Source organism: Sabethes cyaneus, chromosome 1 (genome assembly GCF_943734655.1).
Source record: "Sabethes cyaneus chromosome 1, idSabCyanKW18_F2, whole genome shotgun sequence".
NCBI lineage: Eukaryota > Metazoa > Arthropoda > Insecta > Diptera > Culicidae > Sabethes > Sabethes cyaneus.
The window spans coordinates 167,252,800-167,324,888 of NC_071353.1; the positions used below are offsets into that span (position 1 = coordinate 167,252,800).

At 41.8% G+C, this 72,089-nt stretch overlaps 3 protein-coding genes across 6 annotated transcripts; 2 read left to right on the top strand and 1 right to left on the bottom strand.

Annotated features, from left to right (window-relative positions):
- The first annotated feature begins 509 nt into the window (after positions 1-509).
- LOC128732416 (uncharacterized protein K02A2.6-like) lies at positions 510-4,793 on the top strand. The gene has a single exon (XM_053825663.1). It carries the CDS (start codon positions 510-512, stop codon positions 4,791-4,793), a length of 4,284 nt encoding a protein of 1,427 aa, XP_053681638.1.
- Positions 4,794-5,149: 356 nt separating this feature from the next.
- LOC128741731 (titin homolog) lies at positions 5,150-8,601 on the top strand. 4 transcript variants are annotated; one of them, XM_053837727.1, is made up of 2 exons: positions 5,150-5,406; positions 6,500-8,601. In XM_053837727.1, the coding sequence occupies exon 2, from the start codon at positions 6,518-6,520 to the stop codon at positions 8,489-8,491; it is 1,974 nt and encodes a 657-aa protein (XP_053693702.1). In that variant the 5' UTR covers positions 5,150-5,406; positions 6,500-6,517; the 3' UTR covers positions 8,492-8,601. The 4 variants fall into 4 exon arrangements, with proteins under 4 accessions (XP_053693702.1, XP_053693720.1, XP_053693728.1 ...); XM_053837745.1 differs by lacking the exon at positions 5,150-5,406 and adding an exon at positions 5,803-5,852; XM_053837753.1 differs by lacking the exon at positions 5,150-5,406 and adding an exon at positions 5,897-5,909.
- Positions 8,602-23,596: 14,995 nt separating this feature from the next.
- On the bottom strand, positions 23,597-47,274 carry LOC128735821 (uncharacterized). The gene is made up of 5 exons (XM_053830309.1): positions 47,090-47,274; positions 24,887-25,003; positions 24,269-24,808; positions 24,135-24,208; positions 23,597-23,685 (listed from the first exon to the last, which is right to left on the bottom strand). Exons 1-5 carry the CDS (start codon positions 47,272-47,274, stop codon positions 23,597-23,599), a joined length of 1,005 nt encoding a protein of 334 aa, XP_053686284.1.
- Positions 47,275-72,089: the final 24,815 nt, after the last annotated feature.

Here is a 72,089-nt window from a genome sequence, read left to right on the forward strand (position 1 = left end):
TTCAGAGGAAGGTTCCTTGAGGATGTTATTATTATATGTAGCATCGAGAAACTCGAAATCTTTAATTTAAATCGCTGGTTCTCAAAAGAGTTGGCAATAACAGACAACAGCAGCATAACTATTTACCACTACCACCACCACTACCATTAACTGTGGTAAAATTATCATGAAAAGGAATTACATATCCAGATTTTATAAAAGTTATTTATTCCAAATGCCTGTTGATCACAGAATAATCTGTGCGTGCGGCAACACTGACATACGCAGCTGCATTGTTGCTAGATGCTACCACCCCTGTAGCTACAACCCTGAAACTGTTCGTGCTTCGCACCGCATACTTATCGTTTATCGTTTTCTTCCACAAGTTGATTTTCCATAACTGTACTTACAACAAGCAGAGAAATAAATTCCAAGTTATACGAAAATAAGTAGTGTATTTACTGAAGAACACAACATATTTGGCGACGAGAAGTTGCACTAAAGGATTTTCATCAGTTCCCGGTAGCAGAATGGCAGAAGGCGGTGGAAATAATGATGCTTTTCCTGGATTCGCAGAAACTCCCACACAAGAGCTGTTGAAGCAAATGGCGGATCAAAATACACGTCTTTTACTTCTTCTGGAGCGGCTTTCTGGACAGCCGGCAACACCAGCAGTCTCTAAGCGGAGCGTTGACCAAATTGTCGAATCACTTTCATCGACAATCAAGGAATTTTTCTATGATCCAGCTGCTGGAATGACATTCGACCGATGGTTTAACAAATACGAGGATCTTTTCAGTGCGGACGGTAGAGAACTGGATGACGCTGCAAAAATACGCTTGCTACTGCGTAGTTTGAGTGTTCCTGTTCACGAAAAGTTCACAAACTATCTCCTACCACAACACCCACGGGATTTTACCTTCGACCAGGTAATCCAGAAGCTGAAAGTTATATTCGGTCAGCAGAAATCACTCTTCAGTAAACGCTACGAATGTTTTCGTGTGGTCAAGTGCGATGCTGATGATTACGTCACCTATGCCGGAGTCGTAAATCGTTATTGCGAAGATTTTGATTTGGCAAATCTCACAATCGACCAGTTTAAAGCACTGATTTTCGTCTGCGGGTTGCAATCTTCAAAGGAGACGGAGGTCAGGACGCGTCTTCTCTCCAAGCTGGAATCAGATGCTGGAAAGGAGACCAATCTCGAAGTGCTCATAACGGAATGTCAGCGACTGTCTAACCTAAAACACGATACGGCGCTTGTAGAAAAGAACACATCGTCCAGTGTGCAAGTGATTCAGCAACACAAGCAGCACCATAAGCAACCAAAAGCTGCTACGAAACAAACAGATCTTCCTCGTTCACCCTGTTGGCAGTGTGGAGCCATGCATTTTGCAAAAAATTGCTCCTACACAAACCATGTTTGTAAACAGTGCAACCGACAAGGACACAAAGAGGGATACTGCAGCTGTTTCAACAGAACTGTCAAAACGTCTGGTGAAAATAAACAGTCGCAACCGCCGCAACAGCAACAGAAGCGGAACAAAAAGCATAATCAGTCGAACAGCGTATATTCAGTCAACCAGGTACGCAGTGAACGGAAATATGTGACAACGCAGATCAACGGTCACACCGTAAAATTACAACTCGACTGTGGCTCGGACATAACCATTATTTCGGAGCAGATTTGGAAAAAGTGTGGATCTCCAGTTTTCTCTCATACCGAACACAGAGTACGTACAGCGTCCGGTGAACAGTTGCCTCTTCTGGGAGAATTTTCCTGTACCATGCAGATCGGCGAAGAGCAACGTAGCGGAACTTGTTACGTCACATCAGTAAATAATTTGAATTTACTCGGTCTGGATTTCATGAATGCTTTCGATGTTTGGGCGAAACCGTTAACAAGCATTTGCAATCAGGTAAATCATTCTACTGCTAATAATCCTGTAAACTGGTACCTCACTCGTTTTCCCGAAGTTTTTAATGATTCGTTGGGTCATTGCACAAAGACAAAAGTGAAGCTTTATCTGAAACCTGATGCACAACCGGTATTCAGAGCCAAACGACCAGTACCTTTTCACGCAGTTTCCATGGTTGACGATGAACTCGATCGACTTCAACGGCTTGGCATTATCTCGCCAGTAGATTTTTCGGACTGGGCCGCACCAATTGTCTCAGTAAGGAAGCCGGGCGGAAGAGTACGAGTCTGCGCAGATTACTCGACAGGACTCAATTCAATGCTCGAACCGCACCACTATCCGCTACCGTCACCAGACGATATTTTCTCGAAGTTGTCTGGAAACAAGGTATTCAGCATAATCGATTTGTCGGACGCCTATTTACAGGTCGAGGTAGACGACGAATCCAAGCAGATTCTGACGATTAATACACACCGCGGGCTATTTCAATTCAATCGGTTGGCCCCGGGAGTAAAATCGGCACCTGGTGCTTTCCAGCAACTTATGAGCAAGATGATCGCGGGTCTGGAAGGAGTGGATTGCTTTCTCGACGACTTCATTGTCTACAGCGTCAACAAAGAGCAACATGACCGTAACCTGGAAAAACTTTTCAATCGTATCCAAGAGTATGGATTCCATTTACGTCCAGAAAAGTGTAGTTTCTACAAGTCCGAAATCAGGTACCTGGGCTTCATCATCAACGCTGACGGTATTAAACCTGATCCGGAGAAGGTGGCTTCAATTGTCAAAATGCCACAACCAAAGGACGTTAGTGAGCTTAGATCATTCCTCGGGGCAGCAAATTTCTACGGGAAGTTCGTCCGGGAAATTCATCGAATCAGACAGCCACTTGATGCTCTCCTGAAAAAGGATTCCCAGTTTGTGTGGAGTGCACAGTGCCAGGAAGCTTTCGACACAATCAAGAAAGTATTACAATCAGACTTGTTACTGACGCACTACAATCCGTCATTGGAGCTGATTGTAGCCGGCGACGCTTCCAAGACCGGAGTAGGAGCAGTCATTATGCATCGTTTTCCTAACAACCAGCTCAAAGCGATTGCGCACGCTTCGAAAACTCTTACCAGCACTGAACAGAAGTATAGTCAAGTGGAAAAAGAGGCATTAGCCCTAGTTTTTGCAGTAACCAAATTTCGTCGTATGCTGCTAGGACGCAAGTTCACGTTGCAGACGGATCATCAACCGTTACTGAAAATATTCGGGTCGAAAAAGGGTATTCCACTACATACCGCTAATAGACTTCAACGTTGGGCTTTATCGTTGCTTGGTTTCGATTTCAACGTCGAATACGTTTCCACAGATAACTTCGGGTATGCAGATGTGCTCTCCCGACTGATTAGCAATCATCAAAAGCCCGAGGAAGAGTATATCATAGCAGCCATTGGTCTGGAAGATGAGGTCAACGCAGGTCTAGCTGAGTGTTTCACTTCACTACCGGTGAATTTCAGGATGGTTAGCGCAGCTACCAAGAAAGATGCGATTCTTCAGCAAGTAGTGCAGCTTATCAATGACGGCTGGCATCGAAAGGTTGAAGATCCAAAGCTGAAAATTTTTCACGCTCGCCGTGAGTCTCTTTCGGTGGTAAACGGATGTGTCATGATGGAGGAACGTGTAGTTGTGCCCGAAAAATATAGTCAGCGAATTTTAAAACAGCTTCACCGCGGTCATCAGGGCATCGAGCGGATGAAAGCTATCGCGCGAAGTGTTGTATATTGGCCGAACATCGACAACGATATTCAGGACCTTGTTCGTCGATGTGATATCTGTGCCAGTGCAGCCAAGTCACCACCACATTTCCAACCTCAACCGTGGCCACGAGCAGATGGACCATGGCAACGGATTCACTTGGATTACGCGGGTCCGCTCGACGGAATGTACTATTTGGTTATTGTCGACTCGTATTCCAAGTGGCCTGAAATTTTTCAAACACGATCGACAACTGCGTCGATTACAATCAGATTTCTTCAGGAATCTTTCGCCCGTTTTGGTATTCCCACGACCATTATTACTGATAATGGAACGCAGTTCTGTAGCAGTGAGTTCAAGAAAGTGTGTGACGAACTTGGAATCATCCACATTCGTACTGCCCCGTATCATCCGCAGTCAAACGGGCAGGCGGAGCGGTTTGTGGACACCATGAAACGGTCGTTACGCAAAATCGTTGAAGGGGAAGGAGTACCATCAGTCGAAGCACTGCAAACATTTTTACAGGTGTACCGCTCTACACCTAGTGCCGCGCTTGCTGGGAAGTCTCCAGCAGAGGAAATGCTGGGCAGGCCTATGCGAACAACTCTCGATCTCTTGCGCTCCCCAGTATTTGCTAACACGTCTAATCAACTTCATCCAAGGTTTAAGGCAGGTTCTGCAGTCTACGCAAAGCTCTATTCAAACGCAAATAAGTGGAAGTGGATTCCAGGGACTGTTATCGAAGTCATTGGTGGAGTGAATTATAATGTGCTACTCGATTACCAGTCAGGTCGGAGAAAACTGGTACGCTCCCACGTGAATCAGCTGAGACAGAGATTCAACGAAGCAGTTAAACCGTTACCAGTGCCAACCCCGCTGGATATTCTGGTGGACGATTTTCAGTTAACACAGTCATCAATACAGCACACCATCGCTCCACAGAATCGGACATCGGATGGCTCGATTCCTGCGCAGCAGCGTCAGGATGATAGTCAGACAACATCGGACAGTGATGAATTCTTTGAGTCGGAGGCTGGCTCAGCAGTTGCACCTCAGGCAGTAGTTCAGCCTGAATCGACGAATGCTCCTAGACCAGTTAGGGCCAGTCGCTTACCAAAACGTCTGGAGGACTACATCGTAGGTTTCACTTAAAGGGGGAGATGCTACCACCCCTGTAGCTACAACCCTGAAACTGTTCGTGCTTCGCACCGCATACTTATCGTTTATCGTTTTCTTCCACAAGTTGATTTTCCATAACTGTACTTACAACAAGCAGAGAAATAAATTCCAAGTTATACGAAAATAAGTAGTGTATTTACTGAAGAACACAACACTAGATTATTTGTTTCAGATGGCGACTCTCTAAGGCTCTCTAGAGAATACCAAAAACCACAACACCTTCTGTCATGCATGGTGCTAGAATGTTAAAGCGTGGTTCTACCGCTCCGAAATGTGTGCGACACGACGAGCAAGCGATGTTGTCGTTATTCTGGTATTTCTTCTCGGTGCGTGTGTACTTGAAATCTGCCGCATGACTGGTCGCAAGAAATAATGTCAAATATCTTCAGATTTTGGTCACCAACCAGTACATTTTACGTCCCTGATCCATAGTGTACTTATTATTTCGAGGAATTTTTCCAGTTCACTAAAAAGAGTCAATCTAACTATCAAAGCGGTAAAAGCCGTTAGGTGAGTGATAAAAAGGAACTATTTTAGACCAAAGGATCATCGCTAGTTCGTAGAACGAGTATTATTGGTGGTGACGGTGAGTAATACATTTCGGACTCAATTATCCGATGATTCGACTATCTGCGAGATTTTTTTTTTCAAATTTCATTATCATCATCATCATCATCAGTGAAAAATCATAAGAAATTTTCTGACTTTGGTGAGGTTAATCAATAATAAAACACATGTATGTATTTTAGAATTTTTAGTATTGTGCTTTGCAGCTGTACCTGGATTAATCCAGATTATTTTCTCTAATGCCAATGTATATGACAAAACAAAACAGTAACATTTCAGTTGTCAGTCTTTCTCTTTCTTACTCACAGCATTCGCATTGTCGCACTTTTAAACTGCGGTGTCCAGTAAGGTGCAAAATGCGGGATACTGTTCGTCAAATGAGCATGCGCTCACTGCTTTGAAAGCAAATTAGCTTACTCAACAAGTATGCGGTTTCATACGTGCTGGCTTCATTCGATTCTGTTCGTGAGTTCTGTAGACACGAAACTCGTGTAAACTTTGACTAAAACAATCCATGTATTAGTGAGCAAAAATATATTGATAAAGCAGCTAGTCGCTGCAGAGTGCAGACCGATTTTCGACATTTTTTTACGTGAACTTGGGAATTTACGCGCAGTTTTGGAATTCATAAGTTTTTGCACGAATTTCGGAATTTACACAGTTTTAACGCATGCGAAACGTATCTTGCGTAAAAAGCGACTCGACTCGAGTGTAATCGTAATCAGCGTTGATGTGGCTGGGTTTATCTATCAGTTGTAAATACCTATGGTGCAAATTAAATTAATTGCTTTAAAATAAATCTAGTTCTTATTTGAATTCCATTTCAGGTCGGGATTTAAAGAAAATTTCCAGATCAATTTTAAGCGCAGTTTAACTTTGATTTGAAGTCCAATTTTAAGTCTACTTTCATGTTCAGTTTGAATTCTTGGCATTGTATTTGACGGAATCAGCAAAAAAGCGCGTAGGACGCTCCTTGCTGGCTTACCTAATTAATTCCTATATGATGCGTAGAGAATTATTCCACAAATAACGAACTTCATCCGAGTTTCCATCCGAAAAAAAAACGTACAAACAAATTAAATTAAAATTTTACTGTTTTCTATATTTTACAGCAATAGATTTTTACAACCATGAGCAGAATACAAAAATTGGCAGTACCACCACACCTGAAACACATCAGCCACTATACTGAGGAAGCATTGAGTGCAAGGTGTAACGAGGCCCATGTAGTTACGGAATATAGCCGTCACGCCGAATACGGAGTCATTCAGATCAATTTTTTTGTTGGCCTTACGGCTACGGCCAAGTTCACTTTTTTGGCGGTAGTTCCGGCATTGATCTATGCTGGCGATCAAATGCTCAATGACGGAGGATTGTGCACAGCAAAGGGACCACTTTATTTCGACGAGTACAGTGGTGACCGGATATCGTTCAGCGCAGCCGAGAAGAATCGGGACAGAAACCGCCAAGCGGAGCAGTTGAACCGACACGGGACTGATCTGTTGAGTAAAGGACAATATCATGAGGCATATGAAAAATTCGATCAAGCCAACAATAAGTGTACTACTGGCTACAGTCAGCAGACTACATTTCAAAGCAATAAGAAAAAGGCCCACATGGAGATGGAAGCTGCTGATTTAAACACCGAAGGAGATCGGTTGTTTAGTGAAGGTAAATATATTGAAGCTGTGCGCAAATACCAGCAGGCTTATGATCAGTCGAAGGATGGTACCGCTCAGAAGACCTTTGAATCTAACAGAGAGGCAGCGGCAAAAAAAGCTGGGCTGCAGTTGAAAAACCAGCAAGCAGAGGAGCTAAACCGAGAAGGCAATGATTTGTTTTATAACCGGAGACTGTATAAAGAGGCATACGAGAAATACAGTCAGGCGTGCAATTTGTGTACTCATGATTATAGTCAAAAGGATGAATTTGAAAAAAATAGGGCTAAGACTCAACTAGAGTTGAAGGCCGTCGATTTGAACACCGAAGGAGATAGGTTGTTTGCTCAGGGAAAATTTAGTGAAGCAACCGATAAATACCAGCAAGCTTACAACATGTCGCAGGTCACTACGGAAAAAATGTTCTATAAATTGAACAGAGAAACAGCAGCAAAACGGATACAAGAGCAGTTGAAAAACGCACAAGTGGATCAGCTGAACCATGAAGGTGATTTGTTTTATAATCAGGAACAGTATAGAGCGGCTTACGAGAAATATGATCTAGCCTATAATATCACTAGCGATTACGCCGAAAAAGCCAAATTTAAACAAAATAGTGATGCTGCGAAAAAAGAGGCCGATGCCGCTGATTTAAATGCTGAAGGAGACCGACTGTTTCATCAGGGGAAATTTGGCGATGCTCAGAGTAAATATCAACAAGCCCATGAAATATCTCAGGTCAGTTTGCAACGTGCGAAGTACGAGTCAAATAAGGAAAAGGCTCGTCTCATAGAAGGAATGCAAAGAAACATGCAAGCTGAGCAATTGCATCAGAGCAAGCAATCAGTTGTTGGAAACGAACAAGAAATATATAAGCCAGGTCCAGGAAAATCCTTGACAGTGTTTGCTAAGAAGATGTGGAACGAAGCATGGCAAGCGGAGGATGATGATCGCTCTGAAGTGGCGATAAGCAAGTTTCAAGAGGCGAACAAGCTCTTTCATCAAGCGCTCCAACTCGCTCCGGCGGACAGGGAGATATTGGGATTGAGTAACGCGTGCAGTCTAAAGATTGAAGGTAACGAGCAGTTCAATGAGGGAATCAAATTTCAACAGGATGGCGTTCGACTGCTTCAGGAAGCGAAACAGCTCGAACGGCAACAACGTTACAAGCGAGCCAAGCTTAAGCTAAAAGAAGCGGAACTCAAATTGTTGTATGCTATGGAAAGTTTTGAAAGCGGAATTGTGCACGATCGGCGGTTTGTGTCTTGTCTAGAGCTAGCGAATCAGCAAGTTAAGGATATTGTGGGATCTATAAAAATGATCCATCAACAGATAATCAATCAGAACTTTCAAGCTCTAGATCTCAGAAATGGTCAACAAGAGGAATCTGATTTTCCGCCGGCCGTAAATGCTTCTAAAGAGCAACATTATAATGCGCAGATTTAACCTTTGAAAAGTGATTGTGTAAAATAACATCGATTTAGCATTTTAGCCTTAAAATATTTAGCATTTAAAATCGGCTTGTATTGCACAAAGAAGTATAACAGAAAATAAGATCTAAAGTTGTAGCACAGACAAACAGACGAGACACTCGCGATAATTCCATCGTCCAATCAAAAGCCACTCATTTTTCAAAAAAGCATGTTTCGCAACATGGCCACACCGCGGCGCACGGGTGTTGCTTCTAGTTTTCAGTATAAACCCACACAAATGTACAAAACCCTACAGCATAAAACCCTGCAAATGCAAGCTACTCCGCAACATGCATAACAGAGGGTGCTAGTGTGCAAGCAAAATGTGCAGGACGATGCTTTTTAAAGTATTTTCTTCTATGTGTCATGTCAGTTCGTCAGTGGTTGTAGTTATTCATTCAACCCGAACAATGCCCACAATTGTTGACCCAGTTCCAAAAAAAAACTCTATCCTTTCCAGGTATCAAAGATTGCAGTTGTCATCTCAATTCAGTGTTAGTCCATTTACTAAATTAGGTTTCTACCACAGAACAGAAGTAGAAGTTCGAACAATGGGACGACGATAAAAAAATGGTAGCAACGGTACTTACAGAATTTTTTGTTTTGAAAGATTTTCGCATAGGCGATACGAGCACAACAGATGCTGAACATAAAGAGTTTCTGTGATCCAAAAACTTTAAAATAGATATGTTGAAGATCGTGCCCCGCGTGTTGATATCCGCTCGGTTCATGACTTATTGCAGCGCTATGTTGAACAGCAGGCATGAGAGACCATCACCTTGATAAAGCCCTCTGTGTGATTCGAACGAACTTGACAGTCCAGCCGAAATCCGAACACAACACTGTGTACCCTCCATCGTAGATGAATCAGTTTGTTGAGCTATTTGGAGAAGCTGTCCTCGTCCATGATTTTCCATAACTCTTTCCGGTCGATTGTTTCATATGCGGCGTTGAAGTCAACGAACAAATAGTACCTGGGAATTCTGTATTCACGGCCCTTTTGGAAGATTTGGTGATAGTCGGCGGAAAATAATTTGGGACAGCACTTTGTAGGCGGCATTGAGAACGGCGATCACTCGATAGTTCTGTTTTCACAGACCAACTTGTCGCCCGTTTAATAGATCGGACAGATAACCCCATCTTTCCACTCCGGTAGCTGTTCCGTATCCCAGTATTCTAATAGTTAGCTGGAGCATACAAGCGGCCAGCTTTTCTGGTCCCATTTTAATAAGCTCCGCTGCTAATTTGTTGTTCTTTAACTGCATGATGGCCTCCTTTCCTTCGCCTATCGTTGAGGCTGGCACGTCTTCCCCGTTTGTTGTACCGTCGAAAGCGCTTTCCCCGGCGCCATGGTTCTCCACTTGGGTGCCATTCAGATGTTCGTCGAAGAGCTGCTTCCACTTATCGGTCACCTCACGGTCGTCCTTCAGAACACTGCCATTTTTATCCCGACACATTTCGGCTCGCGGCACAAGGCTTTTGCGGGATCCGTTCAGTTTCTGGTAGCGTTTCCTGAGAACGATGCAGCCGCTTCAACTCTACATATTCTTGCTTTTATTTGTGTCTTTTCACGTTCTGACGTGTGGCATTGCGAATCTTGATCGCCCGAGCAGCGTTCTCCTCATTGATACTCCTCCAAACTGCTCAGCGGGAAGGATGGGGAAGGGAAACGGTATTAAAACGAGTAGAAACGGGTGTGCGTCGCGGCTCTTGCCAAATACAATGAGTGTTTCCGTCGCAAACAGAAAACGCCGGACACAAACCACTAATCCGGGTAATATCACAGCTAATAATGTTGCCAAAACTCCGAGATCGAGATTATACGAAGGTCACAAGGCGAACGAAAGCTGAACGACCAGGACTAAAACTCCTTTCAAGTTCGACCACGAAATTTAACAGCAAAGCGGAGATAAAATGGTAGAGTAATATCGTTGTGGTTAAAAATCGGGATTTTACATCTAACTTAACGGTTTATTTCCCTTCTCCCAACAATATTCACTTAAAACTATTCTACTTGCGCATAACTAAGGCTGGTGTTTTTATACATCCTCGACGACGACTTTTGACGATCCAAGTGGCCTCGGCCACTGTAACTAGATAGTACGGGATCTCGTGTTTTTCCCGTCATGGCAGAATCGACAGCTACGCTACCGATTACACCGGTGTTTTAATTGCAGGCGGCGGTTAAACTACCCACATCGGGGCTTTCGCTGCTCGTACTACGGGAGCCGGAAAGTACTGGGTCTCGGTCTCTACCATAGGACCGATTCTATCGCGCTGCGCCGAATGCTGACTGGCACGCAGGCTTCACCGGGATACAGATGCGCTGCTCTTCGGCGCCTGTGGAATAAAGTCCAAGAATAAAAGGTCCCTCGAGGACCTATTCGAGGGATATTAGCCATTTTACACTTTCCTTACACCAGCCTTAACTTTCCTACACCAGCCTTAATCTACCGTTACACATTTTAAAATTTGCTTATAACTATTTTTACCTTTTGTTTTCTTGTATATTTTCACTGGTAGTTTTACAATCTTTTTATTCACGTCTGTTTCTTTGTTACGTGTTCGTGGATTGTTCATTTTAACCATTTTTGTTGTATAATTGTTTGGTACTAGAATATAAGTTTTACAATAGACTATTTATTATTCACAATACACTTTTTTTTACGACTTGACAATTACCTAGTATTGTCCTTTCTATACCCCACAAACGACATAATCTTAATTTTATCTATCAATAACAAAATAAACTGTTTTTAAGTTAAAACAAGTACGATCCTCGCGCACTGATCGTTAAGTTTTCCAAACAACAAATGATCTACTGTTTATCGAGCCTAGCCCTTTTATAATTTCGGTCAGTTAAAAATTGGAATCTTTTAAAGACTTCCAATTTTTAACGATCTTTTGTCCTGGCAACAATTATTTATTGGATAATACCCTAGGTTTTGAATACCTTGGTTGTATTCCTAGTGGTATCTGTGAGCAACCCTGTAGGGGGGATCCCTCCGTCTAACGTGGACGTGGAGGGTTATCACACTTGCAGAGGAATCTTCTGATTGTATTAGAAAAGGCTTTCCCGAGCGAATTGCCCCTCCGTCCCAGACGTGAGACGCCAGACGTGGAGGGATATAACTCACTCAGTCGATCGCATCACCGTTTCTCTTGCAGATTAGTGAGAAAGCTTTCCGCCGTGAGCGACTCGTCCGTCCCAGTCGCAATGCGACAGACTTGGAGGAATATCGCTCACCTCGTTGACAGCTTTCTCAAACCTGTTTAGTTATGCCCGAGAGAGTTTTCCCAAGTGAGTGACTCGTCCGTCCCGGTCGCAAAGCGAGAGACTTGGAGGAATATCACCCACTCAGTAGACAGCTTCCTCAGGTTGTTTTAGATATGACCGAACAAGCTTTCCCGTGTGAGTGACCGCTCCACCCGAAGGTTTGGAGCGCTATCAATCAAACAGTCGACAGCTTGCTCAGAGATGGACTTAGGGAATTTGGATTGGGAATTATGAGCAGATTGAAAAAAAGCATTTTAAATTGGCAGAGCTAATTTTATATAAAATATGTAACCAACGGTTACATCATCCATCACCCTCCTACATTCATCGTCAAACCAATCGTTGCGCTGATTCCGTGCCACATGCCCGATGGAGCTCTCAGCTACACTGCTGTTAGTTGTTTTGATGGTGTTCCGGTGTTCCAACAGTCCTCGAGAGGGGCTTCGTCCAGCCCATCCTCTTCCAGCAGCGCAGCTTCTTAATCATCACTAGGTAGTGGCGTAGTGGTCCGAGTCAACGTTAGCACTTCGATAGGATCTGGCGTCAATGATCTCTGAGAAGTGCCGACAGTCGATCAAAACGTGGTCGATCTGTGATTCTGTCTAATTTGGTGACCTCCAGGGGTACTTGCGTAGAAGTCTGTGCTGGAAGAAGGTACCACGTACGGCCATGTTCTTAGGAAAGTCGATAAGTCTTAGCTCTTATCGCTCTTGATATCATGTTTTGGACAGTGGTCGTATTCACTCTGCAACTGCGCGTAGAATCGATCCTGGTCGTCATCGGTACTTTTGAGGTGAGGGCTGTGACACGTTGATGATGCTTATGTAGAAAAACCGGCCCTGGATTCTCAGCCTGCACATTCGAGGATTGATTAGCCACCATCCAATCATCCGTTTCCGCATCTTGCCCGTCACTGTGTAAGCTGTACGCAGTGTTACCAGGTCGATTGCCCATTTTCCCGCTGCCCAGAGGTTGATTTCCCGCTGAAATCCCGCTGTCTAGAGTCTAGTTCCCGCTAGAAATCCCGCTGAACCAAAAGTCATATTATTCCTTCGTTTCTGGTGCAGAATATTCAAGATGATCTGCTGAAATTGAGAGGTTGCAATTAAATGAACATTATGCAAATTTGCTGCATTCATGTTGACGAAGCTTCAGGAAACAGAAAAAGAAGTATCTTGTTATCCCTCATATAATGACAATTTACTACGACATTTCGCAAAAATAATCTTATCTTTAATCTTATCCTTCCTTAATCTTATAATTAAGGAGTCTAAGAACACATGCGAAAATTTCGAAAAAAGCTTTAGCACAAATTCTCTTTCTGTGTCTAGCTATGATAAAAATAATACAAAATTTCAGCAAAGCTGGCAAATGGTTATGGTTTTTGGTGACAAAAGAAGATATGTTTCAATCTTTATAAGCAGCCCAAATTCAAAAATATCTGAAAAGCGCATCGGCTCTTTGTTCTCGCTGATATTTTGTTTTAGCAAAAATGTACCGATTTGTCTTTTAGACTTAGGGTTTATCGACTCATCAGCCGATTTTTTTTGGTTTTGTTATCATACAAATGCTGCGGTAATTTGCTATATTATGATGTATATAGATACATAAGTTGTTTGTGTTGTTTTGTTTGCAATTCATGAATCAGTTGGATTTTGCCATTGGCAACGAACTAGTTTGTGGAAAAATTAGGAATACGCAAAACGGATTGGTTTGGTGGTCTTCTTGTTCAGTAAGTTCTAATGAGTATTTGTCAGAACTGATCCCATTCTAGGCAAAAACCACGGAGTTTTCTAATCAGCAGGATATACTGAACCATCTGCCAATGCATGAGCAGACAGACTGTCAATAAACGAAGTTTTTTGCTGTCAACCTCTCTGTCAGCACTCTTCTTGCCTACCAAATATCGCTAAATCGAGATCCCGCTAAAATCCCGCTGAGTTATTTAAGAAAACCGCTAGATTCCCGCTAGCCGCCGTTTGGTTATTAAGTCCCGCTATCCGGCTTGAAATCCCGCTAAATCTAGCGGGAAAACCGCTGATCTGGCATCGCTGGTACCAAGCTTGTAGCTTGTGTGTATTGCCGCAGCTCTGGTAGACGGTATGTCCATCTCTTAACGTACGTACCATTGAGTTCTTCCAGCACACCTCCTGTAGCGCTACGACGTCGAACTTGCGACTGTTCAATATAACGCACGTACGATGTACGATCACGTATACGTATTAATATTCTTCTTCTTCTTCTTTCTCGTTCGAGCTGTTTTGACTGCTCTAAGTCTAGGGCCAGTTGCTAAGACTATATGCCCTGTGTATCCATTTAACGTCAGTTTGGACGGTGTACGAATATGCGTTTAAAGAGTTATTTTAGCTGACTTTAAGAACTCCGTCACTTCACGGAATATATTCACGTCTTTAGTTTTTAGTAACTCTAGTATTTTTGTGTACATATTTGACTCGCAGGTGTGCATATCTCGGGCAATGCAGTATTAGGTGTTCGGCAGTCTCTGGAACTTCACAACCGTCGCAATCTCCGTTCGTGAGTATTGCGATTATTATCTAAAATTTTTCTTTCGTAGGTTAAGTTGTGCGCCTAACAGTTGCGCGCAGCTCTGTTCTGGTTGCTCGCAGTCAAAGTATCTCTTTTACACTCACACGAAATCTCGTAAGAAACTGTCAACGCAAGAGTGATGAGAAAAGCAACAATATTTCTCTCTCGCTCATCAGCTGAATGCTAGGGTAGCTTGCTTCGTGTTTGTCCGTTCAAACATGGACCAATTTTTTACAAACGCAATCAGCATTTAAATTTTATCATTTTCGGTTAACGTAAGACATTGTAACTGTGTTGTTTGTAAGTCTGTACGTAATAGAACAAAACAAATGTTATCTAAGCAAAGAATAAGAGCATAAACATAGAAAACTTACACGTGCTTACACTGTCAATAATACATGATTTACCTCTGCGCACAACTATATAAAGTTGAAAAACGAAATATTTTCTCGGGAAGCACAATATCTTCATTCGTGTTAGCCAGGGCTTAGAGAAATCGTGTCCAGACATTATTCGATTCATTAATTTAATCTCTTTTCCTTTTAGATTCACTCCATTGAACCATGGTTTCGTGTTGAATGTTGGATACAGTGCAAAGAAATTTCGTCCTTTTTCCCTCGAGTAGACTGTATACAGTGGACCCCCGTTCGTTTGAACGATTTCTCATGCAAATTAACGGGGTTAGTTTTTAATTTGAACAACTAGTAACCCTAAATATGCTGAAGCTTGTGTGAACTGGCTGCCCTGCTCTTTGTTATTGTTTTGGTGGTTTGATTCAGTTGGCAGTTGCAAGCAGCGAATATATCATTTTCCGATCGGATTTCGACCATAACCCTTAGGAAAACGCAATGTGAAACAGATTAAACACGCTAGATCAGTACAAACGAATCGTGTTTATGTGCAATGTCCGCATTAGCAAATGATGTCATATTGAGAATGACATTTGAACAATTTTTAGATAGCACGTCGTGCAAACCAACGGGGTTCAAATTAAAAAGTGTTCAGATTAAAAACGGTCAAACGAACGGGGGTCCACGGTACCAGTACCACCTTTTTGTCTAGGGATTGCCTAAAGAGAAACATGGCATCTTGGACCAGAATGTTGTTGTCCATTTCGCTGTTGGAGGAGATTCCGAGTTTTGTTAACCGGTCAGCGACTTCGTTACCATGTACTCCAATATGGCTTAGTATCCACTGAATGCACACGTTCCACTGTCGGCAGGATCGTAAAATACAGCACAAGATGTTTTCCTCTTTCCTGGACTGTTGAGCATTTTCAAGCATCACACGGGCAGATCTGGAGTCGGTGCATATTACTTGGTTGTACATATAACTTGTTTTCCTCTATCTGTGCTACTGCAAATTGTATTGCAATTAATTCAGCAAATGTTATATTGTGCTTCCCGAGAAAATATTTCGTTTTTCAACTTTATATAGTTGTGCGCAGAGGTAAATCATGTATTATTGACAGTGTAAGCACGTGTAAGTTTTCTATGTTTATGCTCTTATTCTTTGCTTAGATAACATTTGTTTTGTTCTATTACGTACAGACTTACAAACAACACAGTTACAATGTCTTACGTTAACCGAAAATGATAAAATTTAAATGCTGATTGCGTTTGTAAAAAATTGGTCCATGTTTGAACGGACAAACACGAAGCAAGCTACCCTAGCATTCAGCTGATGAGCGAGAGAGAAATATTGTTGCTTTTCTCATCACTCTTGCGTTGACAGTTTCTTACGAGATTTCGTGTGAGTGTAAAAGAGATACTTTGACTGCGAGCAACCAGAACAGAGCTGCGCGCAACTGTTAGGCGCACAACTTAACCTACGAAAGAAAAATTTTAGATAATAATCGCAATACTCACTCAAGACACTCAGCACATAGTGCCGCGGCACTGCAGAGATATCAAGCGGCACACCTCTAAAGCCTTATAAAAATAACATTTATAGGGCTTTACACACCTCCGGTTCAATTTTACATATGAAATGAGAGCACTGCCAGTCGTCAAAATCATCTCGCACGGTTGCCAGATCATGATTTAAGAAACTACTCTTCAGCGCTTAAATGTATTTTAGCCCATTTTTGTTCCACGCTTGACAAACTTAAGCTGGTAAATCTACATCGGCTTAAAACTCGGCGCCTGTCATATGTTAGATTATCTCAGATGTGTTCGTTGAAAATAACGAAACTCATAAAGTAAAATAAAAATACTTCCTGCATATTTTTTTTTTCTTTTTGCTTGTCTAAATGTTGAACTGCTGTGGAATAAACGTAGCTTCAGTGTCATCAGCAGAAGTTTAATAAACATATCTATACGTACTGAATAAACATTTTACTATACGTTGCATAACAGTCATGCAAACGCATCTTCCACGCCCATATTCAGCACTGTGCTGTTTGAATTCTCCAAAACCAACTGTATAAGCATTGAACAGAGGTGTTTAGACATACTTGAAAAGCAGTTATACAGCATGTGCTGAATAAAAGCTGTCGGTTAAACGTTTAATAAGCAAAAATTGTTCCTTGGGTACGATTTTAGGTTTATTTATCTGTATGATGACTATCAGCGTAAATTTGGATACAGCTGGTGCTGATATTCTTGAAAAACTCACACTATTGGATACTGCTATTGCTGCACCACCATAGCTGTCTTCCCTGGAATGTAATATAAGGTGATAGTTTCCTATATTGTACTTATTGGTGTTCTCTAGTTAAGTATTCACGTTTCCGAGAGTAATGCTGCTGAATAATCTTGACTGATTAAAACTCTGTGAAGTTCAGACTTGTTTTTGACCAAGCTTTGGATATTTGCTTTTAACAGTTCGAAGTTCTTGAAAGCCATTTCAATTCAGTTTTGTTGTGTGACACCTGGTAAAACAACTGATTTCGCGAGGTTGAAGTATTTTTGCATCGATTGTTTAAAATGATCTTTGATTTGTTCGTTTGAACCTAACGTTTCCAGAAAATCTGAGTAAAAGAACATTAATGTTTCTTGTGAGGCGCGTTTGGTAGACTCTTGAGCCTCTCTTATAGCATTATCCCATCGTTCTTTATCGGAGACTGCTAATGGATTTATCAAAGCAGTTCCATTAGTTGTATCACTGGTGTAGTTACGGATGATGATGTCTCTCTCTTTTGCTGTGTTCTCCGCATGATAAGATAGCTGGTTTGGTCTTGATCGCTTCCGTGTTTGAATTTGAGCTTTGTCCTTTTCTTTATACAGTTTGACTGCTGCCTCGATTGGTTGTCGTTCTCGGTTCGTGCGGCTCCACTGCTCCTTCAATAGATTCTTCCAATTGTGGTTGTCTCTCGTCATATCCGCAAATGTTTCGCTCAGCGTGGGGAACTCGTCGACTTTGCTTAGCGGTTCATATACGTTTTGACTCAAGATTGGGAATTGTAGTCGGGCTTCCGTGAATATTAAGTTTTTGCGCGCCATTGGGGATTTTATGCTGTGTTGCCTTTTTCTTTCTGGACACTGTTGGTCTGTTGACGTGTGTTCATCGCTTCGACAGTGTATGCACCACTGACTATTGCAGTTATTATACTCTTCATCATTTTCGTGTCTTTGTGTACATTTTACACATCGTTTGGTTCCTTTGCAGTTCTCCAAACGGTGTCCGAATCTTAAACACTTGGAGCATACCGTGATTTTCGGGGTAAATGGGAAGACTTTACTGTAGCAGCAAAACAGTTTTACACTGGATGGAAGCTCGTGTGCTCTAAACGTTATTATAAGACGATTGATTGGGACTAGCTCGTTATCTATTCTCTTCGTCATACGTACTACGTCAATGATTGGAACGTCACATTGTATGTCTCCTTTTATATCTCCCAAATTGATGTCAGTAGGAACGCCTGCAATCATTCCTGAGATGCAGACTAGATGTCTCGGGATATACGCTTTGTAGGTGTCACTATTGTTATTCACCATCTCAACAAGTTGATTTGCTTTCGTGTAGCTGCTGACAAATACTATAATCTTGAACTGGCTCAAATATTTCATGTCCGTGATAAACAATTTGAACTCGGGCATTCCGCGCAAATAAGTTCCCAACGCAAATTTATTGATTTTGTGGTTATGTTCTCCTTTTATCTTGTGTTCGATGTAAATCCGATATGGCGCCGCATCCATAGCGTTGTAGGTTATGTTTACATGGCGCTGCGTGTGTTCCCGGGGTTTTTCCAAATTCTGGTTTTGCTTCTGTGATTTTTGTTTTGGTATTGTTCGGGTGCATAAGTCCGGAGGATCTTTTGACCCCCCCCATTGTTGGTTTTTATCTTCTCACAGTATCCGTTTGTGGAAGAAATTTGGGAGTAGATACTATTTGAACTACGATTCAGATTCAACTGTCTCCTTATTTCACATACAACTTATAACACTTTATGCAAACGACTGTACTTTAATGTTTCTTAATTCACCACTTTTCAAATTTATAAAATCAAACCGACCGACAAAACTAAGACTTTCGCAATTCACACGCGGAAGAACTTCTTTTCGCTCGAGGCGTGACAACTGACAACGCGAATGGTAAATATACAATCACCAGTAAATATAAACAAACTGGGTAGCGTTCGCAGTTTGTTTATTTGTTTGTTGGTAAAAACTGGTGAACGCACACTGCGTCTGCGCAACCGCTCTCTGGCTCAGTGGCAATTTTGTGTAGTCGTTCATATCGTACCAATAATTATTATTCCTTTGGCATGTGCAATTGCTGATATTGCGGCATAGATTATTTCTAATAAATGAAAATAGAAGAATCTAATTATTAAAGTGCTAAAAGTCGTTTGGTAAGTAATAAAAGAGAATAATTTCAGGTCAAAACATTACCATCAGTGGTTGGTAGAAATCCTCTCACCGGAGGAGAACGGTGAGTAAGAGTTGAAGAATTTTTATTACTCTTCATCGAATGCGCGCTTGCGCACGCTGCTTTTAAAACGAATTTGTTTGCTCGAAAAATATTCAAATTCGCACGACGCACGAGCTTTGACCGCTTCCAGTTAACAGCATTGCGAAGCGAACTCGTGCAAACTTCAAACAAAAAGGATTTTACTGTTTTTGTATGTTCGCTTGTAAACAAGGCATAAACTCAAACTGAATTATAAATTATCTGTTTTATATATTCTACAGAGCAAGATTTTCGTTACTATGCCGCTTCGAGACGTGATAATGGATCCAAAATGCCAACACGTTAGCCACTTTTCCAGAGCGGCCTTGGCGGAAAGAATCAGCGGACACAGTGTAGTTAAAACGTACAGCCGATGCGCTGAGTATGGAGTCATTGAGATTGACTTCTATGCTCGACCTCCCCTGGTAGCGCATGCTTTACATCATTTAGTCCTTCTTCCTCTATTTGATGACCGAACCATTGCAAGGGGACCGATTTATTTCGACGAGCAGAGTGGTGCCCTGATAACGTCCAGCCAGGCAGAGGAAAATCGGAACCGAAACCGTCAAGCGGATGAGCTGAACCAACAAGGTACCGATTTATATATTCAAGAAAAATATCGAGAGGCATATGAAAAATTTAACCAAGCCAACAATAAGTGTACTGCTGGCTACAGCCAGCAGGCTACATTTCAAAGCAACAAGGAAAAGGCCCACATGGAGATAGAAGCTGCTGATTTGAACACCGAAGGAGATAGGTTTTTTGATCAGGGAAAATTCAGTGAAGCAACCGATAAATACCAGCAAGCTTACAACATGTCGCAGGTCACCACGGAAAAAATGTTCTATAAATTGAATAGAGAAACAGCAGCAAAACGGATTCAAGAGCAGTTGAAAAACGCACAAGCGGATCAGCTGAACCAGGAAGGTGATTTATTTTATGATCAGGAACAGTATCGGGCGGCTTACGAGAAATATGATCAAGCATATAACAACTGCACCAGCGATTACAACGAGAAAGCAAAATTCAAACAAAATAGGGACGCTGCGAAAAAAGAGGCCGAAGCCGTTGATTTCAATTCTGAAGGGGACCGACTTTTCCTGCAAGCGAAATTTGGTGATGCACATAGTAAATATCAGCAAGCCCATGACATATCTCAGCTCAGTTTGCAGCGTGCGAAATACAAAGCAAACAGGGACAAACAGGGCTCGTCTCGTAGAGAAAATCGGCAGAAACATGCAAGCTGATCGATTGCATCGGGGAGACGATACTTCACTCAACGTTTATGAAAATTTTAGCCAAACTAGCAATTACGATGAAAAATTTACAAAGGGTAGAAACACAGATGGATTGACCATCGAAAGAGACGCTGTCGGAAAGGAACCCACCGTTGGAAATGATCAAGAAATATACAAGCAGCAGGGAAAGTCCCTGAAAATGCTTGCTGAAAAGATGTGGAACGAAGCATGGCTAGCGGAGAACGATGATCGCCCTGAAGTGGCGATAGGCAAGTTTCAAGGGGCGAACGAGTTGCTTCAACTAGCGCTCCAATTCGGTCCGGCGGACCGGGAAATCGTGGGATTAAGTAACGCGTGCAGTTTAAAGATTGAAGGTAACAAGAAGTTCAATGATGGAATCAGATTTCAACAGGATGGCGTTCGACTGCTGCAGGAAGCAAAACAGCTTGAACGGCAGCACCGGTACAAGCAAGCAACAGATAATCTAAAAGAAGCGGAGCTCAAATTGTCGTACGCTAAGGGTAGTTTTGAATGCGGAACTGCTCACGATCGGCGTTTTGTGGCATGTTTTAAGCTAGCGAAGCAGCAAATTGAGGATGTTGCAGAATCTATAAAAATGATCGAGCGGCAACAGACAGTCAATCGGAACTTTCAAGAGCTAGACCTTAGGAGTAATCAACAAGAGGAATCTGATTTACCACTGGCCAAAAATGAACGTACAGAGCAGCATTATCATGCAAACATTTAGGCTTAGAGAAGAGATTATATAAAATCGGTTCAATGTAGTTAGTGTAAAATGTTCAGCATTTAAAATCTGTTTGTGTTGACACAAAAGTGAAACAAATTAAACCTAAACGTTATGCTTTTATAAACTTTCATTTAACCTGAACAATGCTCACAAAAATTTTAGTGTACTAGGATCATCTATCGTTTGCTGGACACTTCACTAGAATGCCGAATAACAGCCAAAATAATTGCAAGGATATTTGCGAAGCTTTCGTGGGTTATGAGACTAACGCCGGGTAGCCTTAGGTCGAGTTGAGTGAGGACGACAGCTGTGCACAGTCATCTAGCTTTAGCCTGATTGGTGAGATATGGCAGGGTCGAAAACAAACAGAGTACTAAGTTGGATCATTTAAGAACAATCGGTCAAGTACCACATGATCATGTTTTCTCCACCAGCAGCCCCGTTATGTATTCTTCATCATCTATTATGTGCTCTGATGCAGTCTTAAAACTCATCTCTGGATTCTCCTTTCGATGCTTCCGAAAGATTGGCTCTATGCTTCTTTCGTTTCTGTTTTGGCCAGTTAATGTTACGACTGTACGAGTTAGGCGCCGTTTGACTTGCTTGATCAGAGAATCCATCAGCTATAGAAACCAATCCATCGTAGCTATGGTGAGCCTGATCAGTTTCCCAGGAAAGCCGTTTTCGTTCATAATTTTCCTAGCTGTGACCAGTGACGACATCTTGGGAAAAGTGAACGAACGAGAGAGAGGCGCGACACTCGACGTGAGTTACATGATAGGGCCCATAATGCATACCGCGAAAAGATAGCCATAAGATTTACATTATTGCCATCACCTTTTCCTTCAATACCTCAGTTCTGACCATATTACAACTGCATATCCATACAATCGCTCAATGAGGGTATCGTAGCGTACTTTCCCAAACCCGTTTACTTTCAGGACATCATATTGGTCTAGGTTCAAGCGACATAAATAATCTCCGTTCTGTTGGGATGGGAGAACTTGGTTGTATATTTTTTTCGATCATTATCTGAAACCAAGGAAAACTTTAGAAAAGGAAGGAAAACTTTGGAGGCCATACTCACTTGTCATTAGATGTTTTCCATGTAAAACAGGCAGCTTTTGTAAATCACTTCTGCTGTTCTTACTTGGTCAGAATATTATTGCACAATCGGTTCACTCTTTAACTTGAAGGCACTTTCTTTCGAACGAAATCAGCTCTTGATGGAAAGATTAACATTTAAACAATATAATAAATAACGCTACAAAAATCGACTAACGTTCGTAGCTACAGTAGTGTGATGAGTTTGCACAATATGTTACATTCGATTGCTTCTTCTTTCTGCTTAACTACCTATGTAAGTATACATAATGACCGTTTCTTTACAGGTGCAACAAAACTACAACCCAAAATAATACTTCTTAGTTTCGACTGCCTTCTGTTTGTAGTACTTGATTTGATCCTATTATAAATTATAATGTTGGAGACAATAGTAATTAATTTAGTTCAATTTCCCAGCAGTTGAACGCAACGAAATAAAGTGTTTTTGTTCGATTTCTACTAGCTAATTACCAGGGTTCGTACCAATCGACCAGCGCCTCCAAACAGGTATTTTTTTCTTCTTCTTTGTAATCAAATAGCTTTTGCTCGTGTGTGATGCTGTTAGAAAGGCGCGAAACAACAACAAAAAACTAGGTAACTGAATTAGCTGATGATCCATGCGTAGCTAAGTAAATAATCGCTCTTGCGTGTGGGTGTGTGTTGTGTGTTGACCCAGTGAAGGAAAACCGGCCTAAGAACTTTACGTGTACGCAAAGAAGAAGAAAGTTGAGGAAAATTGGTTAATTGCGGTGCAAGCGGCGCCCGCTAATCGTGCGCCAACGATTACCACCCATTCATTAGTAGCAGTCGTCGTTGCTTAATGCTAGAAAGTCTTGCGTTCAAACAAAAATCGAATTCAATTTTAGACTTTTTTATCCCACTGATTACGTATTTTGACAAGATTCCAAACATCTAGGAATAAGAGGACGTCCGATAACAATCACATAACGCACAATAGTCTTACCTTATTGTTTTGCTTCATTCCAATTACTTACAAGTACAATTATAGGACGGAAATCAACGGCTAAGCTGCGCGCAGGGCGCAGCAGTCAGCAAACTCGCCGTCGTACACTTTTCAGGCACTTTTACAATCTGTGTTGCTGTTTTTTTTTTGTCTGATAATAATCTCATGCTCTTTTAATTTAATTGTTTTTTCTTCACCTTTTCGCGTTGCAACGGTAACGCTTTAGAGCAACTGTATGAAGCAAACAAAAAAACAAACAAACGAAAAAAACAACCAACCAGCAGCGAGCTAGCTCTAGCTGGAGCCACTCAGAAACCCTCGCGCGCCTTGCGGAATTTCATGCCGGCTGAGGTTTCCTCGACACAGGGCACTTGCACCAGGTTGAAGTAGATTGACCCTGGGAAGGAGCAGAAAAGGAAAAACAAAGAAAGCAAATGAGAAAAACATGGCGTGTGTAAAGTTCATTGTGTATTACAGCAACAACGTGTGCTTCCACGTTTGCATGTACACATACGGAGCATTGCTATGCAAAAATCTTACGTTTTACAAAATACCTGTCATGTTTTGTTACACTGTTATGTTGCACAATTAACGCTCGGTTACATTAATGAGACGAAACGTACCCTGAACTGGTTGAAGAAATATTTCTTTACTAATTTTGTTGCACACCGAATTTCATTTGTTTGTTTAGAGTACGTTCACAGACACACAGGATATCAATATAAGAGCAGGTTGCTTTGATCACTTCCTTGCTTTGGACCAAACTTGAGGAAAGCACCAACCAACAGTGTTTGGTACCTAATACCTAACCTATATGAACTCATTTACGACTATTTAGCCACTTACCCATCACTTGAGCCGCCGAAGTGTTCGTCTTTTTCAGACACTCGTACAGCATATCGTCACACTTGCAGTGAGATCTAGAAAAAAAACGGCATAAAATAAATCGTAACACTCCACCCGAAAAAGGCGCCACTCACTTGGTATAGATCGAGTTGTTGTTCAGATTGTACCGCTTCTGGTAGGCTCGGACCTTCAGCGGACAGAGATCGTGCGTCCGGCAGCAGCGGTCCATCGTGGCATCCTCGCCCAGATCGTGATAGCTGTCGGCGATATCGCCCGTCCCGCACCATTTCGTCCCGGGAATGATGCCACTCAGCAGCGAAAAGGGGCTGGCGTAGAAGAGCCCCCGCTTGCTGCTGCCGCCACCACCACTACCTCCACCTCCGTTGCCTCCACCGGAGATGAGCTGGAAAATGCCGACTGCTGGCGTTGTAGCATCGGTGCCGCTTTCACCGTCGCCGGCGTCATCACCGTCGTCATCGGTGCCGATTTTGTACCCCACGGTATCGAGAGAAGCTCTCACCGGCGGCACGGTGGCGCGGAAATTGATCTTCGAATTGCGCCGATCGACCTGCTCGCACTGTTCCATCAGTTTGATCATGTCCCGGAAGGAAATCTCCAGCGGACGGTTGATGGACGAGAGATTGCGAAGTAGATTTTGGCCTTCGGCGTCGTTGCTGGCAAGAGGCAGAATCAATCCATCGTGACTCGTGACAGGCAGAGAAAAACTCACTCGAGAGATCGAGAATACTCACTAGATTTCAATCAGCTCGCAGCCGATCAGCGTCTTCTGCGGTCCCAGCTCGACGACGGCCACGGTTTGGTCGTGGAAATAGATCATCCGCAGTGATTCCCCGTCCAAGCGGCGCTGGCTGAAAGGAGAGAAGCGAAGAGGGGAAGATAAACACAGTGTAATGGGATAATGAGCGGGATCCAGCCAGCAGCGGGACCGGGCGGGTGTGTGACGCACGTACGGCGCAAGGTCGGTTTGCCATTTTTTGTTTGGGATAAATCGGAAAGGGAGGAAACTCAAGTAGCAAAACAAAACCCGAAAATGATGTGCCGGGAAAGATTAATGAACGGGAACAGGAATAGGTCAGTAGCGGCTCGAGATTCCAGATTTCCTCTATTTGGGTAACTTCAGGAAACTGGTCACTGGTTTTTCTTTACAGTAGCAAACATCTGGTTTTGACGAGCTGTTTCAAGTTGAATAAATACAAAATAAACGCATCGAAATCAGAGTCGTTCATGCGATAGTTGAAGGGGCACTACAATGCCGATGTAGACTGTCGATGGAAATTTCGAAAACACGTTCTTCGGCGACCGGCTGCATGCAGATCGAATAGGGTTGCGCCACTTGGAGCTGCTATGTAAATGTTGCTCTGGTCATGGTGAGTAATTTTTGCTTGCCTGCAGCTCTACCTCCTCCATTGCAGTTGAACTCCAAGAAAAGAAAAAGCTAGGTTTACGTTCATTTTATGCAGTGCTAGTGTCCACTTTTACCAGTGGTTCAAGGTTAATTCTTAACTAAAAATTATTAAAACTATTTCAGTGTGTATATAAAATGCAACACAACCGATAAATGTCAAAACAAGCGCAAATTTCAAGAACGTGTGGCTCGGATTCATTCTGACATAATAACTTCCTTTCTGCAGTTCATAGTTTGCTTTGATGCATTGTTATTTGGCTGCCGTAATACGATCAATTTTGATTGGTGCGCCATATTGTATTACGACGCCTTGAGTGTTCTCTAGGGTTGACTTGGATTGGATTTGGGATCGATTTTGATCGCACTCTAATTTGGTTTTAAAGTCGGTGCCGATTTCAGTCTGATTTGAGTCGAATTTAGGACTGATTTCAGACGGATTTAGGACCGATTCGAGTCGAATTTGGGACCGTATTCAGTAAGATTTGCGACCGATTTGAATCAGACTTGGAGCCGACCTGGGTAAGATTTAGGTTGGATTTGGGACCGTTTTCGATCCTGTTCTAATCCGATTTTAAAGTCAGTGCCAATTTCAGTCGGATTCTAATCGAATTTGGAACTGTTTTCAGGCGGATTTAGGACGGATTTAAGTTGGATTTAGAGTCGATTTGGGACCAATTTGAGTCAGACTTGGGGACGATTTGGGTTGGATTTGAAACCCATTTTGGTCGGACCCTAATCCTGTTTTAAAGTCGAAGCTGGTTTCAGACGGATTTAAGACCGATTTCAGCCAAATTGAAGGTCGATTTGAGTCAAATTTGGGGCCCGATTTGAGCCGGATAGTGATCCACTTTAAAGCCGGGGACTGTTTCAGTCGAATTTGGACCCGATTTTAATTGGATTTGTAGCCGAGTTGCGTGGAATTTGAGGCCATTTTGAGTCGGATTCGGGACTTTGATCGTTGATCTATTGTGATATCGCCCGGGTGTTTGCTGTATAGCATTCAAATCCGACTTTAAAATCGGTGAAAATTTCAACCGCATTTGAGGCCGATTTGAGACAGATTTGGGGCCGAGTTGAGTAACATTTAGGGCCGGTTTGGGTCAGGTTTGGGTCTAATTTAAATCCAATTTGGGACTGATTTTGGCCAGACTTCAATCCGACTTTAAAATCGGTGGCGGTTTCAGTCTAATTTGGACCCAATTTGAGTCGGATTTGGGGCCGATTCGAGGCAACCGACTTTTATCCGACTCTAATTTGGGTTTAAAGTCGGTACCGATTTCAGTCGGATTCAAGCCAAATTTTGGGCTGATGTTAGGCAGAATGTACGACCGATTTGCGTTTGATTTGGGCCAATTTGATTGGGACCGATCAGACTTTAATGCAACTACAAAGCTAGGTAGCTAATTCAGTCGGATTCGGGGCTGATTTTGAACGGGATTTGAGTCTGATTTGCGGTCGACTTGGGTGCAACAATCGGGGCCTGCGACAAAAGACGGTTAATAAGACTGTCGCAGTGGCCTTTTAATCCAGTGCCCTTCTGACATACAAAAAATATACTGCGCCCCACTTATTATTGTAAGCTTATAATAAATGTATCGCAACCAACTAGTTTTATCGCGGCTATTAAAACAACCACGATAAATTTGGTTTATTTACAGTTTTATTGTGGTTTTATGCGTTTTTATACGACAGACTTCGCTGCCAGCTGTTAGAGTACAGGACAATTGCAGGACCAGTTGCTACGATCCTATTGACTCTAACAGCCTCTCCCAGTCGAGACTCGAACATACGACGACTGGCTTATTGGGCCAGCGTCACATCTCGAAGCCAACTGGGAGAATTGTTACTTGGAATAAGTTCAGGTCCGATTTCAAATCCAATTTCAAGTCTAGTTTCAAGTTCATTTTAAAAGTAATCCATTTTCATTTTTAATGTCCAATAGAAGGCTAAGTGATGGTTGCAAACTTCGAAGAAAAGTCGGAAAATTATGATCTGTCTAATGGTTTTTTTTTTGAAATATTTTTTTCTTGTTTGTCAATAATCTTTTAATAATAAAATTTTCGCGATGACATTTTTTGCTGTTCCTGAGTTATGGCTGGAAAACTCGGTTTACCTTATTCAAAACTTAATATACTTCATGAACCAAAAAAGAACAAAGAGAAAAAGAGTCAAAAAAGGAAAATTGGGAAAAAAGAGAAAATCGAAAAAGAGCACAAAGGAAATCGTAACATAAACCGAACAAACGGGTTAGTAAAAAAGGAAAAATGCGAGAAAGCAGAGAATAAAAACTGGTATGGAAAAAACGAAAGAAAAACCGAGACAGAATGGGAGAAAAAATGGAACATAAAAATGGGAAAAACGTGGCAAAGAAAAAAAACCGGGAGGGAAAAAGGAGGAAAACAAACCGGGGAGATTGGACAGAAAAAAAGAAGAACAGTGGAGAAAAGAAGGAAAACCCCTAAACAAAATGAGTATAAACTGAACAGGAAAAAAAGTGGAGCGGGAGAATGGAGAAACGAGAAGAGAAAAAGAGGAAAAATGAAACAGAAAAGAAAATAAAATGGCGAGAAAAATATATGCAAACAAGACACAAAAGGGATAGAACGAAAAAGAAAAACAAAAGGAAACAGAAAAAGAGGAAAAACAGAACCTAATACGAGGAAGAAAAAGATAGAAAAAGAACGAGATAGAAGGCGAAAATAGACGAAAACCGGGACCAAAAAACAAAAAGTTGAGACTCAACAGAAAACGGCAAAAAACGAGACAGAAAATGAGGAGAAACATACTTAAGGAGAAAAACGGAAGAAGAAAGACAACAAATAGAGCAGAGCTAATTGAGGACTTAGGAAGAGGGCAAAAACGACAGGCGAAGCAAAAACTAGATTTGAGTTGCATTTAGGTTCGATGTGAGTGTGATTTGGGGCCGACTTGGTTTGGATTTGGAACCGATTTTGATCGGACCCTAATCCGGTTTTAAAGTCGGTGCCAATTTCAGTCGAATTTGGAACTGTTTTCAGGCGGATTTAGGACGGATTTAAGTTGCATTTGGAGCCGATTTGAGACCAATTTGAGTCAGACTTGGGGCCGATTTGGGTTGGATTTGAAACCGATTTTCCGGTTTTAAAGTCGAAGCCGACTTTAATCGTATATGAGACCGATTTCAGCCAAATTGAAGGTCGATTTAAGTCAAATCTGGGGCCCGATTTGAGCCAGACTGTGATCCACTTTAAAGTCGGGGGCCGTTTCAGTCGAATTTGGACCCGATTTCAAATGGATTTGTAGGCGAGTTGAGTTGAAGTTTACGACCATTTTCAGTTGGATTTAGGACTGATTTTGGCCGCACCTTAATCCGACTTTAAAGTCAGTGGAAATTTTAACCGACTATGAGGCCGATTTGAGACTGATTTGGGGCCGGGTTGAACGACATTTGGTTGGCCGACGCGAATCAGATTTGGGTTCAATTTTAGTCTGATTTGTGATTGATTTAAGCTAGATTCAGCACCGATTTTGATCAGACTTCAATCCGATTTGAAAATCGGTGTCGATTTCAGTCTAATTTGGGCTCAATTTGGGTCGTATATAGTTTGGATTTGAGACCGATTTTGATCCGACTCTAATCTGGTTTTAAAGTCGGTACCGATCTCAATCGGGGTCGAGCCGTATTTGGGGCTGATTTCAAGCGGAATGTACGACCGATTTACGTTTGATTTCAGCCTACTTAAGCCAAATTTGCGTCCAATTTGACGTCCAGCTAAAAAGCTAGGTAGCTAATCCAGTCGGTTTTGGGGCTGATTTGAGTCAGATTTGCGGCAAACTTGGGTACAGCAGTTGGGGCCTGCCACGATTATTAAGACTGGTCGCAGAGACCCTTGACCTACATCCCACTTATAGTAAGATTATAAGATATGTGTCGCCAGCTAGTTTTGTCGTGAATTTGCTCTTTTATTAGTTTTATTGTTGTTTTATAGCTAGCTATAAATAGTTCTCAACTTATACCTTCTTGGTGTTTTGCCACACCATGATAAAAGCAGAGGCAATGAATAATGCCGCAATAAAACCAATTCAATTCAATTAAAACTAGGCGGCTTTAGAATTATTACTTGAGACAATTTCAGGTCTGATTTCAAATCTAGTTTCAAGCCCAAATTAAACCAATCCATTTCCATTTTTAAGGGCCAATATTGAATTAGGTGATGGCGGAAAACTCCAAATAAAAGTCGGAAAATTATGATCAGTCACATGGACTTTTTTTCTTCTTCTTATTTGTCAATTGCTCATGTTTTAATGATAAATTTTTCATGATGAATTCTGAGGAAGTTGGTAGAGCGAAGAACTCTCGAGGGTGCGTTCATATTGATCTTTGCTAGAATCCAAGGGGCATCAGTTATTCCACATAATATCATTCCAACAAATACGGCACGCATATCATCCCTTCTCTTTTCCTTTTCTGTCCATGTCCAGCAACTTACATTTGTGTTCGTATGGAGGAAGTTCGACTGGATCTGTCGAAGGGCAGATCCCGAAGTGCGTATCTGATAAACCTTTTTGTACAGATTAAATCCGTGCAGTCCAAAGGCCAGAGTAAGGGCTCCAAACAACAGCTGCCGTCTCCAGTCATGAGCGTACAAGTGCGTAATACAAAGCTCTCAGCCAGTATGGATCACGCAACTCTTGCAATTTTCATTATGAATCGCAGGTTCTTGTTTGCTTTGGAAATGATGCTACTGTAGTGGTCCTGAAATGTAAGCTCGGTATCCAACAGAAAACCAAGATCCTTGACGACTGTTACGCGCTCAATATTGTGGCCGTTTATGGAATAAACCACCATACACACCCAACATAAAAACATATCGATTAGCTTTTGTAATTCGATGCAATCAGCGACTGAGCGAACTGCAAGGTAGATTTTGAGGTCATCATGCAGACATCGTTGTAATACAGCTAAAATAACCCTGAGGCACGCCTGAGGTACTCCGGAAGTTACAAGACTCAGTGCTTCCCAGTTTCACAGAAACACAGCGGTTTTCAAGAAAAGATTTCAACCACCGGACAAAAGCAGCAGAGGCACCGAGATGCTTTATCTTAGCAAGCAGTATGGTGAGGTCAACTCGATCGAACGCCGCTTTGATGTCAGTATACACCGTAGACAAAATGAGCTGAACTCCACCAGATTTGTGCTGATCGAGCGATCAGGAAAAAACCCAAACTGATCAGTTGAGATGTATTGTGCAAAACTTCTGTGCAACGAGCCACCAATAAGGATCTCAAATAATTTCGAGCCAGCGCAAAGCGACGTAATCGCGCGGTAATTGGCAAAATCGTTTTTGTTTCCCTTTTTTGAACGCAGGAAAGATATAGGATCTTTTTCAGCATACTGGAAATGTTTCCTGAAGAAGCGATTGGTTAATAACAAACAGTAGAAGTTTCGAAAGAGTCGATGCGCAAGTTTTCAGTAATGGGTGACAACTAAAATTTTGGATTTTTTTTCTCAAGCTGTCAAAAAAAAAACAAAGATACATGGAGAAGATCTGATTTACCGAAATTGAAGATACATTATCCATTGCTGAAAAAAAATTAGGGTACATTTGAAAACGGTTCGTAATCGGCGTTCGACGAAGCTTCCGTTTGATGTCGGAACAGAAGCGTTGTACGGCCGTCATGTCAACTTTGCGAATGCATCTCTTGGTTCTATTCAATCAACTGTTTGCAATTCGTGGCCCTCCATTTATTTTTGTACACCAAGAAAGTCAAAATCCCGAAGAAATCTTTGATTGGGTGCACTGAGGCAGGTTTATCGGGTCGTGGTTTTTGGGTACAAATGGGATCGAATGGGTATTCAGGAACGATGGTGGTTTTTGGCGTAAGCGATGATGCGGCGGCGAAAAAATTCCAAAATTTTAGTTGCCACCCGTTATATACATAGCGCTAGGGCTAGGACCAGTGATGTCAGATCTACGGATTTATTCGTAGTTCTATGGACTTTTGAATCTTCTGCGGACCTACGAAACAAGTGCTCGTAGCTACGAAGTTTCGAAAACTTTACGGAAAAGATTTATTTTTTCAGCTTCCTTCATCTCGTGATGACACTGCACTCAGTGAATGATTCCCGTAAAGCATAGCTTTATTCTTTACGAGCCGAGTGAAAAACTATCGTTTGTATTTCTTCGCATATTATGCTTTCAGAAAAAAAAACAAAAAAAAACGAAGGAACAATGAAAGTGCGACAAAAAGATGACGAAAAGTGATGAAAGGATAATGAAAACACAGTGAACAGTAGGGCTTTTGCTACACACATATAGGACATCTGATTAGGCACACATTCCTATTCGATGCAGCAAAAACGCGTTGGGTAAAATGATCATTTTTTCTGAAACTATTTATCTTTTCAAAACAAATAATGTTTAAATCAACTAAGAAATGTACCCCGATATACATGTTTACATTTAACAACTAATATTTCAGTAAAATGACAACATTTTTGTTGCATTGACAGGAAATAGAATGACAATTAAATAGGGAAAACCCTACAAAAACGGCAAAAAACCGCCGACAAAGAAATTCCAATAGCAGGCGTCAAAAATAGATGAAATTATAATAAAAAGATGACAAAAAGGCCATGAAAAGACAAAACAAATATGACGGAAAGATGACAAAAAGACAACGAATACGAAGCAAAGATAAAAAAAAATTACGGAAAGACGTTAATAAGACAACAATGTGATGACAAAAGAATAATGGAAACACATCAAATTGATAACAAAAAGACGACGAAAAGGTAGCGGAAACCGGCGTAATGACGATGAAAGTGATGATGCAAAAGTTATGAAAAGATGGCGAAAATACAATAAAAAGTTAACGAAACGACGATAAAAAGACGACAAAACATGCTGAAAAAACGACGAAAAGATGGCGAATATACAATGGAACAACAACAAGACAACTGGCAATGAACAAGGTGACGAAAGGACCGCAAAATGGCGAAATGATAACAAAAGACGATAATGTGAAAAAAAACGAAAGACGACGAAGATGCCAGCAAGAAAAGAGGCGATTGCAGCAGCAGAAAAAAAAGCAAAAACAAAATTAAAAGACAACAATAAGATGATGGAAAGACAACGAATAGACAACAATAAGACAGCAAATAGTCAGCAAAAATACGACGAAAACATGTCCAAAAAGTAATGTCAAAACGCTTACAGCCAGCCCGTTGAAAAAAGACGGAAGACGACAAAAATACCAAATCTGCCAAAAATGCCACAAAAGACGATAAAAATAGACAACAAATCGCTGAAAAGAGACCAGAAAAACAATGTAAAAAGGGCAGAAACTATGAGAAGGCCAAAAACACATCGGAAAACAAAAATTGCCGGAAATACACGCCAAAAACGACGAACAAACAAAGAAATGACGCCAAATGACAGCAACCAAAAGGACGACAAAAGTGGTAAAAGTCGCCGAGGAAAGCGACAAAAATACCAAAAACAGACATTAAAAAATCAGCCGCTGATTGGCCGAATTGGACTGCTTTGCGCACATGAAAAAATATATAAAGGACACTCAATACTGTTGTAGCTGCTAGGCAAGGTGGGAGAGGTATCGAAAATTTGCTGAAAAGAAGACAAAGAAGCCAGTTTTCACGTCCTGTTCCTAGGGCAAAATGACAATGGAAAAAGATGAAATACGACAGTAATACGATAAAAAGATGCCGAAAAAACGCCAAAGAAGCGACAGAAGATAATAAAAAATAATGAAGCGGATAAATTCTAGTACAAAAAGCGATGAAGGCAAAAATAAAACTGCAAATGACGACAAAAAGACTATCAAGAGCAATTAAAAACGCCAAAAAATCGCTAAAAAGTGACAAAAAACGATAAAAGGATGCTAACAATTCAAATGCAGCACAAGCAAGTCGCCTTCACGCTGCATAAAAACTACTTTGGCGAATTATTCTTTGCTGCTAACTTTCTTATGGAGCTAATTTTCAGTTGATTACTGACTACACTGAGAAAAAAACCATGGTAATGCGAAACATGTATGCATGGTCATCTTAACTATATTGCAATATTGTAGCGCTTACCATGATTATTGTCAACTTGAGAAGTTTCGTGGTTAAAACTACTATGACAACAAGCAAATCGCTGACTATTTCCGTGGTTAAATTGACTTTTCTCTCATACTTCTAATGACAATATTTTTGCAGCTTGATATAACAATATTGAATTGTCAACAGGACCATAAAATTGGTAACTTACTAACTGTAAGAATATCATGGTAGTTTTAACATTTTTATGGGTTATCGTAACAGTATAAGTTTAGTGCTTTTCAACCGACTATGGAAACGCGTTTCTTGATGACAATTTTATGTTTATTTTGCCCTTTTTCTTTCTGTCATTTGAAACCGCACCGCCATTACGAAAAATTTGAGTCACGAGTGATGTGCTTAGTTGTGAGTTTTTTTGTTTTTATTAAAATTTTTTTGATATTATGAACAGTTTGTTAGTGCAAAACAAATAATAAAAAAAATCTAATCTTTAAGTGACAAATTGTATTAAATTATTTTCTGTGTACGTGAAAACAGGTTGAATTATTTTACTGTGTAGTGTACTAACAAAAACAAACTGCTAAACTATTATGGTGTAATCGGTGTTATTTATAGCTTGTCTGTTTTATTTTTTTAATTGCGGATGGTGCTGGACTTCCGCTCTAAACAGTTCAATCGGTGGTTTAGACGTGTCCGTGAGGTGTTTTTGGATAAAACGCGAAATGATGTCCAAATATTTCCATTTAACTTGACTGCGGCGAGGGAGCTGCGGGATAGACTGTTGGAAACGTATATTTGGAACTGTAATAAAGGCAATTTATATATCCTATCTGCATGCAGACCATCATCTATAGGTAGTATTCGATATTTTTTGATTGTATGAATTATTGGTATTATCTTTTCTTTAATATTCGTCAGGTATATTTGGATTACTACACATGAGACGCAAACTACTAGGAGCAAATTGTGATAAATAACTTTTTTAGGAAATGTACTGGCTAAGCTATGGCTTTACGATTGCCAATTGCAATCCTTGAGCGTAAAATATACCCTTGTGAATTAGTCAATGACCTGGTGAGTAACGGTTGAAAATTTAATAGTCATAATTTAATTGAAATGTTTTATACAGATCGAGTAATCCTTAAGCGACAAACATGCTCTTGAGTTAGGCCTTAGAGAGATCGCAATATGTGGAGGCGCGAGTGGAAAAGCACTATCGTAAGTGATTGAGCAGAGAATCATTACTGAACATAGATTGCAAATTGCATCAAAAGTTGCGAAACACAAGAATCTTGCAGACAGGTATGCATTTAATGTTTTTATTGTATTAGCTATTGATATGCTTTGATTTCAAATTCTCTTTTATAAAAATTACTCAATCTGAGCAATTACTTTAGATACATTAATTTCTCTTCCATGAGTAGGTGGTTTGTTGAGTCCTTCAGCAACCGCCAGTTTTAGTTTCATGTATAGCATGTAACCTAACCTAATAACCCAATAACCAACACTCTCTACTTTTAAAAGCCGCAATTACCGTCACCGAGAAAAATTGGAATAATGCGAACGATTGCCATGTCCCCATTATACTATATCTGCTCGATTTTTCGTACTTCTGAGCGATAACACTGATCTTGAATAACTGTCAAGAATTGCGTTATGAAACTCCCTCTTCTGTTGAGTACTCTTACCACTGCGTCCATTATTTTGAACTATTGTGCTATGCCCCGTTTATTTCTTTTACTGTACGCTTCAAGCTTACCTATCACTTGTTAAGTAAGTAATAGGCTCGTAGCTGGAGCGAGATAGGTACCAATCAGGGATGACTTGGTTTTTGAACGTTGTTACCTTGATCGGCGACGCAAAGCAGATCTCCCTTGGCTCTGGTAGACCATTTTTGGGATACTGCACTCTACGTCCTATTAGTGCTCCACAATTGCAGAGCAAGTGTTCCGAGGTATCACGCTCGGCATTACACAAGCGACAAATGTTATCTTGTACGACACCGAGATTCCGAAGATGGTATTTACTCGCACAATGTCCTGTCACAAGACCGGTAAGCGTGCTGAGATTTCTTGATGTCAACTTATGAGTAACCCTAATACACGGCGTTATAATTTTTCAGATTGTTTGAGGGATTGTACGGCCATCCAATTGGCCATGCCTGTTCGGCTCTCCCGTTGTGTCAGCTCACTTTTCAGCACACAGTCAGGGATGCAGCGAAATGGATTTGGAACCGTGAATGGAGGGTTAGATCCACATCTGGCTGGTTCGTCTGCAAGTTCATTCCACTCTATAGCGCAATGACCAGGAACCTAGTACAATTTTACCGAGTTCACTTGGCTTAGTTGCCGTAAGAAGCAATTGCAATCCCAGACAATTTTTGAGGAGCACTTAAAAACTTTAAAGGCTTTTAGTGCCGCTCCCATACCAATGAAACACAAATTTCCTCGTAACTCGTGAACTAATCAAGCAAGTGGAACAAAATATGACATATGGGTGTTTTTGGAGACAAGAATGTTTTCTATGATGAACTGAAACCTTTCCCCGCTTCAGGAGAGGGGGCTCCTATACAAATGAAATACAAATTTCCTTATAACTCGAGAACTAGTTAATCAAATGGAACCATATTTGGCATGTGGGTGTTTTTGGAGGCATGAATTTTTTCTATGATGAAATTGGACCCCTCTCGGTTTTTAGGAGGGGGGGGGGGGGGCTCCCATGCAAATGAAATACAAATTTCCTTATAACTCGAGAAGTAATCAAGCAAATGGAACCAAATTTGGCATGTGGGGTGGTTTTGGAGCCAGCATTCTTTTAATGATGGTTTGAGACCCCTCACCCCTGTGGTAGGGGGATAAGGACTCTCATACAAATAAAACAGAAATTTTTGCGTAACTCTAAAACTAATCGAATTCGAGCAATTTTAGATTCTTTCATAAAACATTAATCTTGTTATTGATTAACCACCAAAAACTATCAATAGTAACATTAGATAATTCAGCGTGCGACGGCCACACGCCGCGAGTGTTGCCGGCGATCTGCAGTCGGAAGCGCCGGCCACTGTGAGGGGCAGCCCCCCGTAGAGATTACCTCTATCTAGGTTTATTTATTTTCCTAGATCTACTGACCTCTATTACTTTCCTTCAGTTGGGTCACCCCTGCGAAATGGTACTTTCTACGAAAAGATTTTCCGTGAAATGGTACATCCCGCGTAAGGTTTTTCGCGAAATAGTATTTTGCGAAACTCTATATTCCGCGTTATAGTCAACCGAGAATTGGTGTTCCGCAAAATGGTATTCGGCTAAATGGTTTGCAATGATGGCGAATATCTAAATGCTATCCGCTTTATTTTATCAGGCTAAGCAATGGGGGAAGTTTGTCGGGTCAGCTAGTTTGTTATATACTACAAAGTTTTAAATAAACATGTATTGTCAATTGCAAGGAAAATTGTACCATCCAAAGTGCGATATCGCTCATAAAAGTGCTATTCTGCATTAAATCGTTTCGGTTTTTTCGGCGCACTTATTGCTTGAAATATAACAAAAAAGTGCGCCGAAGATACCGAAACGATTTAATGCAAAATAGCACTTTTAGGAGCGATATCGCACTTTGGATGGTACAATTTTCATTGCAATCAGCAATATTTTGTTCTACCAGCTCAATAGGGGCAAGATGGGTTAGACTGAAAAAGACTTGTGTGGCACTCTATGTTTGTCCATATATCTATATTTTTGAGTTTATTTATTGTTGTTATTAAATAAGTTTTTAGCTGGCCCGGCATATATTTTATCCACAAAACAGTTAATGCGGCAAAAGGGTAGTTTTCCGACATTTCACTTTTTGTCTGATATAACTTTTATTTTGTTTCGTTTTATTTATTTTGGTTATTTTCGGATTTATATTATTAGTGATTTATCTAAATAAATGATAAGCTGCTTAAAATTGAATTCGTAGTAAAACGCATCGGGTACTTTCCTTAGGTGACCCGTCTTGCTCCACCTGACCCTATATTCTATTATAGCTGGTTATCGCTGCCTGGACGACTGTGGGCCAGTCTCCCATAGCTACAGATATTCTTGTTCTGGGACCGTACACTCCAGCACCCATTTTGACTTCCATTTTTGACCTGTCGGTATAGAACTTGATTGAACCACTGTGGAGGCTAGGTCCCTCCCCAACTCATACCGAACGTAAGGGTTCGTTTAATGTGTATGGGATGTCATAGCTGGTTCTAGCTTCCATCCAATCACTATTCATTTCCGCAGCTGGACCGACAAACAGGTAGAAGATTCAGGATACTCAAGTGACCGGTTTTATCTCCGTCGAGTATTGTCTTCAATCGTTTAAGTGTTAGGACACTTTTCTTAGCCTCTAACTGAACATGTTGGTTCGGGGGTAGTAAGTGGAGGATAGCTTCTAGAACCTTTGAAAGTGTGCTTTTCATTGCTCCAGTTACGGCCATGCATGATAATCGTTGAAGTTTGTTCAAATTTTCAATAGCTGTGGCTTTTATTAGTTTTTGGCCACCATACCTACGAGGCATAAGCTATCTTAGGTCTCACAACGGCGGTATAGACCCACATCACCATTTTTGGTTTGAGGATCCATTTTTTTCCTACCAGTCTAGAACATACCCATAAGGCAGTCTGCCTTGCTAATTATTAAATCTAAGTGTGCGTGCCAAGATAGTTTAGCGTATAGGATTACTCCTGAGACGAGACTCTACATTTAATTTCTTCCTTAAGGTGTAGAGATTGTAATTTCAGTTTCTTCTTCCTAGTGAAACAACACAAACAATTGTTGTTATAGAGGGATTGATGCCCAGGCCTTCTTTACTACACCAAGGCCCTCTGCATTCTATCCGATATCACGTCGTCGAATTTTCAAAGAACCATGATGACCAAATCATCAGCAAAACCCACAAATTCGAAACCTTTTGCCTCTTAGCTTCTCACAAGATCAGGTCCAAGACTTCCTGCCTCATAGCATTCATGAATGTAGGTTCATTGTTTTTATTAGCAATGTCGATATTGTTTAACGAGAGAAATTCTAAAAGGCACTCATCTCGATTGTTGATGTCGGTGCCAGCGAGGTGGTGTGGCTGTCAAATCACATACATTGTCCATGTCCCACTCATTGGTTTTAATACCTTTGGTGCTGGGACCTACTTAAAGGTTGATTCGTTTTAAAACAACTGAAATTAATTAGAAAGCAGTTAAACGTAGCCTTTTAGTTATAATTTAACTATTATTAGCTGTTATTTTCGATACGCTGGCTGGTTCCAAATTGTCGCCATTCATGGATGTTTAGTCCGCAAAATTTTGACAATTTCACACCCCTGGTCGGTGCTTCCCCACAAAATGCGATAGCGTTGGCATCGCAGCCGATAATACAGTCTTTGTTGACTTCTATGCAGAATTTGACGAACGCCGCAACCTCTTGAGTTGCAACCTTAGGAACGTCTCCAGGAAAATGGGGCGATGCTACGATAATATCGGATTTCCCTTGGCGATTGATACCTCAACTCTGATCGCCACTATGTCTCGTTTGATGAACTCTGTAATGGGCAAACAATTAATGTTTGCGTTGGCCAAGACAGCAGCTCTCGGAGGATCATATTTGTCATCATAGAAGAACTTACATGTTCTTGTTTGAATACCTTGTATTCTTCCTTTGTAGACCCAGGGCTCTTGAATCAGGGGTGGTATTGCGATTTTCGTTTCGAGTGATTTTAGTTCGTTTCGCCCATTCATTTAACGTGGTCGAAACGAACCAAAATCACTCGAAACGAGAATCGCAATGTCACCCCAGGGCCAGGTCCACACCGTGTTCGATAAACCTCCTGAAAATTACGCCCGAAACAGCTTTCGCAAGTGGAAGGTTTATCTGCACTGTATTTTTGTGATTTTTCCGCTCACTGGCATTTAGGAGAGACGGAATTACCGGAGGTTTGGCCTCATGGAGGCCGTAGTTTTCTTACTACCAGTAACCGAACACACTTTGGATCGAGGGGGAGCTGGCTTCGTGTGGTCTCGCCTTTCCCACGTATATTACCGGAGTTTCCTAGAGACCACTTTTTTGGTTCCGCTCGAGGTTTCCACTCCTAGCGCCGAGGTTGCGACCCCGTTGACGGCCGAGCGTATCATACTCCACCCGTTTTCGAGGGTCGAAGCATCTAGCTTTAAGCGCACGTGTACTGCTATTAGGTAATTGTCCGAGTCGGTATCCGTACCCCGTAGGGAGTGTACGTTGGTGATATTCGAGAAAAACCGGCCCTCGATGTGAATATGGTCGATTTGGTTCGAAGTTCATTGGTCAGGTGATCTCCAGGTGGCTTTTTGGATATCTTTGTGGGAAAAGAAAGTGCTTCTGATCACCATCGCTGGTGATCATGCATCGCTGGCCGTTGTCGTTCGTATCGGTGTGCAGGCTATGGGACCCGATCACCGGTCTATACATTGCTTCCCTGCCGACCTGGGCGTTCATATCGCCGATGACGATCTTGATGTCCTGTCGTGTGCAGCTGTCGTACGTTGCCTGCAGCTGCACATAGAACGCTTCCTTCTCGTCGTCGGGTCTACCTTCGTATGGACAATGCTCGTTTATGATGGTGTAGTTGAAGAAACGGCCTTTTATCCTCAACACACACATCCTCTCGTTGATCGCTTTCCAGTCCATTACGTGATCCTGCATTTTTCCCAATACTACGAAGCCCGTTCCCAGCTCGTCGATCGCTCCACCGCTCTGGAAAAATTTGGCTTTACCGCCACGGATCCTCCACACCTTTTCGCCTTTGCGACAGATCTCTTGCAGTGCCGCGATGAAAATGTGAGCCAAAATATTTCGGGGGATGGGCCAAGGCCGCCAGGCCCCCCTGGCTACGTGGCTGCTCCCACCATTATTATTACGGCAGATAAAATAAAGCTAATAGTATTTAAATATTCACCGTGATTATATAACATTTCGCCGAATTTTCGCGGAAAACCAATTCTCAGTTGACCATAATGCGGAATATAGTGTTAGCCATTGGCGGAACTTGGGCTCATTTCTAGGGGGGGCTATAGCCCCCGGAATTTTTTTCAACCGTTTTATTTCGTCGGCATATTAAAATTTAATGCACATTAATGCCTGGAATCTTATAACAGTTATGCAAATAAACTTTACTCTGAAGTTTTTCGTACCTTTAGTTATCTAACTATTGGTTTTTCAAAAATTAAAAAACTTAGTCAACTTTTCTAGGGGGGGCTAAATCTTTTCTAGGGAGGGCTTAGCCCCCTCTAGCCCCCCCCTAGTTCCGCCAATGGTGTTAGCGGAATACCATTTCGCGAAAACCCTTTTAGCGAAAAGTACTATTTCGCGGGTGCGATCCTCACTTACCCGCCGTCGCTCGTTCGGACCCAACTGAAGGAAAGTAATAGAGGGCAGTAGACCTAGGAAAACAAATAAACCTAGACAGAGGTGTTTTCTCTGGGGACTGCCCCCCCTCGTAGTGGTCAGCGCTTCCGCCGGCAGTACTCGCGACCTGCGGCCGTTTCGCCCTGAATCATCTAGTGTATATAAGCAGTTTTTAGTGATCTTGATATTGACTAATGTTTATGGAAGAATTTTTCTCGAGTTCAATCAGTTTTTGAGTTTTGCAAAAATATCCGCTTTATTTGTGTGAGTACAACCCCTTCCAGAGAAGGGAAAACCCCACCTCATCCAAAATTTGGTTCAATTTGCTTGATTGGTTCTCGAGATATGTAAAATTTGGGTTTTATTTGTATGGGAGCCACCCTGTGTAGTATAGTAAAATATTTATAAACTCTATTATCCGTTGATCTAGTAAACATAGATTCTTGGATATGCTATTTAATATACATACTGGGAAGTACAAACTTTACAACTGGGCGGCACAGACGTATTTTCATTAGCAGCACTAGCTAGTACAATAAGAACCTTCCCTGGCCCTAAAAACCGCATACAAATTTTCACTCCGATCGGTTTAGTAGTTTCCTAGTCTATAAGGCACATGCAGAACAGACAAAATTCATTTTTCTGTATACTCAACAAACATTTTTGTTTAATAGTATACCTTATTAAAACCATTGTATAGCTAATACCGAGTAGCAAACGCCTGATAAGTTGTTATATAACAAAAATATTTGTTGGGTACAATATTTTCTTTTTCTTTATATTTTCCGCAACATATTTTTAAGAAAATTTGCATCTGTTACTTGCTTCCGAAATATCGAACATAACCGGATTGCAGCTCTTTACAAAAACTAGGAATGAGCCAATCCAGCAATCACAACATTTAGCCTCTATTGTGCGAACGGTATTGTTGCCGGGTCCAAGATCCACGTCATAGATCTTCTTGATTCGTCGTAAATACAATACAATGATCACGGTTTGCTCACCAACAGATGTTTTATATCGGAATCCACAGGCCAGTGAAACTTTTTATTTTATTAGACCAGTGAAAAAAAAAGAATCAATCCAAAGTTTTAATCGCCGTCATCATAATTCCATACCGTACGGACTACAGGAAGCACCATTTGTGCTTTAGGTAAAGAAATAGAAAAATCATCTTTTATTATCTTCAAATACACCATAATAACTCTTTTTAGGACCAGCAATGAACTCGATTAGGACTGTTTCAAACGGTTGAGGCTAATATGTTGTTTTCCAGGTACAGTGTTTTACTGGATATTTCAGCAAAAAAAACAGAAGTAAATACGTTTCGACAGAGGAAAGCGGCAATATAGTAGACCGACAGGAATCAAAAGTTAGTACATATTTTTCCTGACCGGTAGAGTGGTAGGTGCGGAACAAGCGTAGCATCCAGATGATCAGACAAACCAGTTCGAACATCCTGCCACACGTACAAACAAAAAGCAGGTTCTGGAACTGCCAACGATGGCTGATTCGTGTCGGGAATTGAGGATTACACTTTCGGTACCTTCAGTCGAATAATTCAAAATGATATCCTATGTAACACCAGCTAGACCAGTGATGGCCAAACTGCGGCTCTTGAATTTGGCCTTTGCGGCCCGCGAACTGGTTTGATAGATGGCGGACGGACACTATAGGTTGAATTTATTAATGTCAGAAGTCATTTAGGGCCGCGGATCTATTGGGGAGATCTGATTTAGCCCGCAATATGCTTGTACCGTGGCCACCACTGAGCTAGACCATCGTCAAACTATTTCCGTCAGCAGACACTGGAGCACAATAGACTTCTAAAACCGATCAGAGTCACAATTAGCAACTCCGAGACTTTGAAATATTTCAATCGTAAAATCTACTTCTACCAGCAGTTATGACGTCCTACTTGATCGGAAGATTTCGGCCGGCCTTTAAACTACCCCGAAACTACGGCATATCCAACGAACGAACGAAGTGAGTATTTAATTTTTGTCGTATTTCAATGTTTATTCAATTTTGTTCATTTCAATCGTCTGTTATTCAAGTTGCTGACACACTACGAACGGGCATAACGAAAACATCGCTCACAGTCGATGGTATTTATTATGTGGTTAATCCAGGATTTGTTGAGCAAAAAGTCTTCATCTCAAAAACTAGAATGGAACGTAAAACGCTTCCGATGCTGGTTCCAAAAATTTAGCGTACCGATTTGACCACAATGATATTTCAGCTGGGAATTAACGATTTCCTGCAGTTTGATTTTATGGATGCTCCGCTAGTTGAATTACTGTTGCCTGCTTCAGACCTATTGCACTCTTTATCTGCATTAGACAACGAAAGACAGCCGGCATGATTAGATTGCCGTATGACAGACTTTCCCTTAGAACCGAACATATATAAAATGCTAATTATGTCGGTTGTACCAACCTGTTCTGATGAAATTGATCAGAAACCAATTGTTAAATCACTTGACGGAGATCACCTTTGCTTGCCGTTTATAACAGTTGAAATAACAATATTTTCAATGCATGGTGCACGGTGGAGAATCTTATCCTGTAGTTAATTGGCATCATGGATAGGCTTAAGTTAGACGTGTTGTCTGCAGTCAAGAATACGGCATATGTCCAGAAAACTATTTCCAGGATTATCGATTTTCCCATCCGTCCAGGATTCTGTTGCATAATGCCCCCGGGGGATGTTTCCAATTTATTCGAAGTCCCAATAACCGATGATCGTCATTGGATGTGCCATCATGATAAGGATTTTTAGAGTAGTAGCTACACGGGCTCGACAACTTTGAGGTAAATATTGGTATGTGTTAGTTTAGCACACGTCTAAAACCGCTTCTCATCCCAAATAGGATAACGTGAAGTCTATGCCACATTCGATTAATGTTCAGGCAGTTCAAACTAATAGGTAGCCAGTAGTTTCACTTCAGTATATTCCAGCTAAATATGCCAGATCTGACCGGCTCTGCTGCAGGCTGAACATCGCAAATTGTGGTTTTAGCCGCGGATGAATCTATACTCGGAATGCAGGTAACCACAGTCAGCAAACCTACACTGCAGAGCCACACCAAAAACGTACGTAAAATTCCTGTTAAAATTATAGTAATCTACGATATATATGTATAGACATAACCGATTGTTTGTTATTTGGATTGTGAAATAATGAGAAATCCGTCTAATTTATTTATATATTACCGTTCACATTATGCTTACTTCGAAAGAATCATATGAATCTTTTGCAATAATTGAATGTGGTGCATCTGCAAGTATACTTGAAAGTTTCTCTGCAAGTATACCTGCAGGTGCACCACATTCATTTATTGCAAAAGATTCGTTTGATTCATTCGGAGTAAGTATAACGTGAATGATCATAAAAACTATAAAATTTATAGTTGAGATGACTACGTTCATGGTTATTTCAACAATAGTTAATAACGTCATTTTTACCACGAAATTGTCACGACAACCAACTCGTCCCGTTCATTGCGTGTTTAAGATGACTATTTTCTTGTCAGCAATATCATACAAAACCTGGTCATGATAACAAAACCATTGTCATGATGACAATTGTATAGTTTTAAATTATAGTTGTCCCAACCATACATGGTCATTTTTACCATAAAATTGTCACTGCAACCAGCTAGTTCCGTTTATTTTTTTGTCCAAGATGACTATTTTCTTGTCAGTAAAACTATACAAAAAGTGGTTAAGATAACTAAAGCATTGTAATGATGACAATTTTATGGTATACAGATTATAGTTATGCCTACTATGCGTGGTCAACCGTACTATGCGTCCATTGTTCAAGCTTATAGTCGAAATAACCATGAAAATGTTGTCTAGACCAGTTTTCCCAGTCGGTTGAAAACCACCATACTTTTCTGGTCAAGCTTACCCCTAAAATGGTAGAATTTACCATGAAATTTTTCTGTGTGTAGGGCTAGGGCTAGGGCTAGGGCTAGGGCTAGGGCTAGGGCTAGGGCTAGGGCTAGGGCTAGGGCTAGGGCTAGGGCTAGGGCTAGGGCTAGGGCTAGGGCTAGGGCTAGGGCTAGGGCTAGGGCTAGGGCTAGGGCTAGGGCTAGGGCTAGGGCTAGGGCTAGGGCTAGGGCTAGGGCTAGGGCTAGGGCTAGGGCTAGGGCTAGGGCTAGGGCTAGGGCTAGGGCTAGGGCTAGGGCTAGGGCTAGGGCTAGGGCTAGGGCTAGGGCTAGGGCTAGGGCTAGGGCTAGGGCTAGGGCTAGGGCTAGGGCTAGGGCTAGGGCTAGGGCTAGGGCTAGGGCTAGGGCTAGGGCTAGGGCTAGGGCTAGGGCTAGGGCTAGGGCTAGGGCTAGGGCTAGGGCTAGGGCTAGGGCTAGGGCTAGGGCTAGGGCTAGGGCTAGGGCTAGGGCTAGGGCTAGGGTTAGGGCTAGGGCCAGGGCTAGGGCTAGGGCTAGGGCTAGGTCAAATCAAATTTAGAAGGCAGGTGCTTTATCATTTTTCTATTCAAAAGCAAAACTTAACCGGAAAGGAGCGGGTAATGTAATATAACCAACAATAAAAACAAGGCGTGTACGGTTTGTTTTATCAGCTTCCGATCCGAGTCGGCAGTCAAGAAGACAATCGCCTAATTTATTGGCTACAAAGGCAAGCACTCAAGCAGATTGTCACAAACAAATGTGAGGTGTGACGTTAACCAAACTAGGTATAATCTGCCCTTTGAAGCTTCCTTTAGGTAGGAGATTCGTGTGAGACCTTTGGCGTGACTCAATTGGCGAACAATTGAACGGATATCGATAAAAACAAACCAAGAAGTTGCGTTTGTGAATTTTGCAATATCTTATCGTTTCAAAACGGCATAGATTAGGGCAATAAAGATTACTTTGCGCTCTGATTTTCGTTATTTAAATATCATTCATTGGTTAACCATAATTCCATATAAGTAAGGGCGTAGTACGCTGAGCTGACCACATTTGACCGGTAATTGTGCTGAGGGAGCAATCATGAAAGTTTTAGTGTTGACATTTGTCCTAGCCACGGCTGTTGTGGTCAATGGTTACCACATAAAGTCTACGAAATTAGGTAATTTGCACTTCACCAAGAACGTTTGATGCTGTTTGATAAGCTCCATTTCTTGTTTTTGCTTCCAGAACAATGCGGCAATAATGAAGAATTCAACCGGTGTGGAACAACAAGTGGCTGTATCCGAACCTGTTTCAACCTTGGAGAAACGTTAACGTGTCCACCCGTATGCGTGGAAGGGTGTTTTTGTGAGCAGGGATACGTGAGAAATGCTAACGATGAATGCATTTTGCCCAACGAGTGCTCTACGGAACCCGAAATTTCAGGTGGGTTTCACCCGTAATTGAATCCCACAGTGTCTTAATGATTCAATTATTTAATATCTAGAACAATGTGGCGACAATGAAGAGTTCAACATTTGTGGAAGTGAGTGTATCCGTACCTGTGCAAACCTTCAGGAAGAAATCTTGACGTGCCCACCCGTATGCGTACGAGGATGCTTCTGCAAGAGAGGCTACGTGCGAAATGCCAATGAAAAATGCATTTTACCCACCGAGTGTCCAGTTAAAGAGCAAATTTACTATTTCATGAAATGATTTCTTCACCAAAAGCAGTTTTTAGCTATGTGCGTAAAGTAAATAAACGGATTTCCATAAAATTTCACATCAAAATAAGGCTGTAGTCATTCACGATATGAATAAATCGATTTTTGAATGCCGCGAGATATTCAATGCCGCACAAATGCATTTCAAGTTTTCCCCTCGCTGCTTCTAGCCTTTATTTATTTTACAAATAACCAGTAAAATAAGAAAACTTTCGCTTTACTGCTACGCCAGACTGAATGTGGTTAAAAGATCTCGCGCGGTTGTGATCTTTTGCTTACTTGCTTGCTTGGTAAACGTACTTGTACTTGTTTGGCAAGTGGTTCCACTCACCTCAGTTCAGTCAGTCGTTAGTAATGACCGATCACGTTTTTTTTGTTAAACGGGTGATTGAACTCGCTCGACGGAAAACAAAATCTACCTTTCAAATTATTCCAAGCGGTACCTAAAGAGTGGTGCAACGGTGCAACACTTACCTGTAACTTTTCATCGCTTCCTGCAGCTTCCGTTCGACGATCTGCGTAAAGCCCGGTATCTGGGACAGCTGGAAGTTGATGGTCGGTTTCGCCCGGGCCGTCGTCAGCAGCGTCAGCGCACCGCTCAGCAGAATCAGCAGGAACTTCTTCAACGTTTTCGACGATCTCCACCGGAGGAGCGGCATCGTGGTGACAAAAAAGGACACTGCCGAACAGCAGGTTCGCGAGGGTTTCCTCCTCCTTGCGGGGCCCTTCAGCCGCCGTCAGGTTCGCTGCAATCGGATGGGCTCCTGTTTTGGGGGGCGAAACGGACGAACAAAGAACTGATAAGACACTGACATTGCTAGGAAATCATTACTGTTTTTTCACTGAATCCATTTTGTTCACGCGATTTTCTTCTTTGACAGCTCATCAAATTGTTTCGACAAATGCATGGCCTGCTACAACTAGGGTAATGACCACACTTGTTTGCTTTATTCATTTGTGTCGATGCCGACACAAGTTTTCACCTCACTCGCGGCGCGGCGTTGATATCTCGACTCGACCCGAATAATTGCACATTGCCACCCACTTTTCACATCAATTTTACGAAAGATTTGTTTTTTTGCTTCTCTGTTTTTGCGCGCATATCTTCATTCATTCACCAAACCACTCATTCATTCGGATTTGTACATTAAACTGTTACGCAAACGGTTCCGGCGACGACGATGCAATCGTCGAGATGTGTGGAAGCGGCGGATTCAGGTTGATGCGTGACTGTACAACCACGGTGTTTTCTGCGCTGTGCCGGTGGTTGGCTTGGGCGGGATGCCGGTTGCGCAATTAGCTATTCAGGTTTTTTTTTTCTTTTTTTTCAAAGCGCTTGCCGGAATTTCGGCTAATTTTGCAATCGCCCCCGGCTCGGTTCGAGCTTGGCTAGTTCCGCATTTGATTTCAGAAACGCCTTCGCGTCTTTGTTGTTTTTGATTGGTTGTTGTTTAGGTTGTGTTGCCCAGTCCGGTCCGGTCCAGATGCAACTCCAATCGAAATCGGACGGTGTGGTCACAGCTGCAGCAATGTTATTGCGGAAATTTATACACGCTCTTGAAAAGCACCGAACCGTCCTTTTTTTGTTTGGTTTGAACTTGCAAGGTTAAAGCGACATGTAAGATCAATTTAGTTGGAATAAATGCCGAAAAAGCTTAAGTAATGTCCTATAAAATCAACAAATATGATTGAATCGTTTGATTTTTACGGATATTTTGCTTCGCAGATCGAGTTTTTTCTTTATAACAAAAGCATATTAATTGAAGGTTATACAGCGCACGTTTCTGATGCGCTAATAAAAAAGCTAATTATGGCTTTGGATGTTTTTTTTGCCACACCATCCCCTGAGTAGGTATCCCCTGAAATATAAAACTGGCTCTAATTTTGATGAGATGTTGAACGCCTGTTCTGGTGCGCTACAAAAAAACCGTGGTCTTCCGACCGATAGGTATAATTCAAGAATGAGAAAAACTCTACCGTGAAGTTTTATCCATGAAAAAATAGGGACTAGCAAACCAGAAAAAAAATCGAATGATATTCGGAGTTAAATAAGCCAAGTCTGAGAAGTTTGGAAAACTTTCATTGGAGTTTTAAGTGGTAAAATTGTAGACCTTCAATTTTCAAATAAGTTTTTCATCGTTCACAGGCTTTAGTCAGATGTTATTTAATAGGTCAAATCGATTAAGATTGTGTCTGGGCCTTTAGACTGATATTGAAAAGCAATACGAACAGTCCCAACAGTGGTCCCACGTTGGTTCTCTGCGGAGCACCCGAGAAGTTTGCATACTGCGAAGGGAAACAGGCTTTGTGCTGCACACGTAGACTGCTCGTGCATAGCTATGAGCTCGGTTATCTTAAAAATTTCGAGATGTAGCTAAATGATAAACCTTCTGCAAAAGTATTTTATGGTCTATGCGATTAAATGTAGATTACTTGAATCTAAAAGATTCATGCCCAAAGATCGTCCAGACATAAATGCATGTTGGTTAGAGTAGTCGAAATTGTACATCAAACAATACATCTCTGTTGCTGCTGTCGAAGAAGTTAATAAAATGATTCTTTTTAACTATATTTTCGTCCGACATATTTGCAATACAGCACCATTTTTCGTCTTTTTTCCTCTCTAAACTCCACAGATTGTCCATAGCACTTTCAGTCAAAAAACTCCAAGGGTTTTCAGGTTCTTGGCAAGCCGTGTTATCTTTCCAAAAAAGCCGGTCCAATCAATGCTTCGTAAAGCATCAACTTCGTATGGTGGCACATTTATTAGGTAGAATTCCCAAATTTAGTCAGTGTTCAGTCAGTCAGGCAGTCAGTATTCTCAAGCCATCGGGTTTACAATGATCCGTGGTGGGAGGCTGATGTTGTTCCTCTTGAAGTCTCTTGATCTCATCAATTCGCAGTCTGATTTGTCTGATCAGTGTCGACTTACGCTCTTGGCTACCGGATAAGAAAACACTTGGAATCGGTCTCAAGCAAACTCTCTTTTATTCTCTTTCTGTCGACACTTTATTCTTCCCACTTTCTTACTGCCTCTCTTCTACCTCTTTAGCCCCTCCTCTTTCGCTTACGCCGATACTCATTACCAATTATTCGGGATAATGAGGTCCTGATCCTGAAACTCTTCTCCACTCTTTCACCATCTCAGCTTTACTTTTTCGGCTTTACAGTTTCTTTTACGTCAACCTTTACGTAACTAAGTTTTGCGGCTCCACTGCTTTATTTTATGTTTGTTGCAGTTTTTTTTTACATCGGCGACCTTTCGCTTTCTTGTTAGCCGGATTATTGGATCGTTCAGGATGGCGCCGCCATCATGGCGGATAACATTCGTCCCCATTTTCCGCGGCTTGTACCACTTTTCTTCGGCCGTCCACCGTTGTCACGCATGGGCCCTCTGGCAATGGGTAAATGTACCGCGTTTGCCTATCGTTGTGCCATTTGTGGAATTTGTTGAGAGAAACAGCTATGACCAATGATAACTATTTTCTTGACTTAATTTTTTATTTATTACGAGCTACTCGCGTTAAGCCCTGCATTCTTGGGTTATCACGGGTTACAAAAGTTACAATTTGACCGAAACCTGAAATGGTCCGGCAAAGTGGAAGAACTTGAAGTTGAGGTCCAAAAAGAGAAAGATGGAACTTCTGCTTAAACCTGGGCGCTCTGCAGAGGTGACCTGGCAGCAAGCAATAGCTTCTTCCGGAACTTTGTCTAACGTTCTCGGAGATCGGAGCTTTCCAGTAGTGAAGGGAAACCAATTCCATGGAAGTCACGTACATATGCCATAAAAACAATAGCAATTTTCATCCATTTCTACTACTAGTAGAATTTCTAGATAATACTGTAGTAGTAAAGACCAAAGAAGCCCACTTCCACAATATCTTATCTCACCAGGAGGATTATCTCACCACTGAAGTGACTACGTTTTAATTGGTATCTATGCCATCCAGGACATTCTCCTGATTGTCATAAAGCAACAAAGAAGTGAGCTGATCAAACCAAAACCCTCCAACTGATAATATAAGCACGATTACCTGGTGCTTTCCTACAATGGCCAGGAAACTTCGGCCGCATTCTTCAGGTTTCTAGATCTATACTCAGCCTTAAGGAACAAAGCTTCGAAACTTGCAAGTGTAAACTTTATCGTAAACACTTCGCATTTTCTCGGTAGCGCCTGAGAAGGTAGCGAAATTCCTACCTAACAAGGCTAATACACTGGTGTATTCGAATTTAATCCTCCGACTCCTGTGGAATCTCAAAACAATCCAGGTAGTTACGGACAGGCTCACTGTGTTCGATCTCCAACATCAACAAACCTTGCCAAGCCAACATTTAGGACCGAGCCATACCAGCAAGCTGGTCCGCGTTACTGGCCTGGAATATTCCAGGGAGATCGGTAGTAAGAGTGCGACCTGGTGGAACTAGAATTCCCCAGGATCTAAGGTAAAGGGGGATCTGAGGTAAAGCAATCAAAGCAAGGCCTTGGGTATAAACGTCTTTAAAGCTTGATCCTTCTTCATCGACAGATTTCGCCGCCGGTTATTAGAATACAGGACAATTGACAGGCTAGTGCAACGGTCCTACTGACTTTAGTAGCACCGCCCAACCGAGGTTCGAAAATACGACGACTGGTTTGTTAGACCAACAGCGTATCAAGTATCAGGTATCAGCATCTTTGGCTCGAGCAGCACAGTCCAACAGCGTACTTCGGAACTTACTGAGTGACACTCCAACATGTAGCCAATTAGTGGTCAGGAGGCAAATAAACAAATGGGAGAAATTAACCCCGGATCTCGGATGATCCAAGGGAATCTCAGTAACTTGTAGCCAGAAATGTATTATCACGTATCATCATCGAATTAACTTTAGAAGGAGGAAGAAAGCAACCAGCGTTAGGACAGTAGGTTGAGTTGTACTCGTATTTTTCGTTGTAATAAACTACTTAATAAATGGGATGTCGGAGAGAAGACTTCATAGGAAAACGTATTTTCCTTAGCGATTTATGGTGACAGCGGTGGGATTCTCACGCAAAAGCAGCGTCTATCGTGCTTTGCAGGATGTTTGATAAGAACAAGGTGGAATTAACGCATATCCAGAAGCCCTGGATGCACAAAGGGGGAAATATTCGAACAACACAATGTAAGTAATACTATAATGATGGCAAGTACTATCGAAAAAAAATGCACAATTCGTGTTGATGTCGGCTCTTCTTGTCATCATACTACTAGGTCCTCAATTGACCAACCGGGGACGAGTCTTGCAAATTCCAGTTGCAGTCAAACATTGTCAAAAGGCTCCAGATTATTATAAAAGTCACGCGCGACACGATTTTGTCGAGTAGTTCGACTGAGTTGACCGCTAAAAAGCTAGTGACACAACTGTCAACAAGTGACGCCTTTTTTCTTACTCCGACAGTGACTGAATCGAGTCGAGTTGCTCGATGTTACTTACATAATAAGGCCATATAACCGGATGCAGCCGGCGAGAGTTTCCGACCAGTCAATCTACGAAAAAGGAACTATTGCGTGACTTGAGAGTATTCCGAAAGCAAGCACGCACGCGCGCGTTGATTAACATTTGTAAAAAATATATCGACTTTGAGATGTAATTTGTAACGACACAGGGAATCATAAAGCTTTCCAGGTACTGACCTGATGATAGACGATGGAATAGGTTTTAGAAGAGTACTTAACAGGAGACGTTGATTAGCGTAAAACCACGACAGCTGCCGCATACCGGGAAGAATGTGCTGGGGGGATTCCTCCATCCACTCTAAAATTTCTCCTTCCTTACCTACTTACTTAGTTGGACTTACGTTATATGACAAGGCCTACGTAGCATTATTCCTCCATCTTATATTCGGTAGATGTCAGCTGGTCTCCAATTTCGCTCCTCCTGGTCACTCCACCTGGTCTTGCCTGCTCGTTCGCTATGTCGCTCTTCGTCATGTTCCTACCAGACTCCGGCAGTTGTCCAGCATTCTAGCAACATGTCCTGCCCAACGTATCCGTCCAGCTTTAACCACTTTCTGAATACTGGGTTCGCCGCAGAGACGTGCGAGCTCGTGATTCATTCTTCGCCTCCATACACCGTTCTCTTGCATGCTGCAAAAGATGGTTTTTAGCACCAGCCGTTCGAAAACTCCGAGTGCTCGCTGGTCCTCTTCTAGCAGTGTCCACGTTTCATGCCCGTAGAAGACAACCGGTCTAATCAGTGTTTTGTACTGTGTGCACTTTGTTCGGGGGCTCAGATTGTTTGCCCGCAAGTGTTTGTGGCCCGACTTCCGCTGATGATGCGCCTTTTAATCTCACGGCTGGTATTGGTGTGTCCTTTTGCCAGTGAGCCAAGGAATACGAACTCGTCGACTACCTCAAAGTGATCCCCGTCGATTGCCACGGTACTGCCCAAGCTCTGTCGCGCTTGGTCCCGTCCGCCAGCATATACTTCGTTTTAGACGTATTTATCTTCAATCCAATCTTTTCTGATTCGCGTTCTACCCAAGTAACAATTTCAGGCTGATCATACGCTTTTATAGCTGATTTTATTCAACCTGTGGCTGATTTATGGTTTAGGTTTAGAAATGAAAACCTTTTTTCAGCTCTTAAACATCTAAATCTGGTGATTTTATCAAGCTTCAGGCTAATTAATAGCTGCTTTCGAAGCTGCAATGAAGCATAATAGTAACTTTTTTGCACTTTTAAATAGCCAATTTGCGCAATGCTGTCAATTCTATTTTTAGAACGAGAAATAGTTTTGCAATCTACTTTTCCAGTCGTTTAATCAACGCTTCATCAACCTTTATGCAACCAAAAAAAATCTATTTTTATTAAATTTAAAAAAAAATGGAACGCGTCGTTTTTATTTCGCCGTGAACGCGATATTTTTAGTTTCGAATAACTGTAATTCGTACAAGTAAGGCTACTCAGGTAACCAATAAGCATTTCCAATGCAATTTAAATGCAAGCCAATAAGCATTTAAGTTGCCTTAAATGCTACTTAAATGCTATTTTGGCAAAATAAGCCGCTACTTTACTGCTAGCCCTCTTATAGTGCTGACAATGCTTATTTGCAGCTAGTTACCGACAAGAAGAATTTAAATAGAATTGTGGATGCCAATTTACAACAGTTATGCAGTCAAAATGCTGATAAACAACAACTTGCAGTATAAAACGCCCGGGATGCTGATAAACGACTGATTTACTGCTTATTTTAATGCTTATTGGTTACCTGGGTAGCTAATTAAAAATGCATGTCTTTTTTCCATGAATTGAACCCGCCATCTTTTGGTCCATAAGCACTCACCGTATGATCCGCCCCATTTGCATCTGCAGAACAGACAGTGAGAATATCTTTACACCTGAAGCCTAGCCCGTCTAGTGTGAAGCAGTCGTTAATGTCGATAACTGACAAACTTTTGCTGTCAGCCGAATTGCGAAATTCTATGATCTGACAGTATGTGTGCTGTGAGTCGAAAGAAAACTTGGTAGAAGTTTGTAAAGCCACTTTAACACCCTTAAGCAAGTTTGTAAAACTTAAAGTAGCTTAAACATCGCTTAGTTAAACACCGTTTGAGTGCTTACTTTATGCAGCTTTGATCACCTTAAACCAACCCGTAAACAGTCATTGCTCTTGCAATTCAGCTACCGTTGTTACTTGGGTAGTCTGGTGTACTGATCTTTCATCGCCTCAAATGTTCTGCTGACAGCACCCACTTCGTCAGCAAATTAGATAAATTAACCGGATTTGATGAAAATCGGCCCCGCATTTCGATCGCCGCTCGTCTTACAACATTTTCAAGCGCAATGTTGAATGCCAGACAGAAAAGACCGTCTCCTTGTCGAAGTCACCTGCGAGATTCGAATGGGACCGACAATCCATCCGGGATTCTCACACAGCACTGGATTCCATCCATCGTTGCCATGATAAGTCTAGTAAGTTCACCCGGAAAATCATTTTCGTCCAGATTTTTCCATAGCTCTTGTCGGTTTACACTATCATATACGGCTTTGAAATCAATGAATAGGTGATGCGTGGGCACTCGGATTTCGTGGCACTTCTGGAGGATCTGCCGCAGGGTGAAGATTTGGCACGTTGTAGACCGACCCTCTATGAAGCCAACCTGATAACTTCCCACAATCAACAGATAGTTTTTGACATATCCTTACCATCACTAGGTAGTGATCCGAATCAATGTTAGCGCCCGGATAGGTTCTGACGTTGATAATGTCTGAAAAGTGCCGTCCATCTATCAGAACGTGGTCGATTTGTGATTCTGTCTGGTTGGGTGATCTCCAGGTGTACCGACGGTAGAGGTTATGCTGCAAGTCTTAGGCCGTTTTCGTTCGTTTGCGGGGGAGCCCTGAACTGTCCAATCACCGGTTTGAATTTCCCCTCCTGGCCTGTTGGCGTTGGCGACACATCACACATCGGCAAGCAGCTGGCTTGGGAGTTTGCGACACATACATCGGACAGCCAGTTTTCGAGTCACATCCGTGGCATAATTTTAAAGGTTGTATTTGAAACATTGTTTGCCTTTGCCTCGGTGCGCGTCATCAGTCGCTCATCGGCTTTCATTGGAGACACATCGGCAAGCAGCTAGCTTGCGACTCATAACATCATAAACATAAAAGTCTATCTTGATTACAGATCCTACCAAGAGCGTTTGTCCGATAAACAGTATTCCCACCAATAATCCACACACCAATAACCTATCTGATGGACGAAAGTAGACAATGGACACCACGAGTCAGAAATTTGAGAATTCGAGATTAACAAACGGACCTTTTCAGGTCCACCATTTAAATTAGCTGAAGAGTTGAAATTATGAATTTCTCACATGTAAAAACAAAATCCTTTACTTTTCGTTACTCGCGCCAACTCCGATTTATAGGCATGCTAAAACGTAACAGAATTCACTCCAATACTAATGCCACTTGGTGAAAAACTTATGAACTTTTTCCACCATTTGAAAGATCTTTGTCTGCGGATCAACTTGACTGAAAACAGTAATTTTATTTATTGCTGGATTCCCGAGATAAAGTCAACGGTTCACAAGCGTTGTACAAAATACAACAGCGCGAGTAAACCTTCCGTTACTGCGCAACTGGGGAGTCTATTATATGAAATTCGTACAAAAATCACCGGTTTTGGCATTGGAAGACGAATTGCTCTACATTCGTAGTCCTACTTCGAGCCTGCGCCCGTGCCACTAGGCATGGACCCTTGAACTTTTTGATTCATTAATTCGCGGGCCGATTTGACAAGCTTCCATCTTTAATCTGGTATAGACATCATCTATCGTAGTTCAAAGCTACGTGCTATGAAATCAAAATAACTACGCCAGCAGTAAAGATTCCCGCATACTCCGCAGCGCAGATCGAGAGACACGAATTCTCACGCAACACAAAACTCGCCATGCGTTTTGTGTTCTCCCAATATTCCTTTAGCGTTGAGCGCATAGTGTGAGCCATTTGACATGCATTGCAACGAGTTTTCGCGAGTGTGTGTTTAGCTAACAGCTACGGTCGTTGCTTTCGTTCTTCGTTGCAGCCCGAGCTGCTGATGCCGATTAATCGCGAGAGACCGCCCTCCTGCCCGTGAGTAGAGAGCGGGGTCCTTTCTAAGATTTGACCCTTTTTTATCGACAGACTTCGCAGCCCGCTATTAGAGTACAGAACAGTTACGGGGCTAGTGCAAAAATGATACTGTAGCAGCACCGCCTAGCCGAGCCCGAGAGTAGAATCGGGGGCGAATAAGCTATGCGTGCGCGAGTGTGTAGGTGGCAGAATGTCTACACACAGCAACGGTGCCTGTTTGTTTTACGCTTGCTTGTGCGGAGTAAGCATTGAATGCTATGCTTCTCATACTCACTCGCGTGACAGTAGACAGTTTTGGCTTCTCGCTCGATTTGCAACATTGCCCTCAAGAGAGCGACATTGAAAAGCAAGTAGCGAGTCTTACCTGACTCGTTTTGCTTAAATTAAAGGGGCTCACGAGTTTTTTACGAAAAACATTCTTATCACAAACGATCCTTGGTAGCTTTGAACAGTACAGAGTAAGTTCATCCGATTCGAAAAAGATATCCTCGCTCTCAAGCAATAGCCATCTCCGATCGATTGTATCGTACGCTGCCTTTTTGCTATATCTGTTGAACTCAGATGTGATCCATGATAGCTTGGGTAAAACCCACCTGGTCCTAGCCTATGAAATAAGCTTTCGTGGCGAGGCGCCACGTCGTGGTCATGATGGATGACGAGACCAACTTGACGCTGTACGGCAATGACTGTCAGGGGACCGGGTACTTTACGTCCCCCACCACAGAGGCAAGCGATGGCCTCAAATATATTTCCCACAACAAGTTGGCAGACCACCCGGCAGGAACTGAAAGCATTTGTAAACATGTTCCATTGTTCCAATGTGTTCCATTGAAATATCTTTTGCAGTTTTTTTTCGTCGCCATCCGACGTCAGTCCTTTTTTTTCAAAGGCGTACGTAAGAGCAAATGTGGCTCGCGCTGTATCAAGAACTCATCAATTCGTGGAGCGTCTCGACGCTCGCAAGTTAGTACCGCAATGCTTCGTTCGAATACGGCAAATGCATCTACGTCTTCCCTAAACAAAGTGCTTCGTCAGCTTTGTACAGCGGCATACGCTTCTTGATCGAAACGTGTAGCAAATAAAAGCAGGTAAAAGTGTGTGTGAAAAGTCCATTGAAAATGTCCATTGAAGTGCTGTTACTACCATTTCTTTGCCATTTTGATAGAATACTGCCAGGAATCGGTCCTTTCTACCAGCTCTATTAGATTTCTTAACGGATCTCCTCAACATGGAGAGCCACTATTATCATTCGTTGACACTCCTAGATTAGCTTCACTTGAGATGTTCAGCGATAAACTGCTCCTCGTCCCTGCAGATGTCCGATTCAGATGCGCACTTCTTCCCAGGACTGTGCCGCGTTTGTTGATAGTTTGCAAAATTCTCTTTCGTGGTAGTTTTTCACGGGCCTCTCTCACCCAGCTTCGAAGGTCGCAGCAATTAATTCCACAGGTGCAGAAGTAGCGTCGTTCCCGGCAGCTTGCAGGTCATCCAATTGTTTAGCAGAGGACGGCTTTGTTTCCCTACCATGCTCGGAAATGTTGTTCCGATGGTTTTGTTCTTCAGTCTAACAAATTTTCACTGAAACTCGTAAAGTTAGAGGGCACGGTCGTCTGTTGCTGGTTGATACGTTTTTCTCTTCCATCTTCACTTTACACTCTTCACACACATACATTTTCATTGAATTCTAAGAGGGTTATGCCAACCGGTGGTCAAGTTGGCGTGAAATCCGACAGAAGACGATTTCCCATGTATGCCCCAACCGTTTGTTTGCAGAAGCAGTAGGGAAAGAAGCCTATCTCAAAAAATAAGACTTCTTCTCGTTCATGTTTTACTGTCAAGCACGCAGACTTTTGAAAGTCCCTTTATTCTAAGCAGAACCGGGTCTGAAGCTTCTACGATGTCAGTAACAGAACTATTCCTCTGTTAGCTATATAACTCATTGTTAATCTTTTGAAGCATTTATTGGTCATAAAATTCTAAAACTAAGAAGACAGGCTTGTTATAAAAAAAATTATACCATTGTTCAAACACTCCTTTCTATTTGTTTAATAGTAGAAGATTATATCACTTCACTTCGTGTTTCTTGGCTAGACAGTCAATTTGCTACAGCAATATTACAGTATATTGTTTGCCGGTTCAAGGCATTGAAAACAAGCAGTTATCTGCTCTTGTCTGGCGGCTTCCACTGAAGGTGCAAACTTAGATCACATCAATTTGTTTTTCAGCATTAACCGAGTGTATATGAACGAAACAATGATATCGATGTTAAAAGTTAGTAAATCAGTCAATAGTTTGAAGACAGAAGAAAAGCTTGTCTACCAGCTGTCTGTAATTTGCCCTCGGATTAAAAACTAAACGATCCATTAGTTTTCAAACCATTTCGCAACGCAACGCTGGCTGATAATATGCACCGAACCAGTTCGCGTTCGAGTTCATGGCACCCGATTGCAAAAAAAAAATAATTGTTCTCCACCATATTCACGAAGGCCGCAACGTGACATCGACCGACCGAAGAACTTTCCAGATGATTGGCCCGTAATAACAGGCCTGCTGGCTGGTACGATGTCTCGCCTCACTAATCAGCCAGGTACACCATCATGCCAACGCAGAGGCCAGGCCAGGTGACTAATTGCTTCGCAATTGACCTGAAATTTCCAGTAGGCACAAATGAGACCGCCGGAGAAGATCCGCCTCGCAGACAGTATTGTTACGACGAGCGGAGCGATCTCCCCGCAGCGGAATTAGACGTCATAAATAAGACCTTTCACGTGATGATGCGTGAAAGGTTTTCCGCTCATACGCGCCTGCTGCGATCTACGTTTGGTTGCGCCACCACCAATAGAAGGGGCATAATTTTCTCCGCCAAACGCAAACGCAAACGCAGTCGCAACCACAGCAGACATTTAAAAAAAAAGATCGAGCGAAGGGTTTTGCGTTGAACTTATTTCTCCGACCGATCGCCCGATCCTATTACTTTTTACTTATGCAAAAACGTGAGCACACACTGTTTCATGCGGCGGTGTCGTATCTGGTTCGCTTCTTTTTTTTTTGCGCACAGAACTGGTTTGGAGAAAGTTTGTTTTCATTTTCTTGCACCTTCGTCACTTGCAACTTGCGTCTCTCGAACAAACTAATGAACTGTGTAATCAGAGATGAGTCAGTTTCATGTCGCCGACACGCTAACCAACGTGGTTCCGCGCGAGTGGTGCTATCGATTTCCGATTTATGGCCATCCGTTTAAGGACTCATCTATTATTCAAAACAAGCTGTCGTCCCGTTGGCTCGCTCACGCGCCCTTTCCAACCGATTTTTGATGGAAAGTGATAAAAATTTCAAATCAATCCGAGCGACGAACCTCTCTTTGTTTTGCAGTCAAACTGGTGACTTCTCCCATAAATCACTGCGGCGCTGGATCCGGCGCGGAACGCGTTTCTCACCGGTCGAATTGAAGGAACGAAAAAAAACCGCAGTTACTTTGCTACAGTAAACCAAACCAAAAACAAACAAAGCTTGCGATCGATATCGTGTGGAAGTTTCGCGATGCGTCCCGCACTAAAGCTCCGCTTCGACTGAGCGAGGTGGATTTTCTGTTTTGCCCGGTTGCTTCGATTCGACGACGTCGACGACGACGACGACGACGACGCCCGTTCGCAATAAAGCTCGAATCGAATGGGTGGCGGTGGCAAACGATGGATGGCGAGGTGACGACGTCCGGTTTGTCGTTTGTCGTCGGTCGGTCCGTCCGGTGGGGTGCGTGCACGTGGTGTGATGATTGCGCGGTTGGTTATCATTATCGTCATCAACCATCCCACCCCACCGCGCCGGTACAGCCCACAGGTGCATGCATCCAGGTCAGCTGGAGATCCATTTATTGTGTGACACTAATGGGTGGCCATCATACCGGGCTCTGGTGGCTTTTCTATTGATTATTACATCTGTTACAAATGGTTATTAGTGGACAATGTATTGGTCCCATGGACAGCGGTGATGACGGTGATATGCACAGAGGACAAATGTCTAAGACATTAATTACACATTAGGGATGCCACTGCACTATCTATATTACACAAGCTGTGATATTTGGCGAGTTGCGTAAGTTTTGTAACTTGAAAACAAGACCTAAGATCCGCCCAGAATTTCTACTTTCCAATTGCGTTTGCGTAAATCTGGCAGTTCTCCCATACAATTTGACAGATTAGACGAATTTTGAGGTTCTGCCGACCATTCATTGTTGATGAATAAATCATCGACAATTTATGTAGCGAAACTAGCATGACTTGGAAAAAATGGCGCAGCTATACTGCCCATAAACGCAAAACAGTCCCATCTGACTTTTCACCACTTTTAAAATAAACCTGGGAATCATCTAGAAATTAACTATCCTTTCAATATTTCAAACAAAAAAGTTATGTTTGTTCCCAAAATGTTGAAAAAAATATTAAACTATGTCAGTCCCATATTACAAATAAACGCATAACAGTCACAGTAGTAAAAATATATCAATAAGCATCTGTTTTTTGGAAATGCTTGGACCGATTCGACTGCAACAACTACCAAACGGAATATTTGATGACCTAGAACACTATTGAGGAGAATTTGGAACGGATGTACGATTCCGAAGTTACAGTGGAAACAAGTTCCGGAATATATGGAACATAGAAGCACCTGGAATCACAACAAACCCATCATGTGACACCTATAAGTACACGAATTTGCAAGTCTACTAATATTGATAGTCGTATAAAGTGTTCTAGACGTCATTGGGCACATTTAAACATGTCCGTGAATGTTCCGGATACCTCTACGGAGATCATCAGTTTCTGAATTCAACTAAAATACAACATGTGACATCTCTAAGCCGGTACTCGAAATCGCAAAAAGTAGTTCGAAATAGTTCATTTTTTGTCATATACAGTGTCCAAGATCACGTTGGTCATACTCGGACATGCTCTGGCAGTGTTCCGGACACACAGGAAAGCGCGACCAGCTTCTGAGTCGAACAAATCCCATCATGCGACCCCACTATAAACTCAAGATAACAAATTACAAATAAAAGGAGTAAAGGCCAAGAAGAGATTTGAGTCAAAACGAACATTTTGAACAATTGAATTGAACGAGCACGTGAATTATCAAAACAACAACGACACGTGGTCTTGAAAATACTGCCGAGTCACCGGCAACGCAAGGGTCAAGGCATGCTGTGACCGTTATGCGTTTGTTCTTGCTTATTTAAGTACAAATAAACGCATGTCAGTAACTTTGGCAGTTTTTCTAAGTTTTGGAACAAATTTTAAGTCACTTCTGACTGTCTTCCATTTTTGGGCAGTACATATAGGAATGAAAACCAACTATTCCTGTAGATTCAACCTCAAGTTTTCATCTTGACTTACCCTGACGTAAGGCATTATTAATTTTTGTAGAGCTTTCTAGTTATGTCTGAGTTGGTTCTTAAAAATAAGGCAAACGGGTATCAACACTCTTCCTCAAAATGAGGCAAATATCATGTAGGGTCTTTTTCTAATTCCCGTCGTAATAAGGAAAGCCATTATAATTTTCATCATTTGCTGGATGGAATTAATAAATACTCCAAAAGTTCTTGTGCTGATTTGACTAAAACACACTTACCTTCCGATCCGTGAACTTTGAAATCACTGAAAAGCGACTATAAAGCATATTTTTGAAATTACGCAACTGACTTCATTGCTAAAATTCGTCGTACCGTTTTAAAATCCGTCCATCAAAATTTTTCATCGTCCGAACTAAAAATAACAATGTTTACGAAGCTAACGCGCATGTATTTGTGTAGGACGGCATGACAAATGTTATTCTACAAAATTTCTGCAGGTCAGGCAAGTTTTTCTGGCTGTAGAATAACGACAATGCCTTGCGTAAGTTATTTTCATTTATGAATGACGGAAATTAAAACGGCTAGTCGACATTGTCTTCTTCGTCGCACGAAAAAACGTAGGAAATTTGGCTGGTAGGACTTTTTTAATGATACAAAACATTTAAATAGATCTCAGCTCACTTTGATTGATCGCGTATGATAGACAACTAACTAAAATAGTAGGGAATAACTAGTTTTGCATTGTGTGTCATAAACATGCTGATATTTTTAATAATTTGTGTTGGATAGGACGGGAATAGGCAATTACGACGATGTAGCAACATACCCTATATACACGCGTAGTTCGTGTTCGCTAGTGTGGGTGATTGAGTTGTCAGAAAAAGCTCTACTAGAGCTTTCTGACAGCTCAAGCACTCACACTAGCGAATGTTTCTCCGTTTGTCACACTGCAGAGCATATATTTCAGTCAAATTTTCCATCCTGTTCCAAATTCAAGCATATATCTTGAAAATTTGCTGCTATTTAAGCCAGTGGAAGACGAAATTCATTCTGTACCTTGGTGACAAAGGAATGCATCAACTTACCTTCCATCACGAGCGAATACAGTGATGGAATGACGACAGTCGCACGTAAACAACCCGAAGCCGCACATCGGTATCGGTACCGCAAGTCAGCCGATTGAGTTGTAAATGAAAATAGCTGATAAAATATAGTGATCTTCTGTAAAGTTTTTACAGTTTAAAGGGGCTGGTACCGAATGGCCGAAACACAAATGGCCGAATCACGAATGGCCGAAATCCAAATGGCCGAATTTCAATAACAGTCACAGAAGGCCGAATCACGAAAGCCCGAATCACGAAAGGCCGAAATTTTTCGGAATGCCTAAATAACTACTCAATAAAAAACCATGAGTTGGCAATTGGTTAACAAATAACTTTAATCAAACAAAAAAACAAACTACTACTATTAAACAAACAAAACATGCTTTACGAACGCCTTTGTTTAGCGCTTGATTTAAGCGCAACTGCGTCACCAAAATTTTTGCTGCTCATTTTGTGAGCATTAACACATTTCGAGTAGATTTTTTCGTCTATTTCTCGGCGCGAATTCGGAACATCCCCCTGAAGAATTCTAATGATGTTCCCCTCTGTCGCCTTTTCCTCCACCCGCAGCTCTGTGATGATCCTGGTCATTGACAGGTGATGGGAACCAACAATGGTTGTCCATCGTTGATGCCATGCTTCCAAGCTGTTTGTGGTCCGCGGTAGCTTGTCAATGACAGGCTGTAAATTTGACCACAGAGTGGGGTGAAACAATGGCCTGTTGTTCCGGTTCCTCCCACTTATGTAAGTATTCCGAAAATATCTTAGGAAATTTTCCAATTCTTCAGGTATCGTTCCTTCCATCGCGTCGTACGCCTCCTGTATCCAATTTTGCGGCAGAAAAGACAAAGCCTAGGGGAGATCTGGTCGGCGTTGCCGATCAGGATACTAGGTTCATAAACCTAGTCATCCCTGATTGGTACATGTCTCGCTCCAGCTACCAGCCTGTCACTTCCTCAATAAGTGATAGATAAGCTTGAAGCGTACAGTAAAATAATAAAACGGGGCATACCACAATAGTTCAATATAATGGACGCAGTGGTAAGAGTACCCAACAGAGGAGAAGAAATCTACTTGGGGAGGGAAATCTGGTTACAAACCAGCGCGAGCTGGTTGACAGGTGAAAGTGGTTCCTCGATGGACATCTCAATGTCGATATGACAGAAGGAAACGGAACGGAAATAAACCTAGGAATGCTTACAAACGATGACAGCTTGCCAGCGCCCGATTTCGAAGAGATCCACCGAGAAATCGGTCAGCTGAAGAATAATAGAGCCACCGGTAAGGACCGATTCCCGAAAGAACTCTACGAAAACGGTAAAGAACCATTAACAACAGCACTGCACTAGATAATTGCAAGGATTTGGGGAGAGGAGAAACTACCGGAGGAGTGGATGGAAGGTGTGGTTTGTCCCATTTATTAAAAAGGCGATCGGCTCGACTGCTGTAATATGCTAATCAACGCCACCTGCAATGTGCTGTCTCATATTTTGTTACGTGCGTCGTTTATCCCCAATAGCAAAAGAACTCGCAGCGTGGGCTTTATAGGCGTTCGTGCCACTATGGATCAAATTTCCGACAAATCCTTCAGAAATGTCTGTTTACTACAGTTTGTGAATAACCAATATTTTTCTATGATGGATGATGCTCGCAGCACGATCTTTTCCTAACCAACAGAAACGAGAATATCTTGCAATTCGGACAAGTCGGCTTTCCTGCATATTGCCACAGCAGGATTTACCTTTTGCGTCGGTGGACTTTGACGTCTCACCGCCTCCCAGCCTGCGTACTTACCAAGACTACGTCACGCTACGATTCTTATTACCCGGAAAACGAAATTCTGACTCTCCCCTGGAACCAGTTCTACGCGATGGAGAATCCGACCGGTGACCTGGAATTCCTTAATTCACAAATCAAAAGAGTGCATGTAATATGTATCCCTCTCTGTGTACCGTGACACAACACTTGGTTTTCTGATAGTGTTTTCCAGGCCCTGCTCGATCGTGACTTGACGTAGAAGAACGTGAAGCAGCAGCGATATAAGGCGCTGAGGAATCGCGCTTACACGAAAATTTTCCAAGCTAAACAGCAGTACCCGAATCGTTTTCTGGATAGTGGAGCTTTGTTGAAACCCCTATTGCGGTGAGCGAAGAGTCTTGGAGTCGACAATGATAAACAATTTGGTCCCTGTGAGTTTGATCCAAACAAAACGATCAATAATATTTTCGTTACTGTTTCACCTGCCAACCGGAGTAGTTTGTTCCAACGGCTCTAACCAATTCACAAGAGGTTATGGGCCCATCCGAAGTGAAATCAAATTTCAAGCAATCAAAAAACCAACAAGGCTCCTCCAACGACAAATTCCTAGCCAGGCGGAGGAGATATTGCACCGATCCGTATGTACAGTTCATCAAGTATGCCGACTTACGTAGAAATTCACGGTCCGGACGTTCTTGGGAATGGAAGATCTTTGAAAAGCAATGAAGCCAAATTGAAGCAAAAATCATCCTTCCACTAGATCTGGTGAATTACGTACGGGACGGTACACGTGAGAGAACCTACTTCTGCGAAGGACGCCTGGTCAAGGCTGGAAGCAGCGTTCAAGGACACCGGTTTGACCCGGAAAGTCGGCCTGTTGAGAAAACTAATAACAACGACTACCCTACCTACCAGAGCGACTCCATGGGGGATCGGAACTCTACTACTGGCCGGATTGCCTAACGAACACCGACCAATGACCGGAGACATCATAAAAACCAAACTGCTGCAGGAAATCCGAGTACCTTCGTCGAGGGCTGCATACGCAAGTAACAGGCCGTGGAAGAAACCAGTCAGGAGGAATAAAGAACCGACTGCGACTCCGTCGCAAAGGGCCATAATGTATATCTTATTAATAGTGTTAAAAGGAAGGTTCGAGCATTCGGATATGGTAATGAAATTGAATAAAACGTATATGGAAAAGATCATACAATATGTTTGATGATGATCGGTTAAACCTACGACAGGACGTGCCAACTGGCTTCTTACTCTTCTTCTTATTATTACCGCCATCCCGATTGAATATTCTTTGTTACACTCTGCACCACTGTTGCCTGCACATATTATCTTAAGAATAACATCGTTTGCCGAACTACAGCTCCCGAATACGCCACAGTTTATGCGACCAAAATCATGTTTTGCATTTCATTTTGAAAATTAAAATTCGTGTACAAACAAAACTAATGTAGAACCAAGCATAGAACTACAGAATACAAAAGAAATCAAAATTCGGAAATAATAACTTATTGTCGTATTCCCACTAATGAGTTTCAGCAACACTGAAAGCGATACCGCGTTATATTTTCCAGTCAACGGTTGCTCGTCGCTTTCAGCCAATCAGAAATTGGGTCAATTTTGGGTCAACGCCGCGGTTGACACTTGGCACGTCCTGTCCTAGCGGTTAAACCGGTAAATTGTAAAATTTCCGTTGAAGTTTTGTGGAAAAATAGGGGATTCGTAATTTTTTAAATAGTGACTAGAAGACCCGGCGCGCGTTGCTACGCCGTTCTAAAAAGGGGGTACATGCATAATCCTAAAGATTTGATTAATTGTAATCTTGCAACCAAGAGCTTTCTTTTTGACAACCCAAGATATTCCTAAATCATGCCGCAAATTTCTTATCCAACGCATTAGCATTTGTGACTCGAGCAGCAAGTCCAACGTAACGATTTGGGTTTTATTACCGACCCTTAAAATGGTAATGTTGGCAAAATCGTAATAAAATATCAGTGCAGTGCAGGAATCTCAAAAATTTTTGCCTCCAGTAACGCCCAAATTCATTTGCTTGATTAATAGTCGAGTTATGGGGAAATTTGTGTTTTATTTGTATGGGAGCCCCCCCCCCCCCCTCTTAGAAGAAGGAGGTTTCTCAATCTACCATAGAAAAAAAATTCCACCTCCAAAAACCTTCACATGTCAAATTTGGTTCCATTTGCTTGATTAGTTTCCGAGTCATAGAGAAATTTGTGTTTCATTTGTATGGGAGCCCCCCCTTCTAGCGGGAGAGGGTCTCAAACAACAATAGAATAAAATCCTGTCTCTTGAAACCCCTACATGCCAAATTTGGTTCCATTTGCTTGATTAGTTCCCAAGTTATAATTGTGTTTCATTTGTATGGGAGCCCCCCATTCTAGAAGAAGAGGGGTTTCAAACAACCAAAGAAAAAATCCTGTCTCTTGAAACCCCCGCATGCCAAATTTGGTTCAATTTGCTTGATTAATAGTCAAGTTATGAGGAAATTTTTGTTTTATTTGTATGGAAGCCCCCCCTCCTAAAGGAAGGAGAGGTCTTAATCTACCATAGAAAAAATATCTACCTCCGAAAACCTTCACATGCCAAATTTGGTTCCATTTGCTTGATTAGTTCCCGAGTTATGAAGAAATTTGTGTTGCATTTGTATGGGAGCCCCCCCTTCTAGAGGGGGGAGGGGTCTCAAACCATGCTAACAACATTCCTCACATCAAACGCAATATGTATGTCAAGTTTCATCAAAATCCGTCGAGCGGTTTGCGAGTCTATACCGGACACACGAACAGCATTTCATATTTATATATATAGATTTCGCTCCATAAATCTATGATTTCATGAAACTTTGGGACCATTCAGCCCATTTAGTACAATGGTTTTGAAAAATTTCTATTTAAATTGCTTGATATTAGTAGTATTTGCTTAAACTTGAAACATTTGCTATCAATGGACCTGAGCATGTAAATCGTCTCTGTCCATATGCGGTCTAATTTTTCGTTTCACCAGTTTCTTTCATTCACCGATACCTCGCCAGTCGATGGTCACTGATGCTGAAAATTATTACAAAAACAGATGATCATCAGCAGATCAGCAGAGAGCATCGGCACCGGTTTGGATGGAAGGCTTTACAATGTAAAAATCTAGGTTACCGCGCACACAGAAGGTTGCAGTTTCCATTCCGTACCGACTGACTGACTGACTAACTTGACGGACTGTGAAACCGGTAACGAGATTGTTCCAGACTCGATCGAGAAGAGTAGCATGCCTTGGCTGGCAACGCACGGCACGGACCGATCGACCGACCGGTTGGAAAAGATGCGAAAAATCGAAAATTCACTTTCGTTCGAGCGTGACCATGGAAACCGTAGAAACAAAACTAGACGGTTCGACTTGACTGACCAAGCCGATGACCGATCCGTCCGTAAAATTCTATCTGTTTTCATATTGGTTTTTAACGAGAGTTGTTTCATAAATGTTAAACAAGTACGTTTTTGCATTGAAAGCAAAAAATGGGTTCCGCTCTTGGATTGATTGGAAGTCACTTCGTGACTAAACGGTGGTGGTTTAATATTATATGTAGTATTTGCAATCATTCGACGGTCGTAAAATCGATTAAGCTTTTTTATAACTCCTAATTGCGTCCACGGAAGGTTGTTGCACGTTAAAGTTTCCCCTGCCGGTAAATTATCCATGAAATTATGTCCGCGCTCAGGCAGGTAGAACAATGCCGAATGCAATGATAGGCAAATAGTTAATCGATTTGTCATGGTTGCTTCATGCGTCATTCTCATGTAGGGATCCTGTATGAGAATGTCCTTGGAAGTTGAGTGAACAAAGACACATATTCCATTTCCAAAATTGTAACAATGATAATGATTACTTCGTGGTGCACTTTCGAAAACAAACGATGTTCCAATGACTGAAACCTAGGTGTTAGAAAGTTATTCGAGTCGTTTTGAAATTTTTAAAAACCCTGATTATCGGCGAAACGAAAATCTCAACCGATTAGCACAAATTTCATAAATCATTCGTGCCGCCGTAATAAATTCTATCGCTGGCACTTGCCGCAGATATCACGCACGATACGAACGTCAATCCTACGTATCATTTATGGACGATGCTCGGACGGACAAATTCATCAGCAATTCAGGCGGTGTCTTGGATGGTTATACTGCCTGTTTTTGTTTGGTGATGGTGAACATCACACCGTGCCTACTACGATGGTATAGGCAACTTTCCTTTCGCGGATAGTCGCAGTCCGGCCGTGCTTTATTGGCTAATTTGAATGAATAGTGTGCTGAGGAACACGCCAACTATGGTGATTGCACGAATCGAGCTTATTACCTCGCAAAAGTTTTGCAGATGAGCACGATGGAAAATATGTTGTTATATAACCAACCGAATGAAATCTATGTACTAGTATTGAGAAATAATCGTTAGTAGCCGAACGTATTGTGTTGGTTAACCCCCTTCGAATAGAAGCTATTCAAGCAAGACTCAATCGGCATTGGACAACAGTCGGTTATTGAATTTCGATTAAAGTTTTCATACAACAATCAGCTGCGACGATTCTCACTACACGTAGTAATGATTGTGGATGACAGTTGACCATTAGATTGGCTGGCTCGTAATATGTGGTTAACGGAGAATTACCTTATAGGCAGGCACCTCGATAGCTGACTTTGTTTTGCTTGTATAAAGATGTCACAATGTATGATTACAACATGTTACGTGCACGAGTTATATGGGAAAAGAATTGACTGATAATTCTCTCCTGCCATTAGGTAATCAATATTTATACATATTTTATGCAATAAAATTTCGCCTTTTCAATTTAATCCAACCACTAGCGACATTTAAGTGAAAGGCGAGGCACCAGACGTTTCAGAAGAATGTTATAGCTTGGAAAATCGAGTACCTAACAGTCAGTAGGATGGCAAATCTATTATTACTTATCACAAACATACCGGCCAAGTAGCTTGAAAACTGCGGACTTTCGGCTGCATCTGGATTTAAAATCAAAGCTGAAATTGGTGACCTAGATATTCGATTAGTCATGAAATTAGAGTTGAATCTTCAATTCATGAAATCGGACTTAAAAGAGAATTTTAAGTTTTTATTTAAAACTAGCTGACCCGACAAACTTCGTATTGCCACAAATTAACCTGTGTTGTACATAAATCATGAATCTCGGATGATCTTTGTCACTATCTCGAGTTTTGCAAGCCCCCCAGTGGGCGGCGCTTCCGACGGCGGGTCACCGGCAACACTCGCGTCCGGCTCGTCCTGAATGATCTAGTGTTACTATAGATAGTTTTTGTGGTCTTGTTATTGATTAATGTTTTATGGAAGAGTCTCGAATTTCTCGAGTTGGATTAGTTTTTGAGTTTCGCAAAAATTTCTGTTTTATTTGTATGAGAGTCCATATCCCCCTACCACAGGGGTGAGAGGTCTCTAACTATCATAAAATAAATTCAAGACTCAAAAATCTCCTACATGCTAAATTTGGTTCCATTTGCTTGATTAGTACTCTAATTATAAGGAAATTTGTATTTCATTTGTATGGGAGCCCACCCTCTTAAAAGGGAAAGGGGTCGTAATACACCACAGAAAAAAAATTCTGCCATCTAAAACTCTCACATGCCAAATTTGGTTCCATTTGCTTGATTAGTTCTAAAGTTATGAGAAAATTTGTATTTCGTTTGAATGGGAGCCCCCCCCCCTCCTAAAAAGGTAAGAAGTCCTAATTCATAATGGGAAAAATGGTTGCCTCCAAAAACACCCACATGCCAAATATGGTTCCATTTGCTTGATTAGTTCTCGAGTTATGAGGAAATTTGTATGGAAGCCCCCCCTCTTAAAGGGGAGAGGAGTTATAATTCCTCTTATAAAGAGGGGAGGGGTCTCAATTTACCATAGAATAAATTCTTGTCACCAAAAAAAACACCCACATGCCAAATGTTGTTCTATTTGCTTGATTAGTTCTCGAGTTAGGAGGAAATTTGTATTTCATTTGTACAGGAACCCCCCCTCTTAGAGTGGGGAGGGGTCCCAATTCACCGTAGAAAATTTTCTTGCCCTCGAAAACCTTCACATGCCAAATTTGGTTCCATTTGCTTGATTAGTTCTCGAGTTATGAGGAAATTTGTATGGAAGCCCCTCCTCTTAAAGGGGAGAGGAGTTACAATTCCCCTTATAAAGAGGGAGGGGTCTCAATTTACCATAGAATAAATTCTTGTCACCAAAAACACCCACATGCCAAATTTGGTTCTATTTGCTTGATTAGTTCTCGAGTTATGAGGAAATTTGTATTTCATTTGTATAGGAGCCCCCCCTCCTAAAATGGGGAGAGGTTCTTATTCATCATAGAAAAAATTCTTGCCTCCAAAAACACCTACATGCCAAATTTGGTTCCATTTGCTGGATTAGCTCTCGAGTTATAAGGAAATTTGTATTTCGTTTGTATAGGAGCCCCCCCCCCCCCCACTTAAAGTGGGGAGGGGTCCCAATTCATCATAGAAAAAAATTTTGTCTCCAAAAACACACATATGCCAAATTTGGTTCCATTTGCTTGATTAGTTCTCGAGTTATGAGGAAATTGGTATTTCATTTGTACAGGAGCCCCCCCTCTTAAAGTGAGGAGGGGTCCTAATTCAACATAGAAAATTTTCTTGCCCTCGAAAACTTTCACATGCCAAATTTGGTTCCATTTGCTTGATTAGTTCTCGAGTTATGAGGAAATTTGTATGGAAACCCCCCCTCTTAAAGGGGAGAGGAGTTATAATTCCCCTTATAAAGAGGGGAGGGGTCTCAAATTACCCTAGAATAAATTCTTGTCACCGAAAACACCCACATGCCAAATTTGGTTCTATTTGCTTGATTAGTTCTCGAGTTATGCAGAAATTTGTGTTTCATTTGTATGGGAGCCCCCCTCTTAGTGGGGGGAGAGGTCTCTAACCATCACTAAAACCTTTCCTGGCCCCAAAAACCTCTACATGCAAATTTTCACGCCGTTTGGTTCAGTAGTTTTTGATTCTATAAGGAACACAGGACAGACAGACAGACAGAAATCCTTTTTTATAGGTATAGATTGCACTGGAAATTTCACTTGAAATTGTAATCGGATCTGAACTTGGATTTTAAATTATAATTGAAATTTGAAATTAAACATGAAATTAGATTTGACATTAATGTAAAATTGGAACTGAAACAGGATGTAAATTGGGTTTAATTGAAACCATGGTGCGAGTTACCGGATCTGGAGCTGATTGATGATACCTTGATGGAGTCTGACGCTGAAGAGTCCGGCAATACAGCAGCTTCAGCACGATTACCGGTCACCAACGTCACTTTAACCGCTTTTACGCCAGCTTCGAATTTGACGTCGTTGATGTACAAATAAATAAACAAACAAATAAAACTGATTGCTCTTATTCACCAATTAAAGCCCTGGTACCGTTCTCTAATTCGTTTTTTGACGTAAAACGCCTATCTCTTTTAGTTTCGTTGCAATTTTTATTTTAAACGTATCGTATTAGGTACTGAATTAGTATCTGAACACTGCAAGAATTCATACATCACGCATACCACACTAGATTACCGCGTGCGATGAACACAGTCTGACCCGTCTGAAAAACAACAAT

Excerpts from the sequence above, each read along its gene's own strand:
- LOC128741731 (XM_053837727.1), top strand. The coding sequence starts at position 6,518 with ATGAGCAGAATACAAAAATTGGCAGTACCACCACACCTGAAACACATC.
- LOC128732416 (XM_053825663.1), top strand. The coding sequence starts at position 510 with ATGGCAGAAGGCGGTGGAAATAATGATGCTTTTCCTGGATTCGCAGAA.
- LOC128735821 (XM_053830309.1), bottom strand. The coding sequence starts at position 47,274 with ATGCCGCTCCTCCGGTGGAGATCGTCGAAAACGTTGAAGAAGTTCCTG. Across the intron at positions 25,004-47,089 it reads GAAGCGATGAAAAGTTACAG|CCAGCGCCGCTTGGACGGGG; the intron begins GTAAGTGTTGCA and ends CTCTCCTTTCAG. Across the intron at positions 24,209-24,268 it reads AACAACTCGATCTATACCAA|ATCTCACTGCAAGTGTGACG; the intron begins GTGAGTGGCGCC and ends TTTTTTTTCTAG.